General features: G+C 38.0%; 3 protein-coding genes across 4 annotated transcripts; 1 reads left to right on the top strand and 2 right to left on the bottom strand.

Moving 5' to 3' along the window:
* The first annotated feature begins 4,952 nt into the window (after window positions 1-4,952).
* On the top strand, window positions 4,953-11,948 carry LOC103432343 (protein SRG1-like). Of its 2 annotated transcripts, XR_001789728.3 has the most exons (3): window positions 5,075-5,772; window positions 11,079-11,244; window positions 11,739-11,948. XR_001789728.3 is itself a non-coding variant. In XM_017331512.3 (2 exons), the coding sequence occupies exons 1-2, from the start codon at window positions 5,207-5,209 to the stop codon at window positions 6,441-6,443; spliced, it is 828 nt and encodes a 275-aa protein (XP_017187001.1). In that variant the 5' UTR covers window positions 4,953-5,206; the 3' UTR covers window positions 6,444-6,873. The 2 variants fall into 2 exon arrangements, 1 of the variants encoding a protein (XP_017187001.1); XM_017331512.3 differs by lacking the exons at window positions 11,079-11,244; window positions 11,739-11,948 and adding an exon at window positions 6,182-6,873 and having other exon boundaries at window positions 4,953-5,772.
* Window positions 11,949-23,897: 11,949 nt separating this feature from the next.
* On the bottom strand, window positions 23,898-29,338 carry LOC103432385 (uncharacterized). The gene is made up of 3 exons (XM_008370574.4): window positions 28,776-29,338; window positions 28,574-28,637; window positions 23,898-24,703 (listed from the first exon to the last, which is right to left on the bottom strand). The coding sequence occupies exons 1-3, from the start codon at window positions 29,282-29,284 to the stop codon at window positions 24,245-24,247; spliced, it is 1,032 nt and encodes a 343-aa protein (XP_008368796.1). The 5' UTR covers window positions 29,285-29,338; the 3' UTR covers window positions 23,898-24,244.
* Window positions 29,339-40,377: 11,039 nt separating this feature from the next.
* On the bottom strand, window positions 40,378-41,004 carry LOC139188593 (uncharacterized). The gene has a single exon (XM_070806205.1). It carries the CDS (start codon window positions 41,002-41,004, stop codon window positions 40,378-40,380), a length of 627 nt encoding a protein of 208 aa, XP_070662306.1.
* Window positions 41,005-72,089: the final 31,085 nt, after the last annotated feature.

Below are 72,089 nucleotides of genomic sequence, written 5' to 3'. Positions count from 1 at the left end.
TCCCAGGGCGACAGAGTCGGTGCAAAGGTGGCAGAAGAAGCCTCTGTGTTTCCTATTAAAGCCAGTCCCTAAAACCTCCACTTTCGCTCGTCTGTTTTGCACATCTCATTTCTGTAAACTTAAAGAGCAAATCACAGAAACAGAGTCACAGACAGCCTGAGGGATATCACTCAAATTTTAAGCTTCTTCTTCTCCCTCCCTCTCTCAGTTTTTCGTTTCTCTGAGCTTCTTCAGGAGCTGCAACTCAGAGTTTGAGCCAAATATCACCAAGCTTCACACTCAAGAAGTCAGAGTCGCTGGAGGACCGTATCGCCCATCAGAATCGTGAGATCTAGTCTCATCTCGTCGACAATCAACGGCTGGCAGCAGCCCATGTCGTTCTCAAGCAGGATCTCGTCGCGGCTCAGCACGACCTCCGCCGCTCATCCGTCATCGCCGGTAAAATCCGTCGTCACAGGGACGACCTCCGCCATCCATCTTCGTCCTCCACCACCTCACCACCCTCTACGACTTCACCACCTGCCGTTAAGTCATCCACCACGGGGCCCACGCAAGCACTTGAACCTCATGCAACAACTGCAACTCACGGTCGTCGTCCGTTCTTACGGAAGAGACTCGTTGAAGTGGAAGCGTCCGTTGCTGCAGGATCGCCCATAAGAGTTGCTGCCATTTATGGATCTCTTCTGGATTTCAATTCACAAACATGATGCAATTATGGGTTTGACTAATTTATGTGTTGCTCTCTTCTTAATCTAGTCCGCCGACCGGATGCTGCTGTGTTTAGGTTGCTTCTGGATCAATTTTAAGAAGATTAAGCCAAAACTTAAAGAGGTTCCATTGAAATCAGATGATTTGGAAGATCCAGGATGTAATTATCCGAAAGTTCTTGTTCAAATTCCTATGTGCAATGAAAGAGAGAGTACTATCTAGGTTCTGTCTGAATTTTGGAAAGAAAAAGATGGAACCAGATCATGGGAAGCTCTTTATCGGTGGGATTTCCTGGGACACAGATGAGGAACGGCTCAAGGAATATTTCGGGAAGTATGGAGAGGTGGTAGAGGCTGTGATCATGAGGTATCGTGCAACCGGTCGTGCTCGTGGATTCAGGTTTGTTGTCTTTGCTGATCCTGTGGTTGCAGAAAGAGTTGTCATGGATAAGCACATGATCGATTGTCGCACAGTCATTGTCAAAAGCTGCACAAAAAACCTGTAGGGCCTATCAAGCACCACCCCACACGGTGCCAGAGCAAGCAGTGAGGATACTCATCACCATCTCCTGCGAATACCACGGGAAAAGGAAAAGCTTTTGCAAAGCAAAAGCGGAGATAAGATTATTTTCTTATTATCAATCCTTGTCTGCCATATTCATCAGGATCAAGAAACAGAAAGAAAATCAGAAAGGAAAAGGAAAAGCAGAAAAGAAAAAGAGAAAAGAAGAAAAGCAAAAGATCTTCCTATTATTATGATTCCTTATGTCTGCCAGATGAAAAGACAGAGAGAGTGCAGCAAAAAAAACACAAGCAAAAGCAAGGAATAAACACCCACACTGCAAAAACAAGGAATAAACACCCCACCAGAATGATGTAATTTATTTTCCTTATCTTTCAAATACATCGGTATAAACCCCATCAGAGGGTAATATGTATAAACCCCATCAGAGGGTAATAACAGTAAAAAAAAAAAAAAAAAAAAAAAAAAAAAGGGCAAAGCCCAAAATAAATGGGCTGGCATGTTGTGGAGGGCGGAGGCCCATAAGCCTAAAATAGCTCCAACCAGGCGATCAAAGGCGATCAAAAGTACGCCCAGTACTCAACAATTATTCAACAACCTGCCACTATTATCACCAACCAGGTGACCAAAGGTACGCCCAGTACTTCACAATTATTCGGCAACACACCGCTATTACCACCAACCAGGTGATGAAATGTACAACTCATACTCTAATATCAGTTGGCAACTAGCCATTCATGCCACAAACCAAGTGATGAGATGTACAACCCGTACTCTAATTTGGCAACTAACCATTCATGCCACCAACCAGGTGATGAGATGTACAACCCGTACTCTAATTTGGCAACTAGTCATTCATGCAACCAACCAGGTGATGAAATGTACAACCTGTACTCCCCTTCATGCCACCAACCAGGTGATCAAAAGTACGCCTAGTACTCCAAATTATACATGAACATTACTCATGTCATACATACACATTCATGAGCATTACTCATGACAATCATACATAAACATTCATGACCATCATTCATGTCAACACTCATAAGCATCACTCCTATTAAAATTCATGAGCATCACTCATGACAACATCCATGAGCATCACTCATGTCAACATTCATGAGCATCACTCATGTCAATCAAACATTCATGAGCATCATTCATGTCAAATCAGCTTCAAAAGCTTCATTTACAAAGCTCTAGCTTCAAAAGCTTCATTTACAGAGCTCTAGCTTCAAAAGCTTCATTTACAAAAGCTCTAGCTTCGAAAGCTTCATTTACAGAGCTCCAGCTTCAAAGCTTCACTTGCAAAGCTTCACTTACAAAGCTTCAGTGCAAGGTATACAAATACCGCCTTAGAACAACCGCCACTTCGGCCCATACATGGATCCAATTTGAAGTCTCCAGCCAACAGACTCTATTGACCGAAGACTTGGGGGACTACATTATGTACCATATATTGGGCCTCAAATGGGCCTCATGAAAAATACTTGGGGGACTTAGCCCATTACTTATGTATTGAGGAGCGAGCCTTTATTCTATAAAAGGGACTCCCTCACTTTCACTAGAGAGCACCCATTGTTCATGTACTGAGGAGCGAGCCCTTATTTTATAAAAGGGACTCCATCACCACCATTAGAGAGCATCGTTGCCTACTGAGCAACCGCCTCGCCACGAGCATCAACTCTAGCCCATCATTTATGTATTGAGGAATGAGCCCTTATTCTATAAAAGGGACTCCCCCACCATCATTAGAGAGCAACGCCGCTAGCTGAGCCACCACTTCACACCGAGCATCATTCCTAACCCATCACTTATGTATTGAGGAGCGAGCCCTTATTTTATAAAAGGGACTCCCTCACCATCATTAGAGAGCATCGCCGCCTACTGAGCAACCGCCTCGCCGCGAGCATCAACTCTAGCCCATCATTTATGTATTGAGGAACGAGCCCTTATTCTATAAAAGGGACTCCCTCACCATCATTAAAGAGCATCAACTCTAGCCCATTATTCATGTATTGAGGAGCGAGCCCTTATTCTATAAAAGGGACTCCCTCACCTTCAAATGCCGCAAGCCGAGCCAACCAAGGCAACATAAGCCACGAGCTGAGCAGTCTCGCAGCGTGTGCTACTTCTAGTTGAGCGTCATTTCAGATTGAGCACTGCCTCATATCGAGCATCAGTTCAAGACAACATCTAGTTACTTCGGCCCACACATGGACTGAATTTCAAGTCTCCAGCCAAAAGACTCTCTTGACTGAAGACTTGGGGGACTACTGTTTATACCATATTTAGGGCCTTGTATTTAGACCTCGTATAAATACTCGGGGGACTTAAATGTAATTATGTAATAAATGAAGGGGCAAATACGTAATTAGGGGAGGAGCCCTTATTCTATAAAAGGGCCTCCTCACCCTTACAAACCTTAGGTGACTCCTAGCTAGAGCAAAGCTCTCACACTCTCTCCCTCACTTCTCAGAGAAATACAATACAATCAGTGTGGACGTAGCCTCAACATTGGGGTGAACCACGATACATCTTGTGTTATTTACATTTTATGCATATTCACGGTCGGATTTACGTTGTTCCAAGACCTCCGGTTTTGTGCATCAACAAAACATACAAGATAACTAGAAGTCCTTGATCTCAAGGCATAAAAAAGAACTTAATGTAGACTTAACCCATCTACAACAATCCTTTGATAAACAAGAAGTTAGAAATAACTTGGGATGCAAGTAATCGGCTTAAAACAAACTTGTTCTACATCTGTCATACATAGATGGTAGTGGCACGCCTAAGCTATTAGTTGGTTTTGATTGTGAGCCTCAAGGCCTACACCTAAGGCCCCATAAAGGCACCTTTCAGAACTAACTTTGTTCTCCTCTTGCAACATTGCGACAAGCAGGAGCCCGACAATCAACCAAAGTGCCAACTTCTGGGGAAGCTATGTGCTTGAGCCAGGAATGCCCACCAGCCAGATTTCCTGCTCGAACACTTTGTAAAATTATCTTGGAGTATATATGGAGTCACTAGATCTAGTAAAAAAAGCAAGGCTCTGCACAATCCCCTTTTGTTTGTCTTCCGCATCATTTGTTCAATCATGTGGTGCATAGAGATTATTAATTTATTATTTTGGTAAAGATGGTAGGGATGATATCTGTAACACTATTGTCCTACTTATAAAAGTGGGTGTTTGGTCACTTCCATGTGGGTCAGAAGTCTGCATCAACAAAGGGGCCATAAGAATGAACAATCAAGAACTTGTACCTGAGCACATGACATGAACTGTGTGGAAGAATACCAATTTATTTAATGATCCCACAAGCTCTAAATTGTTTAACTTACGGTAGTAGAAACATGATTATCTTTGGAAGAGAGTGACTTGTAAGAACCCTGCATTTTAGTATTAGCCCGTGTTTCGCATACGTGCTTTGACATGACAAGTCTGACTAAATTGGATGGGAGTTTTAGTAGTGTTTGGTGGGTCTAGATGCATTTCCTATTGGGATACGTATAGGCTCAGAAGTGCTTCACAGTAAATGTGACTTAAAATCAAATCGTACCCTTGCTAGCCACGTTAAATACTCAAAAGTGATCCGGTCCAGTAGTTCCATCTACGTTTTCTGGTCGAACGAAGTTAGTATGTTGACTTGTATATAAGGCATCTTTCCAGTTTTTACAAGTCCAATATACTTGCAATGCAGTACAAGTTAGCCTCTAGCCTCTGGCCTGGCCTCATGTACCCAATCAAAGCGTCATTTTCGCATGGCCCATGTAATCGATCAATCTCCTTTGGCACTAAACAAGTTGATGAAAGATGTGGTCTAAATTTTCACTAGTTACTTACCAGGTAAGCATGCAAACCAATTACGCAATCCCTCTTAAGGTCTGAAGTTTCCTACAATCATTAAGCACATTTGCACATCCATGTTCTAAGAAATAGGAAGTGCTTAATTAGCTGGCTAGAAAGACTCATATGGAGGAGCTGAGTGAAAATTGCTTCCATGAAGCCACCTACCTAGACCAAGAAGGTCAATTAAGAACTTCAAGAGTGCCCGTGGTTCAAGAACTCGCTCGGCGAGGATTTAAACATTTGCCTGAGAGATTCATAAGGGTGCACCCTGAACACGATTTTGACGTTGTCAACTTATCTTTGCTTAATAATGTCTCAGAAGTCCTACCATCCATAAGCATGGCTAAATTACGAGCCCGATCTGAGTCCACAGACTGGACCCGAGAGCTGGGCGAGCTAGCAAGTGGTGCTAATACTTGGGGTATGCTCATAATCAAGGACCATGGTGTGCCAGGGCATGTTTTAGATGGTGTGAAGGATGTGGTCAAGGAGTTCTTTGGGTTGTCATTTGAAGAGAAGAAAGCAAGCGTTGGGTCGTATGTGAGTGTGGATAACATGGGGTACGGCCGGAACTTTGTGAAGTCGGAAGATCAACTGTTGGATTGGATTGACCGTGTGACTGTGAAAGCAGCTTCTGTTGGAGCAACCCAAGGGCTCCATGTTTGGCCTCAAAGGCCTGCCGATTTCAGGTGCCGTATTTCACCAAAATTTGAGAATTTTTCTATTTTTAGTTTTAGAAAGTGAAAACAAAAGTTAAAAATGAAATAGTTATTAAACAGTTACTTGTAATAATGAATTTAGCTGAAGTGATTTAAGTATTTAGAATAAATTTAAAAAATTCCAAAATTGATAATGAATTTAGCCAAATGATTCAAGCATTTAGTGATTTAGAATAAATCAAATTCTTGATCAGCTCATGGAGTGCTGTAATTGTTAGAATAACTTAACAATATAAAGTGGAAAATATTGCAATGGGTGATAAAGGGCTTGTTTATATATGTGTGTGTGTGGACGCCTTGAAGCAACTTATCTTTAATCCATCGCCCTAACCATTAGCCACAAAAATTTTAAACACTACTCAACACTTTTGTTAAACAGGCATGCTATAGAGCAATACGTTCATGAAGCAAGAACCATCTTGAATGACTTATTGGAAGCCCTTGCCGAAGCCTTATCACTAGAAAAACATGTATTCCTCCAAAATTTTGACCCCAAAGACAGTGAGATCAATGTGAGAGTCAACTACTACCCACCATGTCCTAGACCAGACCATGCCCTCAGTCTAACTCCGCATTCGGATACCAGTGCCCTTACTCTTCTTATGCAATTTAACACCGCCAGAGGACTCCAGGTTTTGTAGGACAAGAAATGGGTGAATGTGTCTTGGCCACCAGAGGCATTGCTAGTGAATATGGGAGATTTGCTAGAGATTATGAGCAATGGAAAGTTAAAAAGCCCATGGCATAGGGTTGTGACCCAAATGCATGTTGAGCGCTTCTCAGTGGCTTTGTTCTATAGTCCATCTCCCCAAACTTTGATTGATCCTATAAGGGATTGTAATTCCTTGAAATATGAGGGGTATGAGAAGGTGGTTGTGGTTGATTATTTGCAACACTTTTATAGAGTTAGTCCTACTGCGGAGAAACAAGCCATCAACTTTTCCAAAAGACCCAAAACCTAATGAGGTGTGTGGGATTTAAAATGCTTTGTTAATGTTGTTATTTTTGTTAACCAATATGTTAGTTTGGAATGTGATCCTTGGTACCTAGCTCGGATTTGATTTGTTTTCATATGCGAATCTAACTAGCACAGGATTCATGCGTATTGCTTTTAATTATTATATGTGCTGCTTGGTTATTATTTGTGTGATTTATAGAGGCAACCATGCCAGAAGCAAATGCAAAAACAAAAAATCATGTGGGGTAGCAAAAATTCGTCTTCTTCAGTCTTGACAAATTTGTACCTACAAAAGACTCAACACTTTTTATCGAGACCAAGGTCACAAGTGCCCCCATGAGGTTTTTTTTTTTTTTTTTTTTTTTTTTTTTTGAGGGGGGGGCGCAATGGATCTCCGATACCTAAGTCAGTGTCTCTGAAATGAGTAAGTGCTTAGGTTTTGTATGCGTAGCATAAAACTTACCAAAATTTGGTGGAGATGAAGACATTTATAGGGAGGAGTGGCCGACCATAAGGTTAGGGTTATGCCATACACATAGAAACATCCATGATTGTGAGGAGATAATATTCCCAATATATTAATTAGGAGATAATATCTTGGGATGATGATAGAAACATCCATGATAGTGAAAGGGATTCCTTATTTGATGGAGTTGATCTTCAATTGGGAATGTATTAAAGATAGGATTCGGTGATTTTTTTTTTGTCAAGATAGGATTTGATGATTAATCCTAACTTTAATGTCTTTAACTTTTCCATGCCACAAGAATGGGAGGTGAGAGTAGTCGTAGTCAACTTCTTGAACCTCCAAGTATGTTGAGTTGTGCATGGGAATAATTGTGTCCTGCTGCCCATTTAATAAGGGCAGTCTTATATTCTTCGGAATAAAGTCCACGTGTCGTGTTTTGGATTTTTAGAATTATTTTTTGCTCCACAATATTCATTGCAGTGAAGATCAAGAAATTGGCTAGTTAGAAGATTGCGGAGGTGAAGTTTTAGATAGTAGCACAATTTTCTTGCTCTTGGTTGTCAAATGAGAAATTAACATATTTTTAAAGATTATTTGTTAAATCTTGGAAATTAATCTACAGAGAATATGTTAATTTCTTTATTTTACTTGTCATTCAAATTCAACCAAGACTAAGATTATTATGATACTTTCTAAAGCTCCGCCTCCTCAATGATCTAAACTTTTCTTTTTTGCTTTTGGTTTAGCCTGCTTTTGCATCTATACAACGAACTTCCTTTAGTATTTTTGCTTTGGCATTTTGCGTGGCAACCATTTCAACTAGATGCATTTAAATTCTAAAATCATGCAAATGACTTGAGGTTGCCTCTTAATATGTCATACTAATTGTGCATTCTAACAAGGCGACCCATAGCCCACATCAGATTCTATCTTTGCTCGGAATTGCTCAGGGTTGTCAACTACATTGCTAAAGATGAACTTGGTACAGAGGAAGAGAAAGAATTGGTAGAGAGAAAACAAGAGAGATTGTATTGATTGATTAGAGAAAATGTATACAACTGAACTTAAGAAAATGATAGCTATACAATCCCTTATATAGCTATATAACCCAATTATAATAATACCCTTCTAAGGGGTGGTTTGGGAGTGAGGTGCTTAAAAAAAAGCACCCATGAAAAAAAGCTGTGAGGATTTTAGGTGTTTGGTAAACTGAAAAAAAAGGGTTATTTTGAAAGCTGCTGTGAGAATAAGCTGAAATCAAAGGAAAAAGCTGAAACTGCCATTTTCAGCTTTGGAAAACTGGCTTTTTTTTCAAAGCACATGGAGCTACAGTGCTCCTTTAATAAAAAGACCCACTATCAGACTGCTTTTTTTTTTTTTTTTCCAAAAGCACTTTTACAAAAAAGTTTACCAAACACTCTGCTGATTTATTTCACAGCCGCTTATTCTCACAGCAGTTTTTTTTCAAAGCACAGCAATACCAAACCAGCCCTAACTATATTTCTGTTATATCAGTTATTACTCCCCCTTCAAACTAAACTTGGAGTATCCAAGTGAAGTTTGAAATAGCCAAGTATTTGACACTGATCTGGATAAATTCTAAAGCAACAAGAGAATGACACTCTTAACAAATTCTAAGGCACCAAGAGAATGACACTCTTGGCAACAAGAGAATGACACTCTTAACACTCTTGACAAGTTCTAAGGCACCAAGAGAATGACACTCTTGGCAACAAGAGAATGACACTCTTGACAAATTCTATGGAATCAAAGAAAGAATGATACTTTCTTAACCATCAAGAAAGATTGACACTTTCTTGAAATCTTGTAATCCAACAAAAAACACTAAATGAAACAGTAGTTTACTTCTGCTCCCGATTCAGCTACTCCAAACAAAAAAAAAAAAAAAACTTCCTTATCATCCATTTCATCCAAGCCTTCGATTCCCATGACCACAAGTATCTCCCAGTGCACTCTCAGCTGCTCGTTTTAGCTCTCCAATTGTTACATGCAATGGCATAACTACTACTTCACCAGGTGGCACCCTCTTGAATTCGATAAAGCACATCATTGTATACATCAACTCCTCAACTCCAGGAAATAGAGTTGCTGATTGCAAAGACTGAGTAACTATCTCTTTCCCAGGTTCTGAGACCTTAACGCCATCTGCAAGATCATGAACTGTATACTCCAAAACCCGAGTTGCTGGGTTCACTGCACTACACACAATGTGATTCCCAACGATCACATTATTCATTGATTTCAGCACATAATCCAAAAGGCCAGTATCTCCAGTATGTTAAGCAAGCTGCATCTCGCACATCTTGCAGGGTCAACCCTCCATGACCACTCTCTTTCTTTTCTTGCAATGTATTCACAATCACATCCACTTCAAACTCGAGTCTTCTTGTAGGTCATCTGCTATCCATGTCACCTTGTTGAATACCCAAAGAAAAACTCCAACTGATAACGCCATTTTACATACACCCATGTATCTTCAAGAAACCGATTATAAATTCCGAAATCACAAAAAATACAACAAAACCGCCAGAAAACCACACCAAGAATGTAGAGCAGATATCACCTGAGAAGATCTCATATCACAAGGCAGACACAACAAAGAATAAAGAAACTGACAACCTCCTAAATCTGCAAGAGCTTTCCACACTAGAGAAGGGAACACGGAGCAGTGGCAAATATATAACTCAAAGAGCTAATCTGCGAACACTACTAAGAAGAAAGAAATAGACCAAAAATCTTGAAATCACTCTTTGACATTTCGTCAAACAAATAATGTTCAAGAATGCACTTGCCAATTGAGCATGACATTTGAAGAATCGGGGATGTCGAATTTGAGGAGGACATAACTTCACATGAAAATTCTGAGCTGGGCAATATGTCAAACACTTGGACTGCAGTGAACAAGAAGCATATGATTTTGGGAAACAACAAGAAATCGAGAATCCGACCCCTACAACTCTAGCTCCGACTATATCCTTGCCTTCACCGACCAAAACCCACTTGTCTGGTACATCGTTCTTCAAATATCCCAATCCAGATTCGCAAACCCAACTCTCATCCGGACCCAGTTGAAATCGGCGAGGTCGGTGATGACATTTTCTAGGGTGGTGATCACGCATGGCGAGATGTAGTCTTTGAGTGTCAAGTGGGCCGGACTGACCAACGACAACAAACGCACGACGTCGCTCAAAAGTGTCTAAGGAACTTTATAGATCTTCTTGTATCCATGCATTCCAATGATCTGATTGAGATGACTGAGGGTGAGATGGAGATGGGAGTTGGACTGAATGAGGAGAAGGTAATCGTCTAGAAACATCTTGCTCTTGGAACCCGGCAAGAACAAAGCCCTTCAAGAAACAGAGCCGCCTGGAACACGCTGGTGGCACCAGGGATCTCCAAAAGAACGATCCTTCTCAGCGGATTCACATCCACAAAAAATTGAGTAAGAAATTGATTTTGCTTCCTTCTCCGATTCGGGAATAAGAGAAGAAGGAAACACCGAAGAACTTAGACGAAAAATTCAAGAAAATCTGAAGAGAAAATAAAACTAGAAAGAGAATTCTAATAAAAATAAATAAAAATTCGGAACCACCAGAATCAATGGCGTAAGCCTGGTGGCTCTGATACCATGTCAAGTACATTGCTAAAGATGAACTTGGTATAGAGGAAGAGAAGGAATTGGTAGAGAGAAAACAAGAAAGATTGTATTGATTGATTAGAGAAAATGTATACAACTGAACTTAAGAAAATGATAGCTATACAATCCCTTATATAGCTATATAACCCAATTATAATAATAGCCTTCTAACTATATTTCTGTTATATCAGTTATTAAGGGTGAGCTCCCATCAGTTACTAAGGTGGTCCTCTGTTTCGAGGCGAGCCTTGTATACAAAATTTCCAAGCTTTGGTGGATATGATCTGAGCTCGTATGTTATGGCAAGGACACCTTCTTTCTATGGCTGGTCGTATTACTGTACTCAAATCGGTGGTGGTAAGCATGTTATCTCATAGCTTTTCAGTTTATGCTTGGCATTCTTCTGTCCTGACTTAAGTTCGGAATTGGGCTCGTAATTCTATTTGGTCAAGTTGGGTGCTGATACAAGTGATTTTTTCACTATTGCTTGAAAAAAGTGTTGTGCGTATAATGAGGGTGGTTTAGGTATTCGAAACTTTGTAGCTCTTAATCTAGCTTTTCAAATGAATTTTTTATGGGACACTAGTGAATTCTAATATGGCTTATTGTATTTTTTTCGGAGGAGATTTTTCAATAATTTGGGTCATCCTTGTTCGTCTCGTCTTACAAGTGTTCTTCGGTATGGCCTAGGCTATGTCCCTTATATTCGGCTATCCCTGATGGGTCAAAATGGATTATTGGTTTGGGTGGTCAGGTGAAATTTTGGCATTCAAAGTGGTTGGATGTGCTGATTTCCGATCAATTGGGACTTCTTCTGCCTATTTCTAATCGTTTGCATGCTTTGGTCTCAGATTTTATTTTGGATGGCAGCACTGATGGGAATCTTTCAGTTAAGCTTGCTTATGATTTTTAGCGTAGTCGTCAACCTCATGTTCTTTAGGATCGATGGGTTTGGCATCCTTGCTTTCGCTCACGTAATTGAGTAATTTTATGGAAATGTTTGCTTGGTAAACTTTTGACTGGTGGTATGCTTCAAGGTACAGAGGTTTTATGTTGGCTTCTATGTGTTCCTTTTATGGTTCTATTGGTTGATCATCTCTTTCTTTAGTGTGCTTTTGCACGACAATTTTGGTCGGCTTGTTTAATGATATGATTTTTACCGTCTACACAAATAGGGTTAAAATCACATAAAATACTTGCAAGAATACAAGGATATTGTAGTATAGATGCTCATGCAAGGTCGTTCTTCTCAATGACTATTTTATTAATTTATGTAGAAACAATTCCTAATTAAATACTTGGAATTAAAATTTGAGAAAGGAGATTTTGAAATTGGGTAATATTAAAAACGAATTTTAATTAAAAACTAATATGATAAAGGAAAAAAATCTTAAATACCAATTTAGAAAGGCACTAGGGTTCCACTATCACCTAGCAATCCTATGAATTTTTACCAATTACTTATGATCTACACATGTCACTTTGAATGTTAGGTTTTCCTAATATATATTTTCCTCGTGATGTTCAAGCAAAAATGTATATCTAACATGCAATTCGTCTGTGATGTTCAGATCAAATATAAACATGCAAGACTCATTAAGTTCTGTGAAAACCCTTTGAAAAACCATGCAACCCTTAAGAGCATGATATTCGCCTTAAGTGAAATTACAATCATTAATCACAAGAAACCCTCTTCAATTTCAGGGTGATGTTCCAATAGAAATTGCATCAAATTACTTGTCTAAATATCTTAATGGTGATCAATCATTAAAATATATAGATAGTTTTAAAATAATGATTAATAATTCAAAGCATCCATGCAATCAATCATAAGCAATTAAATAAAAATTACATATTCATGCTAAGGCTCAAGGCTTTGCCCTAGCAAAACGAATTAGTTACGCATATTTATAATTGAAATAATAGAAAATAGTATTAGAATGAATAAGAATGAAAACACCTTGAAGTAGAAAATCTAAAAGCCTTCAAAACTCTAGGAATTCTTCTGTCTCCAAAGTTGCATAAAAGAAAGCATAACCTAAAATTGAGAATGGCAAAGCAATATATCTTGCTATGCCCTCGCACAATCCCTAAAACCCAGTCTTTTTTTTTTTTTTTTTAACTAGGAAACTAAATAATAGTAAAATATCTTAGAAAATAAAGTCCTAATTTAGTTAGGAGAATCTGCCAAGTAACTGTCCAGCCACGTTTTAGCCTCAAATATCCTTCAAATCCTGCCCATGATAGCTTTTTTTGAAAGATCAAGACGTTCCAAACACATCTCCAGAAGGCCACAAACCCATCGGAGGTCATCTTGGACTCCAAAAACGTAATTCAAGCCCAAAACGTCACTATTCCAGTACCGCGCATCCCTCCTTTATTTTATTGCCAAAAAATCACCGCTTGGTGGAAAAATTTTAAATTTTGACACGATCAAGCCAAGTGACTCACGAATGTCTACTCCAAAATTCATTCATTTGATCACGTTTTGCTCCAGAGGAAGTCGAAAGTCCTATATTAAAAATACAATTCAAAGTATCAAAATTCTTCCAAAATATTAACCAAAATATACCAAGAATAGGGTTAAATATATAATATAAAATCTACTCATCATTTAACATGGTTTCAAGTTTGTTCTTGGTATCATGATATCCATAGGTTTTTCACTTATCCACTAAATCAGGGTCTGGGTATTTAGTAGCAATTGTTACGGTGATGATTAATTGGTGCGGGTTTTTATTTACGAGTAAATTGTACAAATGGTCCCTCAACTTTAATCAAATTGGAGCAATGGTCCCTCAACTAAAAATCCATTACCATTGGTCCCTCAACTTATCAAAATGTGTAGCTATAGTCATTTTCATCAATTTTGTCAAAATTTTGTCAAAATAAGCTATGTTGGAATGACCATTTATATAATTAGGGTCCCTCAACTCATCAAAGTGTATAATTATGGTTCTTTTCATCAACTATGTCAAAAAATTTGTCAAAACGAGTTATATTGTAAGGACCATTGCTACAATTGGATTAAAGTTAAAGGACCATTTCTCCACTTGAATTAAAGTTCAGGGACCAATGGTAATGGATTTTTAGTTGAGGGACCATAGCTGCACGTTTTGATAAGTTGAGGGACCAAAGGTAATGGATTTTTAGTTGAGGGACCATTACTCCAATTGAGTTAAAGTTAAGGGACCATAGCTACAATTTACTCTTTTATTTACTATGGCAGACTTGGAATAATTTGCGTTTTCGTGATGAGCAATGTTCTGTAGCTTTTGTTGCAAACTGAAATAGAAAGGAACGAAGTTACCCGAAAAATGTAGAAGCCTTGAGTGGTGAATAATTCTTGGGATGAGTCGTGGACTAAGTCGCTCTCTTTAAGACATTTCGTAGCTCTGCCCAAAGTGTGCAAGCAATTCACAAACACCACGTCGTCCCCAAGATAAAACAGCCCATAATCTTCTTCTAATAAGATTATTCCTTGCACACCAGAAGAACTTTCGAACTTACACCTTTCAGATATGTTGCTTTTTATAAATCAATATATGTAAAACTTTTCTTCCTTCATATATTTTCTGCCATTCGCCTAACTAATATATATATATATATATATATATATATATATATATATATATATATATAATGAAATAGACGTTGGAGGGTGTGAAACCGTAAGAAATCAAGGATGTTTATGGGATGCAAAACCGTAGGGAATCAAGATAGTTTATGGTGCAATCAAAAGATAAAAACCACAGCAGGACAATCAAAACGTAATTTATATTCAAATCGGGAATAAAAACAAGACGGTTTGATTGAATAACTCTTTAAGCCAAAATCAATTGACTTTTAATATTGGTAATAAAGCAAAACATTATGTATATAATATTGGCAGTAAAAAAAACATAAATATATTTAAATATTTAAATAAAAACATATTTACTCCAACAATCCCGCACTTGTTTTTGTTTAAAGCTATATATCAAGCAACATATCATAAAGCTATGCATAAATAAAGGTATTTCTCAACTTGAACCTGTACATAGTGTTAGTGATCCAGATTATATTAGAGTAACTTATAGTTTTGAACTCTATCTCTAACAACACCACACACACAACTTTATTAAGGTGAAGTTCAAAAAGTCAGCACATTACGGCCATGTGCTTGTATCCTAGTATAGTGAACGCTCTAGAAACTTGGCCAAGATTTCATAGGAAGCGGCCTCACTTCCACATTCACATAGGTAAGACTATCAAGGATGTCATGCTTAACATAGAGTATAGACCTATAGCTAGGTAAGACTATCAAGGACTATCAAGGATATTCCTGTAGCTAGATATCCAACTTAACATAGAGTATAGACCTTACTAAAAGAAAAAGAAAAATCTCAACCTAAAAATGCTTCAGGATGTCATGCTTGTTAGGGATGGACATGGAATAATACTCCAAAGCCAAGGACATCCATTATCTATAACAAAAATTCCTTACTCTTTAAAGTTTCGACATAAAAAAGCTTATCCGACTTGGCTTCGCTATGGCGACGGATCAAAGCCCAGTGACTCAAAAAAGACCTCATCGGCAACTGTAGCCGAAAGTTCTACTAAAACGTAATCGAATGAATCGATGCCGCCCATGCCGCGCTGATTGGACATAAAGCCTTCCTTTACTTTCTATTTTTACTTGCTTCCCCGCCGTGATGCAGCTCTACTTTATGTTGATTGGATTATTCTTGCTTGTTCTAAAATTAGCAAGACTTCACTCATATCACTTGTGACTTGTTATTACCCCTTGAACCTATTTCTTAGGATCTCCAGTCTATAGGTTGTGTTGCTATCACAAATGACTCAATTTTCTAAGGGCTTTAGTCCCATCCCTTTCGAGGTTTTCTAAACCTTTTCTCATGCTAGTCCTTTCATCAAAGGATCAGCCAAGTTTTCTTCAAACCGTATATGATCCACTCTTACAGATCCATTAGAGAGGTAATCTCTTACAGTGCTGTGCTTACAACGTATTTGTCGTCTTTTCCCATAATAACGGTTTTGCACTTTAGCTATTGCCGATGTGCTATCATAATGGATCAAAACTGCTAGAATCAGTTTCTCCCATAAAGGAGTATCTGACAGTAGGTTCATAAATTTTAGAAGAATTAGAACCCCCACTATTTCGAAGATTAAAAGAAAATTTATTCTCATAAAAATCAGCATCAACTCAATTATGACATTTTATCAACATTCAATTTAAACATTCCATCAATAGCATATCCCTTTCCCACAAAAACCCCATTTTTAGTGAGAGTATATGTATCTGCTCCAATGGTTTGAGTTAATTCAGCCTTGTTGAGAAGAAAGCTTGAGACCAGATTCTTCCTTATCGCTGGAGCGAGCATCACATTTTTTAGTATCATGGTTTTTCCCGAGGTGAACTTTGATAGGAGCATATTTATGCGACTTATTTGGCTTGTTCTTATGCATTTACGTTGTTATTTCTTAGTTATTTTAGTCTTTTAGGCCATTTTCGTGTGTTTACAGGTTCTAAGGACAAATTATGCAAGAAGGTGCATTTTGGAGCCTTTTGGAGCAATTTTGGGCATGGAAGGAATATCACATCCTTGAAGCAAGGGAGATGGACAAAATTGAAGACCTAAAGATGCTAGGATTCCTAATTGAAGAAGGATTCCTAATTGAAGATGGATTCCTAGAAGAATGAGGACTCCTACTCACATGAGGATTCCTATTTGAAGTAGGAAAGTTAAACCAAGGTTTCCTATTTTGGTTTGACCTTTCCTAATCCTAAATGTCCTTAAGTTCCAGCAACATTGAAGGCCTCTTATGCATTTTAGGACATAAACCAAAGTATCCTTGCACCATAAAAAGCCTTGCCGTGGACATGTTTTCCTTTCCTCTTCCTTGTCGTGCAAGGGAGCCATCCCTTTCCTATTTTCTACCATAAATCACATTCCATTTTCAATTAAAAGCCTTTCCCTTTCTTTCCTAAACCCAGCCGCACCTTCCTTACCTTTTCCTTAGGATTTTAACTTTAATTCATATTTCCCTTTATGTTTTGAATTAATTCATGTTACCTAAATTATTTTCCTAACCTTAATTACCCTAAAGGCCTTAAATAAGCATCATTGTCGTGGGATTTAGCACCAATTCATCATCATCCCCTTCCATTCACCCTAGCTGTACCCATACACCATCAGAAACCCTTTCAACCACTTGTGCTGCAACCTTGACCCATCCAAAACACCACCATACCCGTTCTCCTCCATTCCTCCATACAAACAACCCCTCAAACCATCAACCACACCTTGTGTTGCAGCAAAGGAAGGGAAGGAAAGTGCCTGGATGAACTTGCTGTCCAAGTCGAATTTTGGTTGGAGCATTTAGGTGTTTTCTTTCTTTTGTTTTCAATGTATAAATATGTTTATCTTTGTTTTGCGATTATGAGGAACTAAACCCTTCTTAGCTAGGGGGGAATTCTAAACCATGTTCATACTTGCAATATGATTTGATTACCTTCAGTTGTTATTTCATAAGTTGTGAATTCAACCGTTTCATTGATAACTTATTCTTGTATGTTTATTAAGAGTGCACACTTAGTTTTCATGCAGGGATTTGAAGCTAAAATATAAGAAAGTTTCACCAAATAGTTAAAATCTTATATTTGCAAGTAGTGGAGGTCGCTTATAAACGATCGCGTTAAGTGAATTTTTGGCAAAAGTATCATGCTCATCATAGTTACGAATGCCTCGTCAATACTTATAGTTTTCATGAAACTTAATGATCTTTGATTGTACCTTTATTGTGCTGTTCACGTAGGGGACTCTTAGAGAATGCTTTGAATTGTTGTATGTGCTTTCCCATCCAATTCATTAACTTAAGGAGAACTTGAAGTTTAAAAAAGTGTTGTCACAGTTAACCTGGAGTATTAAGTTTCATGGTTTATTGAAAGAAGCAATTGGAAATCAATTTGAATGCAAGTGTGTCATGTGTGGAGAAGAACCCTCTAGCTAGCCCATCATCTATCTAATTCAACCAATTTCGTGCAAATCTGTTTAGTTTTAATTCTTGCTTTGTTTTACTTTATTTTCGTCCAAAACCAAATACCCTTTACTTGAGAGTGTCTAATTACTTAGAATCTGTTTAGTTTGTGTTTTTAAGTGTTTTGAATCAATATAAAACCAAAATTCGTCCAAAAGTTGTGTTAGAGTCAGAAACTGCCCAATTGTTATTTTTAGGCAATTTTGAGTAGTTTTAGATTGTTTTGAGTCTTTTGAGTTTGTTTTGAGTTCTTTGTGTCTAGTTAAGTATTTTTAGCCTCTTTTTATATATTTGAGTCAATTTAGAGTGTTTTAGCAATCCCTCCTAATCTCCAGTTTAAGAACGATCCCTACTTATCCATACTACAATTGTCAACAAGAGAGTTAATTTGTGTGTTAAGTTAATTTTTCGCATCAAACTTCAACTCCACCTCTCCAGTACTAGTAACATTAGTTGAGTGTGAATCAACCAACAACACATTCCTTCCCACAGTCACAGAATATGTCTTGAAAAGAGAACGATCGTAGCAAACATGGAGAGAAACGCCAATGTCCACCCACCACCCCTCGGATCCATCAACAAAGTTGATTTCTGATATCATTGCAATTAGCTTTTCTTCAACAAGATTTGCCTATGGAGTAGGGCTTTTCTTATTTATGCAATTCCGGGCAAGATGGCCTAGCTTGTGACAGTTATAGCATTCAAATTGTCTCGAATCAGAAGCAGCACATGAGGGGGGTTGGTACCTATTCTGGAGATGAGAGGGATTTTGATTCTGAACCTTGTTTGTGTTGTTGTTGAGGCGCTTGTTGTGATTCTTGTTCTGAATCTTCATGTTCTTCCCATTTGGCTTCAGCACAGCTAGAGTCTGGTTTCGGTTGAATTTGGTAGCCTTCTGGTTGCTTGACACGACCAGAATTTCCTCCTTCAATTCTTGTTTCCTGGCCTCTTCCTCAATGCAAAGTCCAGTGATCAAGCTTTTCAGGGAGAACTCTTTTGTCTTGTGGCAGAGTGAGTTCTTGAAATTTTTCTAGGTTGGTGGCAATTTATCAATGATGACAGTAACTTGAAATTGATCATCTAAAACCATGCCTTCAGAAATAATTTCATGAGCAATTTTTTGTAATTCATGAGATTGTGCTTCAACAGATTTATCATCAACCATCTGATATTTCAAATAACGACTAACAACAAATTTATTAGCCCCAGGTTCCTCAGTGTCATATTTTTTTTTGAAGTGGCTCCCATAAATCTTTAGCAGTGCCATAATCAGAGTAGTAGTCATAAAGATCATCAGACAATCCATTAAGAATATAATTCTTAGCAAGAAAATCATTTTCAATCCAAGTTTGTGAAGCTTTGGTTTGTGCAATAATTGGCTCTTCAAGGAGAGTTGGTTTGACAGTGGTGCAAAATGAACCAATTTTTTTATAGTGAGAAAAAAATAACATCTTCTGCCTCCAACGCTTAAAGTGGAGACTCTCAAACTTGGAAGGCTTGTTAAGGTCGAGTGTAGTGTTGTTTTCAGATTCCATGGGAGATTGATGCGTCTTCAAATTGTTGCAAACTGAAATAGAAAGGAATGAAGTTACCCGAAAAATGTAAAAGCCTTGAGTGGTGAATGATTCTTGGGATGAGTCGTGGACTAAGTCGCTCTCTTTAACACGTTTCGCACCTCTGCCCAAAGTGTGCAAGTAGTTCACAAATACTATGTCGTCCCCAGGATAAAACAGCCTAAAATAGCCTTGCACACCAGAAAAACCTTCGAACTTACACCTTTCAGATATGTTGCTTTTTATAAATCAATATATGTAAAACTTTTCTTCCTTCATATATTTTCTGCCATTCACCTAACTAATATATATATATATATATATATATATATATATATATATATAAAGAAATAGACGTTGGAGGGTGTGAAACCGTAAGAAATCAAGGATGTTTATGGGATGCAAAACCGTAGGGAATCAAGAGAGTTTATGGTGCAATCAAAAGATAAAAACCACAGTGGGACAATCAAAACGTAATTTATATTCAAACCAGGAATAAAAACAAAATGGTTTGATTGCATAATTCCTTAAGCCAAAATCAATTGACTTTTAATATTGGTAATAAAGCAAAACGTTATGTATATAATATTGGCAGTAAAACAAAACATAATTATATTTAAATATTTAAATAAAAACATATTTACTCCAACAACTTCTTTAATTAGGGCGATCAAACTTCAACTTGTTGATATTGATTCTTTTAAACTAAAAGCTCCATGAAATTCAGTTTCTGAGTTATTTTATGAGCCATTGGAGTTTCTGGGCATCAAAATCCTACAAATTTGGTTAAAGTAAACACGGACGGTGCAGCTTGGAGGTTCCCCATGTTTGGATGGCTTGATGGGATTTTCCGTGTTCATAAATGGACTTGTGCTCTTATGCTGGGTTGTTTTACGGGCGCCCTTGGTCTGACTTCTTCTCTGGAGTCTGAGATTTATGTTGTGGTTCATGCAGTTTCTTTGGCGATTAAAAATGGTTCGCAAGCATTGTCGATTGAATGTGATTCATCTCTAGTAGTCCATTTTCTTTCTTCCTCTTTGGTGCAGGTGCCTTGGGCCCTTCGTTTTCATTGGCATAACTGTCGAGGTTTTCTTCCAAACAATACTTGGCTACTCAAAGGATGAGTAGGAACTCCTACTCAAAATTGTTTGTTACCAATTTATAGAATTTCATGTTTATAATCGGAATCGTTCATAATATAAATCACCCTATAAAGATCCGCTCTGCAAAAAATCAATTAAAACTAAGGTTGTTTAGTCATCGAACTATATAAAAACAGATGAACGAAATTGGTAAAAGCATTACGAACCTTCTATATATTTGCTAGAATAGACTGACTAAACGATCTTAGTTTTAATTCATTTTTTGCAGAGATGATTTTTACAGTGTGATAGATAATATGAGCAGTTTTGATTATATGCTTTGTGATTCAAATACTAAGGGGGGTGTATTCAATTGGGAATTTTAAACATTTTCATGGATTTATAAATCCATGAATTTTTACGAAGTTTAACTGATTTATAGAGATTCTATGTAAAATTTTGATTCAATTCTCTCGAAATCTCATGGGAAGATGTGAGATTTGTGGATGCTTAAAATACACTACAAAATCTCTTTAATTCCCTCTAATTCCTCAACTTTTCCAAATTCTCTAAATTCTAATTCTAATTTAATACACCTGCGTTTGTTGCACCGGACTGTCTCGGACTGGACTAGCTTCAGGGACTAAGCTAGATTGGCTTAGACTAGACTAAGCTGGACTAGTTTAGTGAAGCGTTTGGTGCAGTGTCGGACTAAGTCACATACTATATATTTTTTTGCCATTTTTAATTTCTTTTTGCCTTAAAAATTAAACAAAAATTAATAATTAAAGGACAGTGAAGTCTTGGAAATGAATAGACCTAAGCAAATTTTCTTTCCCCTTCCTTTACCCTTCCGCGTTTCTCTTCTCCATCATTTTCTCTCCATCAAATAATGCATCAATCTCTTACTTTTCTTGTTTAATTAAGAGAGAAACCAACAAAAAAAAAAAAAACCCAAAAACCCAGAACAAAAATTGATTTACTGAGATTGCGAAGCAGTCATGAGGAGTTGACCCTGTCGATGAGGAGGCAAGCCTTTGGCAAAGCCAAAATCAGTAGCTTCAAAGCCATAACCATGGCAATAGCGAAGCAACAAAAGAGAAGAAGATGGCGGAGATGACCCAGTCGACGAGGTCATCGTTGGAGGTAAAGAAGTCGACGAGTTTGTCGTCGGAGATGAACCCGAAGCTTATGTTGTCGAAATCGAGGTCGGGGAGTTGATTTGAGCAGGACGAAGAAGTTCTTAGCTAGTCTGATAGTTTTTGGGGGGACACGCTAAGAACGGCTAGTGAGGTTGTTAGTGAAAGCTAATCCTGGCTAATCTCATTAAAACTAGTTCAGCAAGAAAACAAACACGGGACTGGAGTAATCTTTAGTCTAGTCCAGTCCAGTGAACTTTAGTGAGGGAAAACAAACACCCCCAAAATGTTATAACCTTCTTTAAAATTCTAATTGAATACACTCAGATTTCTAAGGATTTTAATAAACTATCTTAGGGGGTGTATTCAATTGAGAATCGTAGAGATTTCAATGGATTTATAAATCCATGAATTTTTATAAAGTTTAATTGATTTGTAGAGATTCCATGTAAAATTTTGATTCAATTCCCTCAAAATCTCATGGGGAGATGTGAGATTTGTGGATGCTTAAAATACACAACAAAATCTCTCTAATTCCCTCTGATTCCTCATCTTTTTGAAATTCTTTAAAATCAAATTCTAATTGAATACACCTAGAATGTTATAAACTTCTTTAAAATCTTAATTGAATACACTCAGATTTCTAAGGATTTTAATAAACTATCTTAAAATCTTGATTGAATACACATTGAATTTCAAAGAATTACCTAAAATCCTGATTGAATACCCCTCATTAAAAGAATTAAAATCCTTTAAAATCCAAATTGAATACGCCCGTCTTAAAATCATGATTGAATACACATTGAATTTTAGATAATCACTTACAATACTGATTGAATACCCCTATATTCATTAAAAGAATTAAAATCCCTCAAAATCTCAATTGAATGCACCCCTAAGAGTTTTGAATAGAAATTCTTACTTATCTTTTAGTAGCCCAGTAATCTTCTTTTCTTTCATGACAATTCTGAGTTTCCCAGGATCAGGTTCAGGCGGCGAATTCTATGGCTAATTATGGTGTCGACTGCCAGGTACTTTTTGGTGGGATTGTTGTCCTGGTTGTGCTGTTATGCTTATTTGCGTAGCCTTTTTCAGCTTCCGACTTATCGGACTTGTTAGTACTTTTTCATGTTGTCTACGGTTAAAATTGAGTTTCTTGGTTCATGTTTATAGGGGAGGCCGCTATCGGGGCCTTGGCTCCTTCCAACTACTTTGGGGGAGGGGTAGGTTACATTAACGGCCGCAATTCGGATCCGTGTGTAGTTTGGTTTGCCCAATACTTTAGGATATGATCTAAGTTTTTTCCCTCTTAGTTGAATCTTTTATTTTATCAATAAAGTAGTTCTTAAAATAAATAAATAAATAAAAGTAAGGCCTAATTGAATTATTAGTCTTGTGGTGATATGGTAGTTGGAAGATAGCTCATATGGTGTAAAAATATATATATATATATATATATACACACATAGAGAGCTTAAGGGGAGGGATCCCAATTTTTTGAAAAAAATGGGGATTAGGTGTGGGGCCCACTTCACATCAAATTTCAACGATTCGAACCGTTTATTTTGTTAGTCTCGATTCATAGATCATCCTTGCAAAAATTCAATTCAATTCGAAACCATTTGACTATTTAAATATCAATATCAAATTTCATATTTTCTTATATAACAAAGTATTCGTTCATTTCCTTGAACCCAATTAGATGTCTTAAACATTTCCAATTTAGCTAATATTTTGCAAGAATGATCTATGAATCGAGACTAACAAAATAGACGGTTCGGATCGTTGAAATTAGATGTGAAGTGGGCCCTACACCTAATCCCCATTTTTTTCAAAAAATGGGGATCCCTCCCCTTAAGCTCTATATATATATAAACTAGCATTTAAGTTCATGTGGTAAAGTTTGTTAGGATTTATGCCTAAAATTGAAAATTTAATTAAGCCAAAAAGTAATTATCAAGTAACTGATAATGATAATCATTATCATAGATCTGAATCGATCTATTGATTATCTTTTCAGGATCAAGTAATTGATAATCATTAAACAATAATGTTGCCATTGGCCAATGTAGAGGACCACATATTTGTTAGAATTTGAATTTAAATGAGAGATTTGTGTGCAGCGACCGCACAACTTCTTCAAGAAGAAGAAATAATCACGGTACAGAAAAATGGAGGATGATGATAGAGAGAGAGACTGCAAGCAGAGAATGTTACTCTGCAAAATTCATTCACACATACAACATGAGCTGAGAAGAGAGAGACTGAAGTAATCCCACACTCTTCAAACGGTTACATAGTTTTGGCAATGTGCAAGCTTACATCAAAGCAATCACAACCTTCCATCTTACACCTTATGAGATGAAGACACAAGGCACCTCACTTACTTAAGACCTGTAAGACTTAAATAAGGAAAATTTCATTTAAACCGAATGCTGATTAATCCAGCAATGTAAGCTAGGATCAATACAAACACTTAACACATCAGTTCACGATTTATACTTGCAACAATATTATCCATATAGATGCACATCATAAATTTCTAATATTTTGGTGGGTGATGATGCAGAATTTGGCGGGCTAAAGCGACACCATCAGGCATCGGTGCTACGTAGCACCGAAGCCCCTCAGTGCTCAAGGTGGTACTACCCCCAGATTTAAAAATCAAATCAACCAACCAGCCGGCGAAATCCCCAAGAATAAAAGCTCCTGCAATGCTAACTATTATTCCTGCCATCACCACGAATAAAGGATGTACCGGGAGACAGCTTGACAGGGCAACCCCTATAGCGCTTCCTAGCGTCGCACCTCCAACTGATGACATAGCCACCACAGCCGCACGTGTTGCCGTTTGAAGTGGGTTGTCAGCTAAATATATTTCCCATACCGTCACGCCTGCAGAAAAAAGAAACACGGATATGCCAGCAACCCCCAAGACTTTTGATAACCGATGACCTTTAACCTTTCCCCGCCCTGATGCCTCTATTATTTCCTCGTACACCTGCATATATGGTAACGTTACATAAATTACAAGCAAGTCAAGATTCAATTAAATAGAAGATGCAGCAATAACTGAAATATATGTATATATACATGTGTTAGGATCGGAGATATTCATTTTTTGACGCACATTTTATACCATTCATTCTATAACTTTTTTTTGTAATGATTTGAACTATCTATCTTTTAGCTTTGAAAAAAAAAAAAAGATTATCTATCTTTTAGGTCTTCCCTCAAAAATCATGTTTACCAAAAATCACCCAAGTTTGAAATCGTATAAGTGTTAGAATTAAAAGGAAAACTAATGAAAAGGGCTTGAAAACTTTGAATTTTAATGATAAGGACAAAATAAAGGGTAAAGTGAATAGTATCAGGTTTGACTTTTTAGTGTAAAAATGTGGTTTTTCGTTAAAGTGAACAGTACCGCGGACTTTTTGTTAAAACTCCCATTAAATTAAATGATAGTCATTTTAATGTTTCTTTGCAAAACCGTGATCATTCATTTTTTTTTCACTACAAATGAATGCCTTAATAGTTTTGGATTTGTCCAATATTTTGCAACAGTGATATATGAATGATGAATTGAAATATAAACGATTCGGATCATTGAAATAAATTACGAAGTGGCCTACAAAATGGGTGTCAAAAAATAAACGTCTTCAAATCCCAAGTGTTATATATGGAAATATATATAAATAGAAAAGATAAAACAATCATTTTCTTGACCCTTAGGTACGATTCTTTTTTTTTGGAAGAAAGGTAAATCTATTTCCAACACCACATAAATACAAGAAAGGAGGTCCAACTACAATATACACACATTCAAAATATGGACCGCCAGAGAAACAAGAGAGAAGCCCAAAAAAGAATTTTTATCCCAAACAAAACACCAAAACACCCAACAATTTCCAACCAACGCCGCCATTGGCATGCTGCTTACCACCCAACAGAAACCAACATCCCTTGCAAACCTTTGAACAGCAACCATACACAGCCCCAAACATGGATGAAAAGAAGACTCCAAAATCCATCACAGAGCATAACATTGTTCGCCACCACGCAACGAAAGAAACCAGTAGGAAGAAACCCACTAGCATCGATGTCATCAAAGACACCCTAAAGGAAGGAGGTGGTGTAAACACCCGAGCCGGAGCTCTACAGACCTTCCGAGAGATCCGCGAGAAATCGCGTTAAAATTGCGAGAAATCGCAATGAGAAAAAGTGGGTGACAAACCGAATTGTTGGATCAATGAAGAATGGAGCCGATTGGAAATGATATGGAGTGGATTTAGTGGAAATCAGGTAGGTGGAAGGAAGGGGGCAATGAAAAAAAGGGACTAGGCACAATGAAATCATATGCAGAAGGGATTGGGGGAAAAGAATGATCGAACCAAAAGGTAGGGGAAAACAAAAGTTGTGGGAGAAGTAAAGAAAACAAAAGAAGAAAAATGAGGAGAAGAGGACTGCCACCAACCCTAGCCATAGCTAGGGCTAGCGGCTAGAAGGAGGATGATGTGAAAGAGGTCACTCACAGAGGTGAGAAAAACACTCACAGAGAGGGAAGCTCTCTCACAGGACAGAGATAAATCTCCTTCAATATGATTCTAAAAAGAGAAAAATTTGCATGTACACACCGCATTTAAAGTCATAATCCACTGTCATGCGTGAAATTTATAATTAGTACTGTACTACTGAAGCTAAAAATACTTGTGGATTCGCCCAACGCAAATCTCAGTGTAGGCACCAGCCCCTAAGTAATCCAACTATGCCCCACATGAATAAAATTTTGAGCCAACAATGCTATTGTAGTCACTAAAGCCATCTCCAATCGATCAGGCTAGAGGACCATAGGTGATTGTTGAATTTGATTTTTTTTTTTTCCGGACAAATTTTTTTTTTAAAATATTAAAAAAATCCCTTTTTTTCCTATAAATACCTAAGTCATTCCTACACCATTTCTCACATAATTTTCATCATTTCATACTATCTTACTTCATTCTATTTCAATTCTTCACATTCTATTCTCTTACCTCTTCCAATAATATTTCTCTCAATTTTTCAGTAATTTTCAAATGGCCACATTTGCAATGAAAGGTAGGGCTTGGACCCGAAAAGAAGATGAAGTTCTTTGCAGGACTTATAGATGGGTTTCGGAAGATAGTGTGAGGGTGAGTTTTCAAACAAGTGAAGGTGTTTGGACTCGTACGTCCAAAAAATACTATGAGTTCTACTAAGACACCACTCCACCGAATACTCGAAACCATGAGAGTTGTTCTTGAAGATGGAAGAAACACATCTTCATCTAAGTTTGAATAAATGACATCAAGCTATGTTAAAGGCCGCAAGCAGACATGAAAGCAGAGACAATTACTACGACGAAATAAATGTTTTCACAACTTATTTTAAATATTTAATTATATTACATTTAATTTCATAAATTAATTTCTTTTAACTTTTGTAATTATATTTTCTAGGTACGCCAAGTGAAGGAATTGTATATGGAGGACAACTCAAACCCTTTAGCCATCACGGTTGTTGGGAAATTTGTAAAGGGTGGGTGTTATTTGAAGATCCACCTCAACAAAGAGCTGGTCCTACGCTGGTGTTCGGAAATGCATCATCAACTGCAGATGGGGATAAAGATGGATCTCCTACCATTCAAGAAACAAGGGTAGAAAATCTGTCTCCGGGTGAAGGTTCCATACCTAGGGCTATGGGACGAAACAAGGCCCGAAAATTGAAGGCAAAGGATGATTATGCCCTTCAACAGGAAATTGCGACCTCATTGCGATTAATGGTGGAGCAAAATGCCATTGCCGTGGAAGAAATGAACCATAGGCACGAAGAATGGGCCAAACAAATACAAGAAGAGATGGATGATAGGAATTGCAAAGGAACACTTCAGATTACACTCCAATGAGTAAGGCCTATTTTGATAGGAAAAATAAAGAAATTATGGCCTGATGGGAGTTGTTTACATCTGACTATACTCCTACAATGGCGGATGATGATGATGATGATGATTATAATCTTTAAATTTAAGTTGTTGTAGTAGTTTTTATATTTAAGTTGTAATTTTTAAATTTAAGTTGTAGTTTTTTAATTTAAGTTGTTGTAGTATTTAAATTAAAATAATAAATTATGTCTGGCCTATGACACTTTGGCCCCCTCGGTTGGAGATGGTTTTTTGTCACATGGCTATGTTTGGTTTATGGCCCTTTGACCCCCCTCGGGTTAGAGATTGTAAGAAATATGGTATGACATTATTCATTAAAATATTAATTTCTTGGAGGGCTATAAGGCTAAAAGGAGCCCTCTGACCCTCCTTTTGTTAAAGATGGCCTAATAGTGCACCTCTGGCTCTTAGTGACGAGATTATAGTAATCACTCAATAATAAATTGAGGATTGCTGTCGAGGAGGATTGCAAATTTCTTTTGTTGACATATGAAAATCAATACGATTAACATGCAGCATAACACAAAACATGCCTCAATAAATGAAAAGAGTTTTTAGTGTGTTCGGGACATGAAATGGTAGACCATATGTTACTATATAAGTTGTGAGATATTTATTTTAAAAAATTAACAAGTTGAAAAATAATACTTTTCTCCGTTTATATAATGACACATGATGTACCATCCATGTTTCAGACACAATGAAACATTTCTTTAATAAATGCTCTTAAATCATTTTGTGTCAAAATAGTGTAGATTTTCTTATTATTTCAATAAAAGGGGTTTGTAATTGTCCTATGACCGCAAATTTTTCAAACTCAATTAAACCAAATTACTTACTTTTAATGACCATTTCGGATGTTCTATTTTACTTGTATGCATATATACAAGTCTATCCTTCCGTGGCAATCATTACCTGTATCTTTTGTACATCTTTCAGGTCCTTGAAACGTCCTCGGAATTTAAGCTTAGCCTGATACCTGCATGCATGAGTGACGCACATCTTTAGGTTAGGATCGGTATAATTGACTAATTAAATAACTAAAAATACCTTACCTGAGTAATAAACACCCTATTCAAAACCTACTGCTAATAATAATAATAAGTTAAATAAATACCTCTGCACTAATTCCTCATACTTAATGCCACTCCCTTTGAGCCATCTTGAGAATTCGCGTGATGGGGGATTTTGATGCCTCCTGGTGTACTCCAACATAGCCTTCCTGTATTCAGTTACCTCCTTGGCCACATCATTAACGTTGCGTACCACTTCTATTGCATCGGCCAGCAATTTCACATGCTCTCTAACTTTTTCGACACAATGCGATCGCAAGCTAGAATTTCGCACCGTCTGGAGTGCATAGTTGGCCCCGTTTATTATATAACCAAAGATTTCCTGAGCTGTAGAAGCCCGAGCTTCGTCGTTTCGAAACCGATGCTCTAACTCACTACCTGCATCCAAAAGGGCTAGAGCGGATTGGTAACCATCGTTACAATCCTTGAGGTGTTTCGCGAGTTCGGTTTCGGAGTTGAATTTGGTATGCAGGATGGCCTCTGTTTCTTTGTAGTAAAGTGTACGAGCAAGGTACTGCAGTTGTTCGTGGTTCAGAACGGAAACGTTAGCCATGGAAGCAGTGAATGAGACCTATCGAATAACAATTGATGAAGCAATATTTAAAATCTCCGGACATGGATGCATGGGCGTTTAGTTTACGCAAATGCGTACTTAGGAACCAAAAAATAGAAGAAAGGAAAAATAAAATGCTAAAGTTAACTTAAGGAATATATGCTTGGCTTGACTAAAGAAAGGGCCATTTTGGTCTTGGTCCCTAGTCAACCCAATTGTTATAATGAAACCATGTTTGTTTAAATAGTTTGATTGAGGTTCATATCATCATTTAAGGGATTTAACTCCTGCATTTATACATTTAATATCCTATTATGAAATTTAAACAAAATTCAAATAAATTTTTTTTTAAATATGACAGTTATTTAAAAATTAATAATAGAATAATATTGTTATTTATATAATCCTACCACAAGAATAATGTACCCACGTAATTATTAATATATTAGGAAATAACTATTAATATATTTTAAAACATAAACAAAGAAATGTAATTAGCATGTGTACATTAAACAAAAATATGGGTACATAAACAAATATAAAATTATGGGTACAAAATAAAAACTAAAAATAATTTTGATAGCAATTTTGAAAACTGGGTACAAATTAAAAAAAAAAAATATATATATATATATATATATATATATTTATTTATATATAATATGAAGATATATTGGGAAATGGTTAATTAGTTTTTTTTTTATCTTTAAAATTGACATATAATGACATTTAAATAATTTAACATTCAAATAATGAAATGGAAAAAGTCAGGGACCTTAATAAAAAATAAAAACGTACGTAATAAGGTTTCAATTAATGAAAAAAGAAAATGAGGGATAAGAAACTAACTTATCTCTAAACAAAACTAACTACCTACCATTTCTTTTGTTCTCCTTTTATCTCCATTTTTAGGAAATTGAAATGAATTTCAGTACAAAATCAAATCAATTTGAGTAAATATGGGAAGTAGTTTAACTTCTTATTTATCAACACATACAAAATTCCTAATTTTCCAATGTTGAATGACACTCCACATCCTCACATATATGTAGAAAATAAAACAAGACCGTATAATAAGTGGAGTAGCTGTTGATACATACATATATATATATATATATATAGGCGTGTGTGGCACACCCTTTTTTACTTCTCACACATCCTTTTAATTTTTTCCAGCGTCAGATCGAATGAATTGAAAAAGATCGAAGGACAGACATTAATAAGGGTTGTGTGAGAAATAAAAAATGGTGTGAGGATATCACATCCATATATATATGTGTATATATATATATAGAGAGAGAGAGAGAGAGAGAGAGACAGGGAACAATTGTCTTTTTTACTTCTCACACATCCTCTTAATTTTTTTCGGCGTCCGATCAAATGACAGAAATTAATAAGGGTTGTGTAAGAAGTAAAAAATAGTGTGAGGATATCACACCCATATATATATATATATATATATATATATAGAGAGAGAGAGAGAGAGAGAGAGAGAGAGAGAGAGATGGGTTGTTTTTGCTTTAGGTTAAGTTTCTAAGCTATGTTGGCTACTTTAGTTTAGCGCTTCTAGATTTTTTTCCAAGGGGAAAATTCATGGCTTTGAAATTTTGAATATGATGCAAGAATCATTCTCCTCCTCATAACAGATTGTCACTTTTTTATTTATTACGGGCGCCCTTTCTTTTTATTCACGCTTGCTCGAACTTCTTTAACCTTTCTAATTAGTAGTACTAGAAATGTTAACAGGAAACTTTTTCAAAAGTTGGACACCTCATGAACTCTCTGTTGCCTTATGTTTTTAGCATAGTGTTTTATAATGTTTGCATTAGAATTGTTCTATAGTGAAGACGAAAGGCAAAAATAACTTAGGACACAAAAGGCATTCGTCCCCTAAAAATAGAAGTCGCGACATCTTTCAAGCGACAGCAGTCCGTCGGGTAAATATGGTTGTGGCAAACCCGTCGTAAAACCTTTTTCCCGATGGATAGCATCCACCATCGATAAGATAATATTACTTGATGAAAATTGCGACGAACCTCCGCAAGCTAAGCATGCGTTTGTTAAAGTCCCACATTGGTGCTGGGAAGAAAACCAAAAGGGTTTTAATATGTTTACCCCACTCTAACTAATACCGAGACATTTTGTGGTAAAACTTACACACCTGACGGATTAAGCTGGTGGTAAAGGTGGGGACAGTATCGATCTCGTTAGAGTGAGGCGAGCTCGGCGATCAACAAAATTCCAACAGCATTGAACGACGATGCCAAAAGGAGAGTTTGACTCGACAACAACATGTTCGTCGTTTAACATTAATCAAAACATTTATTTAAATTTTGTAAATATTAGCTGACGACAGTTCGTCTATTTCGTATTAATTAACTAACCGACAGACCAATTCGTCGAGTAAATTTAGATTAAAAAAATAATTTATGTAATAAGTTAAGGACAATCATGTTGGTTTAAAAAAAAAAACTAGCATTTGCCTACACACTTTGCGTGCATGAACACATTTTTTTAGAAAATGAGAAGGAGAGAGGGAGAGATATAGAGAGTGGAGGAGTGGGAGGTTTTTGTTTTTGTTTTTTATTTTTTATTTTTTTTATATAAATATTGGAGGTATTTTAACATCACTTGTAGGTGATGCTTCAATAAAAAACAGTAAAATTTGAACCTGTGAAATTACATTATTGCCCATCATTTTTTTTGTGTGATATAAGACTAATTTGTCTGGAAAAAAATTACAGACCCAGTCACATTGGTCCCTCATATTCTAAAATTCATCAGACGAATGATTTAAAATTTCTTCATAATTTCCATAATTAAAATAGTGGGTGCGCAGCTCGAACATCTACTCTTTGAATTTCATTGTCTACAACCGATCAATGTAGTAGAACATAAAGCGATTCATCCGAGTCAATATCGAACTTGTGGAGCCAAAAATAATCAAGAGGCGAGATGTGGATTTTTGGGTAAAAGACAAAATTACCCTCGAAACACACCGGGATTCCTACGCGCAAGCAGTGGACAATCATCCCTCAATCAAGTCAAAACTGCCTAAAATAGGTAACAAATTCAAAGTTATTTCATCCATCCTCATCCTATATTTTCCACAAGGTAATTATTTCATAACCTTCAAAACATTCCATATAAATTGAGTTAATTGGCTAATTAATGGATTTATTCCTAATTAATCCATTAACTACCAATTAAATCACCTATTTCACACAAAAATACCCCAAAGGGCCGGCCACCTTTTCTCAAAAGAGGGACCGGCCATGCTCTATATATTGAACCCCATTTTCTCTAAAAATCTAGGTCTACACTCTTACAAAACTCCAAAAACTCTCTAAACACTTTTCTCTCTAAATTCTAACTTTGGCATCAGAGGTTCTTCGGCCAAAGCCCCCCATTCATCGTGGATGCATGAGGCTTTTGGCCTTAACCAAAGGTGTTAATTGTTTTGTAGGTACAATTTTGTCCAAGATCAAGGAGGAAGAAATTTGCATCCACAAATTGGTGCTTTCATTGAGAGAAGAGTCACACACTCTTAGAAGACTCCCACATCAAAAGGTTTTTCTACTTTCTTGTTCATTTGTAGATTTTTCGTCCGTTCGTATTATTAGAATTTTTTATTTGCAAAGATTCTTTGATAAAACGTAAAAGTGAAATACAATGGCTAGAAATTTAGAAAATTTCACAACTGAAAATTCCAATATTCAAGAAATGGGACCATGGCGATCCACGAGGCTAAATGTGACCATAGGAGCGGCACCATCGCCACGGGGCTCCACCATGGCAACCACCGTGGTAGCCACCATGGCCACCACTACCTGCGGCGAGGTCCATGGCACTGCTACCACGTCCCGAGTCGTGCCATCCAAGTTTGCACGGGCCCAAGCCCAAGCCGTGCCATCCAAGGCCCGTGGCACCAAAGCCACGACCCAAGCCTCACACTCGCATGCATCACGCACTAAGCAGCCTGCTCCCATGACCCAGCCTACTCCCGCGACCCAACCTGCTCTAGCCGAGCAACCCACTCTCGTGGCCCAGCTTGCTCCCGTGGCCCAGCCTGCCCTCATGGCCTTCCAACCAGCCCAAATCAATTCAAGATTAGTTCAACCATCCCGGCTTCAAATTTCCAAACCGACGATTGAAGCAGGAGCATTTTCACCATATTTTTCTTCGGATTTGACATTTTTGAACTTAAATCTCGCTCCCGGAAGTCTACCACATTTCCACTGCTCAAGGAGACGCATTCCTTCCAAGCTATTCCAACCCAAATGGAGAACAACACTTGTCTCAACTAGTCATAGAGTTGACGAGCACCCTCGCATAATAGACAACCTTGGTAAACCAGCTCTTGCAGCGCACCGAGATGCAATGTGCCCCAGACAAGGTGTCCCGAAGTAGAACAAGGGCAGACAAAGAACTCTCCAGCAGTGTCCCGACAAGCTGCCACTCGACCAGCCACTAACCGAGCATTCAGACAGTGTACACTCCCGATTAGGCCCCGAGATAACGTATACTCCCGTTTTAGGCCCACAGACGAGCGTACATTTATGGTTGAGGTCACACTCCGATAGTCAACATGAGCAATCTTTTAAGCGAAATGTTCATTCGCGGCTAAGCCCATAAGGAGCATCATCCACCCCACATCGGATTAAGCAGCACGACAGACGGAGAGAATCAGTCACTCAATCCTACTCAAGTTCAATAAGGAGCCTGTGAAGAACTCGCTTGCTTGTTAGGGATGCACCACACACACCGCATCCATGGCATAGAAGAGCCAAACACATGGAAGAGCAGCCTAGACCAGTAAGTCGAGGCTGGGGGCAGCCGAGAGCTCTGTTGCCCCAACAAAGGCAAATTCAGGAAAAAGTAGAGAGACTATTGACCAAGCGATTGTGTAATTTCCAACGCAACGAGGTTGTCGACGAGGCACTATGACGGAACATAACCAACATAAGCCGGTCACCCTTCAAGGACAAGATCGAGCAAGCAGAGCCTCCATGAGAGTTCAGTATGCCACATTTCACATCTTTCAAAAGGGATGAAGATCCTGAGAGACACTTAAAGCACTAACGAAGTGCAATGATCTTCTATCGAAACAACGACAATCTCATGTGCAAGATATTCGCCATTACTCTACAAGACGAGGAGCAAGATTGGTTCTACACCCTGCCGCCACAATCCATCCAGAGTTTCAACGAACTTTCTTTAGTTTTCACCAAAGAATATTCATCCCATCGATCGATCAAAAAGAAGTTCGACCATTTGTTCAATGTCAAGAAGAACCCAAAAGAGTCGTTTCGCGACTATGTGAAGAGGTTCAAAACAGAGAAGGCAATGATAGTCAGATGCAACAACTCGATAGCTAGAGCAGCCTTCTAAAAATGACTTCCAGCAAACCACCCGCTATTCAGAAAATTGATCATGAAAGAAGATTTAGCTCTGGCAGACTTCTTCGCTATGGCAAAGAAGTATGCACTTTGGGACGAGGCTTACCGATGCACTTTCAAGGACTTGAAAAAGTACCCGACATCACCTCCCTACTATCCAAACTGGAAGCAACGGAGGACTTATTCGCATGTTTGACGTGTTGGTATTTAGACAATCTTTCCTCATTAATAAAACTTGAATAAAATGATAAAGATTTAAAAGCAAAGAAACATAGTGCAGAGAGTTTTGGAAACAGAGGGCTGATGTTTTTTATAAAAACAGAGATCTGATCTTTTCATTCAGATATTTCTGATATATATGGCTCAATACATAAGCCGACTGAAGTAATTGGGTCAACTGATAAAGAGAATGGGTCGACTGATAAAGGCAACTGTCAGCCCTTTTACACAGAATTGAGTCGACTGAAAAACATTACAAATTACATAAAAGGACATCAGAAATTAGACAGCAAACAGAAGCAAATGATTAACTTTAACACTCATTCTTAATGCTTGGCTGCTTCATTCCCAAAAGTTCTCTTAGGTAGATAAATCTGTCCTTTGGTAATGCCTTGGTGAAGATATCAGCAACTTGATCTTCTGTCTTGCAGTAGACCACTTCCACTTTCTTGTCTTCCACAACACCTCTAGTGAAGTGATGGTTCAGAGCAATATGCTTTTATTTACCATGACAGACAGGTTTCTTACTTATGGCAATAGCTGACTTATTGTCACAAAGGATATGAGTTGCTGATTCTTGTTTCTCACCAAAATCTTGCATAATTCTTCTCAGCCACACTGCTTGAGAAGTTGCAATTAAAGCCGACACATACTCAGCCTCTGTCGTTGATAGTGCAACTGATTTCTGTTTCTTAGATGTCCAAGAGAATACAACAGTCCCTAATGTAAAAGTATAGCCAGATGTGCTCTTCAAGTCATCCACACTACCTCCTCAGTCACTATCACAAGACCCATAGAATTTTGGCTCAACATTCCTTTCATACATAATACCAAAGTCAAGTGTACCTTGTATGTATCTTAGGATCCTCTTTGCAGCTCCATAGTGAATGCAAGTAGGCTTTTGCTTAAATCTGGATAACAATCTTGCAGCATACATAATATCGGGTCTAGTCGCTGTCAAATACAACAAACTCCTAACTAGGCTTCTATACACAGATTCATCAGCATCACCACTACCATATTCTCTTTGAAACTTCTAATTCACAACTAGAGGTGTTGCAACAGGCTTGCAACCAACCATTTTGAACTTTTCTAGAAGTGTTTTTGCATATTTCTTTTGAGTAATAAAGATACCATCATTTGATTGAATGATACTAATTCCCAAAAAATAATGCAACATGCCTAGATCACTCATCTCATATTTCCTCATCATATCATTCTTGAAATTCAAGATCATATTATGACTACTCCCAATATAAACCAAATCATCAACATATAAGGAAACAATAAGAATATCTGAAGTACCTTCTGTTTTCACATAGAGGGCTAGTTCATTATCACTTCTTTGAAAACCCCTTTCATTGAAATATGAGTTGATACACCTTGTTTCAGGCCATAAAGTGCCTTCTTAAGCTTATACACCTTGTGCTATTGTCATTTAAGAACAAATCATTGAGGTTGATCAACGAACACCTCTTCTTTTAAGACTCCATTTAGGAAAGCCGACTTGACATCAAGTTGGTGTAGAAACCACCCCTTCTGAGCAGCTACGGAAATAAGGCCTCTGATTGTTTCATGCCTAGCTACCGGTGCAAATGTTTCTTATAAATCAATCCCGAGTTTCTGAGAATAACCCTTTGCTACCAATCTAGCTTTGTTCCTTTGAACGGAACCATCTTGATTGAGATTAGTCTTATAAATCCATTTCACTCCAATGACGGAGTTGTCACAAGGTCTGTCCACTAGTTCCCATGTCTTGTTTTTCACAATGGCATTGATCTCCTCTTGCATTGCAGCCTTCCAAGTCTCTTCTTTCACTGCATCATCAAAGTTTTCTGGTTCTTCAACACAAAAATTGCAGCTTTCATATACTTTATTTAAGCTCCTTAACCGAACCGGCGTTGAACTTGGACTTGAAGGTGTAGGAAAGTGAACTTGAGGACTGTTTTCAGGTGATAATTGTGGAATTTCTGGCTCAATTTCCTCTTCATTTGGTTGATTTTCTTCTTCAATTCTGATTAGTGCAGATTCCTCTCGGATGGTTGCTTGATTCCAATCCCACAAAGATTTCTCACTAAAAAGAACATCTCTACAAACCACAACTTTCTTCCTTTTTAAATTGTAGAGTCTGTACCCTTTTGTGTATGAAGCATAGCCTACAAAAATGCATCTTTCACTTGACTCATCAAGTTTTTGTCTTAGTTCTTTCGGAACATAAGCAAAGCAGATTGACCCAAACACTCTCAAATGATTCACGGAAGGCTTTCTTCCACTCCATGCCTCAAAGGGTGTCTTACCTTCAACTGCCACTGTTGGATGCCTATTCATCAAGTAGACCGCTGTATTAACTGCCTCACCCCACAAATATTAAGGCATTCCCTTATCATGCAACATTGCCTTAGCCATTTCGACTATGGTTCTGTTTTTTCTCTTAGCTACTCCATTTTGTTGTGGAGTGTAGTTGACTGTAAGCTGCCTTCCAAACCAATATCTTGACAAAACTTATCAAATTATGTGGATGTATACTCTCCTCCTTTGTCACTTCTAAGAACTTTGATTAGATAACCAGATTGTCACTCAACCATAGCTTGAAACTTCTTGAAGGTTGAGAACACTTTTAATTTCTGTCTTAAAAAGTATACCAAGTCATTCTGGAATAATCATCCATGAAGATTAGGAAATACTTGTTTCCCACTTGAGTAGAGGTCTTCATGGGTCCGCAAACATCTGTATGAATCAATTCCAATGGAACTTTTGCTCTCCAACCTTTACCATGTGGAAATGATTCTCTATGATGGTTTCCAAGTGCACACCCTTCACAGATTTCTTCATTTTCTTGGATACTCGGCAACCCATTGATAGGAGCATATTTATGCGCCTTAGTTAGCTAGTTCTTATGCCTTTTCTTTATGTTTTCTAAGTTAAAATAGACTTTTAAGTTACTTTCATGTGTTTTCAGGTTTTAAGGGCATATTACATGAAAAGATGCAATTTGGAGCCTTTTGGAGCAAAATGGAGCTTGGAATAGATGTCACATATTTGGAGCCAAGGGTTTGGACGAAAATGAAGATTTGAAGATGATGATTCCTACTTGAGCAAGGATTCCGAGTTGAAGTAGGAAAGAGCCAAATTGAAGATGAAATCCTAGTCCAAGAAGGAGTCCTAATCAATCAAGGATTCCTAATTGAAGATGGATTCCTAGACGAATAAAGTTTCCTACTCAAACAAGGTTTCCTACTTGAAGTAGGAAAGTGAACCCTAATTGGCCTTGATTTTCAGCAACAAAGAAGTATTCCAAGTTGAAGAAGGAAAAGGTTTCCAAGAAGAAAGAGGAGTCCCAAATACTTTAGGACACCTTATCCTTGTCTTAGAAGTATGCTGTGCACTTTCCCTTGTTTTGGAGGGTTTCTAGAAACCCTATCCTTCCTTGCCGTGCATAACCTTATCTAGAACCTATTTCCTTGCCTTGCAAGGCATTCTAGAAGGCTAATCCTTTTCCCACCTAATCTGCCGCACCTTGAGGCCTTTTCCCTTGCAAATTCTGATTGTTTAAACCTATTTCCTGATGGATTTGGCTTTCTAGAAGCCCTAATCTGATTACCCTAGGGTTTTAAGTTCCTATATATACTCATTAAACCCTTTGGCCGAATTGAGCACCTCCCATATACATCATTCACGCCAGAAATCTGTCCCACATCTCTGCCGCAGCTTCCCACCACCATTCACCATAATTCCTACCTAAGAACAACCCTAGCCGCACCACCCATCAACCCTAAATCCTTCCATACCATTTCCCATCCATTCTACACCATAAATCCACCCAAAAACCTGTCCACAAGTTTCATGCCACAGCAAGGAGGAAGGGAGATCCATTGATGCACCTGCTGTCCAAGTTGGAGCATTTTAGGTTTTTTCTTTCCTTTGATTTTAATGTCTAATTTTATGTATCTTTGCTTTGCAAGTATGAGGAACTAAACCCCCCTTGGCTAGGGGGGGATTCAAAACCATGTTTATGCTTGCTATATGATTTGATTACTTCTAATTGCGTTTCATAAGTTGTGAATTCAATTTACTTATCTATATGAATTAAAACTGGTTTGTGTATGTTGGTTCAGAAGGCCCGCTTAGTTTGCATGCATGAATTTGATGCTAGGATATAAGGGAATTTCAATTAATTGTTATGAACTTATATTCACAAGTAGTAAAGGTTATTGATCACAATCGCGTTAAGTAAATTCTTGGCATAAGTATCATGCGCTTTCATAGTTACGAGTGCCTCGTCAATGCTTATGATTTTCATAGAACTTAATGATCCTTGCTTGAATCTTTATTATGCGCTTTCATGTAGGGAACTTGTGGGGAATGCTTTGGGTTGTCGTATGCAATTCATCAAATTCAATAACTTAAGGAAAATCTGAGGGTTAATTTAAGCGGACCTAATTAACTTGGGACGTTGAGAATTCATGGTTTATTGAGAAGCAATTGAAAATCGTTTTGTATGCAAGTGTGACATGTGTGGAGAAGAACCCCTTAGCTAGCTTCCCATCCATCCATTTAAACCAAATTCGTTTTAAAATCTGTTCAAGTTACAAAGTTTCTGTTTTGTTTTTAAATTCGTCTAAAATCAATCCCCCTTTATTTTGAAGTGTCATATTAGTTAGAAATCAATTTAAGTTGTGTTTTTAAGAGTATTGAGTCAAGTTATACCTTAATTTCGTCCAAATTAGTTTAGGTGCTCAAAACTGCCCAGATTGTGATTTTAAGACAGTTTTGAGTGTTTCTGGGCTGTTTTGAGTCTTTTGGTTTGTTTTGGTGTTTTAAAGTTTAGTTTTGCATTCTTTGAGTCTAGTTTAGTGTTTTAAACTTTGTTTTTACGTTTTTGAGTCAGTTTCAAGTGATTTAGCAATCCCTCCTAATCCCCGGCCTAGAACGATCCCTACTTACATTCCATACTACAATTGATAAAAAGAGGGTTTAATTTGAGTGCTAGTTAATATTATATCACCCATGAACCATTTCTTTTTCTTGTAGCTTCTTGAGACTTTGAAAATTCAAGTGGCCAAGCCTTTTATGCCATAGCTTTGAATCTTCTTGCACTTCCATCTTGAATGCAGATTGAGTTGCATACTCAATTGTGAGAGGAAAACTTCTACTCTTCCTCATCTCAATCTTAGCCAAGAGTTGTTGACGATTCCTCCTATCATATATCTTGCAAGTATTGTCTCCAAAATATAAGTAGTAGCCTTGCTCAATGAGTTGTCCAAGACTTAGCAAATTTTGCTTCAATGCAGGAACTAACATGACATCCTTGATGAACATCTTTCCATTCTTCGTATGCACGGCAATAGTACCTTTTCCCAATGTATCGACTAGCTGCCCATTTCCCATCTTCACTCGGGTTAGGTTTGTAGTGTCAACATTATGGAGAATGTTATTATTCGCCGTCATATGATTGCTACAGTCGCTATCCACAAACTAAACTTTAGCTTCTTCTTGGACGGTTGTATCATGACCAACATAAAACATATTCGTCTCTTCATCTTCTGCTTTGGTGTAGTGAGCTAGCTGATTATCTTTGTAGGTATAATCCTTTTGCATATGCCTGAATCTGCTACACTTGTGGCATTTCACTTTTCCTTTGAACCAACATTCACCGAAATGAGCTTTGTCACAAATTTTGCACTTCGAAACATACAAACTCTTCTCAACCTTTTTCTTCTCTTCAAAATTACCCTTTCCTTCCCACGCTTTGTTTTTGCCTTTCCAATTCTTGTTGGAGTTGGCTTTGCTTTGACTTGAACTGGCTTGAGTTTTTGGGTTCACTGTAAGTGTTTGGAAAGCATTTTCTACATCATTGTTGTCATGCTTAGATAATCTCTGAGCAAAACCTTTGAGATAACCAATCAATTCTTCAACACTCAAAGTTGACAAATCCTTAGTCTCCTTTATGATTGAAACTATGTTGTCATACTTTCTTGGCAAGCTAATTAGATACTTCTGAACTATTCTCTCATCAGACAAGATTTCACCATAGCTTTTCATTTCATTAATAATCTCAGACAATCTATTCAGGTAATCATCTAGCAATTCATCATCTTTCATTCTTATATACTTAAAATCTCTTCTCAAAGATTGGAGTTTGACAGCCCTTACCTTAGTAAAGCCTCTGTAGACTTTCTCCAACACATCCCAAGCTGATTTGGCACTTGTCTCATTCGAGATTCTCGAAAAAATTTCATCTGAGATAGCATTTTGGATGACCCCAAGAGCTTTTGCATCTCTCTTGATGTTTTCCTTCGGCTCTCTTGTTTAAGTCTCTGTCAAAACCACAGTACTTAGAGGTACAATATCGCCATCTTCAATCAAGCTCCACAAATCATGAGATACAAAAATTGTTCTCAACTTTGTCCTCCAGAAGTCGTAGTTCACTCCACTGAAGATAGGAGTTCGAATCTCACCACTGATACTTGAACCAGCCATGAATTTGAAAAATTTTGATTCTAGGGTTTCACTTAGAATTTTACCCCTTTTTGAGAATAAAAAAACGCCCCATTCTTTGATCAGATTGGCTCTGATACCATGTTGGTATTTAGACAATCTTTCATCATTAATAAAACTTGAATAAAATGATAAAGATTGAAAATCAAAGAAACAAAGTGCAGAGAGCTTTGGAAACAGAGGGCTGATGCTATTTATAAAAACAGAGATTTGATCTTTTCATTCAGATATTTCTAATATATATGGCTCAATACATAAGCCAACTGAAGTAATTGGGTCGACTGATAAAGAGAATGGGTCGACTGATAAAGGCAACAATCAACCCTTTTACACAGAATTGAGTCGACTGAAAAACATTACAAATTACATAAAAGGACATCAGAAATTAGACAACAAACAGAAGCAAAGGATTAACTTTAACATGACGGTATCTAAAGCAGCAATAAGCTCTACCATCATGCGAGAAGAGCTAGGGGCCCGACTACCTGTATTCTACAGTTCAAAAGTCTCATCGATGCTATTAGAAATTCAAAAGCTAACTTTCGCAATAGTTATTGCAACCTGGAAACTCAAGTTTTACCTTCAAACACATGCAGTTATCCTCATGATGCACTATTCCGCCCAATCCAGACACGCGACAATAAAGGTGTAAGACCCTGGCGAATGCAAAGTTTTCTAACGAACACAATAACTCAGCCCAAAAGACACGCCAAAGGCAAACGAACACTGAAAAGACACACTCGAAAGCAAGTTTTATCCTCGTTACCCCAAAAGATTCTACATAGAAGCAACATGTACCGGCAGTTGAGCGCCACCTCCTGCTACGTGTCATAGGGTCCCAGCCTACCACACATTCACAACATAACAGAGCGGCCCAACAACACCCCGGAGGTAGCCAAACACACCCTAGTCATGCCTGCTCCACCCAATGGATACTTCTGGCATTTGCATGTCCACGGCACATCCAATAACAAAGAAAAATACGAGACCCTACTAGCAGGCCTTCGAATGGAAAAAGACTTGGCGGTGAAAAAGCTCACAATTCATTCTGATTACCATCTAATCACTAGCCAGACTGCTTGAGGCGTTTCAGACTTACACCCTCATTCAAGTTCCACAGGCAGACAACGCTCACATAGACGCCTTAGCCGGCCTAGGCTCCACCTTCGACCACCAATTCAAACGCTCTATTCCGTTGGAGTATCTAGACGAGCCAAGCATGAAGGTGAAGCCAGCAGCCGAGGTGTCATAAGTTAATACAACTCCAAACTGACAAGATTCCATTATAGACTACCTGGTCAATGGCACATTCCCCACGAAAAGATTGGAGTCTAGGAAGCTCCAAATCAAGGCAGCACACTACTACTTGTGGAACAACACTGTCATCTGAAAATTCTACACCATACCACATCTCCACTTCCTAGTGCCTCCTGATGACTTAAAGGTTATAAGCTCAGTCCACGAAGGCGTTTGTGGAAATCACTCCGAATGTTGATCTTTAACATAGAAGGCTCTTAACACAGGCTATTGTTAGCTTACTATGCACCAAGATGCTAAGGAGTTATATAAAAGTACGACCGGTACCACCACTGCCTGCTAGCGAGCAACACCCGCAGATGAGTCCTTAGCCGTTCATGCAATGGAAATCAACCTGGTATGACCTATGCCACCTGTTACTAGGGGCAAAGGCATGATGATTATGGCAAGCGACTACTACACCAAATGGGTAGAAGCAGAACATATGACGACCATGACTCAGACAGACATAAAACGCTTTATATGGAGGAACATCATTTGCCGATTTGGCATTCCTCAATCCATTGTCACCGACAGTGACCAAGATATCCTCAAGGTAATAGGCAGGCCAAATCATCCAACAAGAAGATCCTCAACTGCCTCAAGAAATCCCTCACCAACAAGAAGGGAAAATGGCCAGACAAACTCTACGGAAGTCTATGAGCATATCGCACCACCAAGAAATCCTTCGCCAACAAAAAATCCCTCGCCAGCAACCGGACAGTAAAGAGATGGCCACAAGCTTAGATCTGGCATAGGAGAATCGTGAGCAAACCATCACTCGCATCGCATCCTACTAGCAGCAGCTCATCTCCAGCTATAACGAAAAGGCCAAGATCAAGCAATTCCAGCCCGAAGATCTAGTCCTAAGAAAAGCCTTCGTCACTACCCACAGAGAAGGCTCCAAAAAGATTGATCCTATCTAGGAAGGTCCGTACAAGATCACCAGAGTAGGCGGTAAGAGTAATTACACCCTCGCCACCATAAAATGATAAAAAGATCGAAAAGTAGTGGAGCGCCTACAATCTGAGGAAGTACCATGTGTGACATCACACTACATCAAAGCCTGAAAACTTAAGCAGCTTGACGGGCACCACCTCACAAGCCGAAGACTATCTAATTGTTATGCAGTTCCTACCTTACAGCTAAGTTCTCATTCGCTTCACTCGTTTTTCAATGAAGAATTCAGAAGTAATCACAACTTGGCTCGGCTGCATGCTTACAACAAATGATCACTTCTGCACTTCAAAAGAAGATCGCACCCTTCTTAGGGACTCATTGCAAGAATTGCACCCCTGAATGACCAACCATGCTTTCCAGTGCAAGAGGGTAAACTAATTGCTCTTCAGTACGAGAGGGTAAACTAATTGCTCTTCAGTACGAGAGGGTAAACTAATTCCCCAACACCCACATGGGTCAGCTCTCCAAGACGGGAGGATAAAATCTACACCCTAGGATAAAATCTACACTTCAGCAGTTTGGACATCCCACGACTACTCGGTCACCACACCTTCAGCAGCCACGACGCTCTTAGCAGTGGCATCATCCAGCGTTTTACCCTTGGCTGCCCTAGCCTAGGCACCAACTTCTCCAACTACTTCACCAATAAAAGCCTCAAAAGTAAAAGCAAGCAAGACTTCCAGAGAAATAGAGAAGGTTTCGAAACCTCGAGCCCATCCTTCTCACCCTTCAGCTGCTCATCCTTCTCAAGCAGACCAACACGGACAAGCTGCAACTCATCCACTTCCTTCTTCAAATTTTCGTTGATCTTCAGTAGACCTTGAAGTTCCAACACTTAAGCTTCAAGCCTATCGACGATTCTCTGGAAGTGGATCACTTGATTATAAGAAACAATCAACTCTTCATCATTTGCATAAACAGCGAAACGAAGCTCAGAAACTACAAACACAAGATCTTGAATATGAGGTATGTAACATCCAATATCTTTCTCTACACTTTCATACTTAACTTAGATCGCGTCAAGCTTAGTCTTCAAGTCAAAAATATCTTGGCGAGCAGTCTTAAGCTATAAAGAAGTGGAGGGGGGGCAAAAGATTAGACCCCTTCAAATCAACGAGCTCAGAATCCAACCTCTTGATCTCATCGGTTGAGGAATAAGCTTCAGTTGCCATAGTCTTCGCCACCTCATTGGCAACCTTGTTATATCTGCATCATAGTAAGCAGAGCAGTTGTTCTATATTGGGTCGTACGATTCGCAAAGGAACTTGGGCAAACAAACCTTTCTAAACACCATTAACAAACTTGGCACAAGTGTCCATGTCTTCAAGCATATTTGGTTTCAAGAGCACACAGATCTCAGCAGCCTCCCCAAAAGCAGGCTTAGTGGATTTCTCACAGCTGCCTACGCGAGCAATATCCTTCTCCCCACCAGGGGAATCAATCTCAGCAACAGAGGGAGTGGGCCTTAGCACCATTTTAGCAGTAGAGTCCACCTTATCGCTCTTTATAATAGCAAGCCTTTCTAAAAAAGAACTGGACTTTGCTCCCAACGGACATCTTGGCACAGACTTCGGCACTGGGGCATGACAAGACCTCTACACTAAGCAATACTATCAACAATCATACAGGCCATTCTCGACATGGTAGGCACCACATGCTTATATCTAGCAGCCTTATTTTTCTTCCCATTGGAAGAAGTCATGTCAATCACAGGACTTTCGGCAACAGGCGGACCTTCACAAGCAGCGGAGGAAGTCTTCAGTTTTCTCAATCGGCATCTCTTGAGCAAGCAGGCAAGATCTCTTCTTTCCACCTTCATTCATAATAAGCTCCACGACAACATTCAGACGAGCCAATGCATCCACCTCGATCCTCTTTACCTTTTTTCTCGGGAGCAGCCCACATTTCTCCCGACGAAGAGAACTAAGCAATCAACGCCATTCATGATACTCAACAGGGGAGCTCAACCCATACTTGCTTTTCCCTTATTTTTTTTCTCTCGGACCAGCAGGCATGAGGCCTGCATGCCTAGCATTCTAGCAGCCCATGAAGCCCGCAACCTTTTCATTTCTCTCAATCGTTAGCCTAGCCCGCGTAAGGACCAAAAGCCCAAAGGATAAGAGCCATGCGACTCGCCTAGCACTGCGCCCCAGCACCTCAATTCGCATAAGCTACCCTTGGCACTAGCCAAGCCAAGTGGCCCAAGCAGTGGCCTCTGCCACAACACCTTTTTGGCCCATGCCGAGCTGACTCCTGGCCCCTGCCAGCTGACGTGCCAAACCACCTCGACGGCTGCCCAGCGACAGCAATATCCAAGAAAAAGACAAGGAAAATTAAATTTTTCTTATTTCGGTGCGGCGCAGAGAAAACGAAGAAAGCAACGAAAGACGGTCTTTTGAATGGGTAAGATGTAGAAGATTGCTAAAGGTGGGGGAACAAATATCCTCTAAGCTCTCTCTCTCTTGTAGGGTAGAGTAAATTGCTTTCCGAAGTTGATTTAATAACCCACTTAAGGTGGACTTAAATAGGCTTTGAGAGAAATTTATTTCCTTTTCCTAGAAGGATCTAATTTCCAATTAAAAAGGGAATCAACATCAAAATAGGAAACAATCTTATGTTTCCTCAAATAAGAAGATCTATACACCTGCTGCCCTTTCCTGCAAGCAGCACAATAGGTGTGGGGGCATTTGTGGACAAAAAATAATCAAGACAAAAATGCCCAAAATAGGTAACAAATTCAAAATTATTTCATCCATCCTCATCCTATATTTTCCACAAGGTAATTATTTCATACCCTTCAAAACATTCCATATAAATTGAGTTAATTGCTAATTAATGGATTTATTCCTAATTAATCCATTAATTACCAATTAAATCACCAATTTCACACAAAAATACCCCAAAGGGCTGGCCACCTTTTCTCAAAAAGGGGATCGGCCATGCTCTATATATTGAACCCCATTTTCTCTAAAAGCCTAGGTCCACACTCTTGCAAAACTTCAAAAACTCTCTAAACACTTTTCTTTCTAAATTCTAACTTTGGCATCGGAGGTTCTTCGGCCAAAACCCCCCCCCATTCATCGTGGGCGCGTGAGGCTTTTGGCCTTAACCAAAGGTGTTAATTGTTTTGTAGGTGCAATTTTGTCCAAGATCAAGGAGGAAGAAATTTGCATCCACAAAACTTGATCTGAAATAGACAAAAAACAAATGTTAGTTTTAAAAATATTAGTAACTATATATAATAATTAAAATATTTAATTAAAAAAATACACTTACCATGAGGTGTTCCATTAGGTCGTGCTTCACACTGTGGACGACGTACTTCCATTTGCGGGTTGTCATAGTAGGGCAATTAGTACAAATGAGTGCACCTATGGAATGATTCAACATTGCCTGGATTCAGGGGGGATGCCGGATGCCTAGTTCGTTCGTCATATTCAACCCTTACTCGCCCAGTAAAGAAAACAATGTTGCGCCTAAGCATCTATTTCAAAAAGGAGGAATTAGATTATCATCCCTCTTTTTGTTATTTCATTGATTAAAACCTTGTTCATTTTCAATTTTTGATCAAGGTCCTTAGGTATTAATAAATGTCATTAATTATTTCAATAATAAAATATTTTTTTATTTCCAAATATATTTATTTAGTGTTAGAAATGCTACATTTGGTATATTTATATTTATGGCTAAATTTTTTATCATATATTTTTATTTTTAGTTTGTAGCCATTTTTAATTTGCAACCCTTTTTTAATTTGTAACATTTTTCTTTTCAATTTTAATTTGTACCCATATAATAATTTCTTTTTGTGTCCATATTTTTTTAAATTTTATTTGTATTTGTACACATATTTTAAACTTATTTGTACCCATTTTTTATTTTGCTAAATGTACCCATGCTTATATGTATTTATTTTATGTTTTAAAATATATTAGTAGTTATTTTTTTAAATATGTTAATAATTATGTGGGTACATTATTTTCTTGCTATAATATTGTGAAGAACAATATTACTCTAATATTTATTTTTAAGTATTTATTATACTTTTAATTGTTTAAATTTCATAATTTGTAGGACCTTAAATACATAAATGCATGAGTTAAATCTCTTAAATGATGTTAAGGATCTTGATCAAAATATTTAAATAAACAAGGTTTTAATCTAACATTTATAATTGCCAACTTTTCTAAATATGTAATATAAATTATATAATATACTAAAATAATTATAATAAAACAAAATTATAATTTCCAAACCCCTCCCAACCGTCCCTCTCCCCCCACACACCCCCGGCCCTCTCTTTCCCCGCCTACCTCTCCTCAACCGTCCCCCTCCCCACCCAAACTCATCCCCACCCCCCCCCCCCCCCCCAAACAACCATACCCTTTCTCACCAATCCTCATCTCCAAACCTGTTCCCCATCCCCAAACTCGTCCTCCTACCCGATCATCCCCTCCCAAACCCGTCCCCTTCACCATCAATCCCCCTTCTTAAACGTCCGTACCACCCATCTTTGAAGAACCCAAACACATACCATAAAAAAAAAAAAAAATTGATGTTTTGAAACAAAATTATTTACAAAACATAGTAATGGAGGACACATTAAGAATGTACATTAGATATATACAATATATATCAAACTGACAAATATAAATTAAAAACAGATATTTTAATTCAAAATTTAACAACCAATTTTTTAAAAATATACGTGATATACGTACCATGGTTGAACGGTGAGAGATTGAGAGATTTGGGAAGAGATGGAGAGATTTGGGAAGACATGGAGGAATTTTGGAGAAAGTGAGAGTGAAGGCTCACTAAAAACAAATGAATTGCACAAATAGAGGCGTCCCGGCCTGATATAGGGGAAGAAACCTTTGCCCAACAGAATCATTCATCGGGTAATTCTCTTTAATTAATGCACGTTTTTCTCTGCCAAAATGTGGGAAAATGAACTTGCCCGACAAATATAAACAAATGCTGGCCAATTTCTGGAGGAACTTGATTTTTGGGTGAAAAAAAGCGGAGAGTTTTTTAAACTTTGCCCGACGACAATGGCTACTCTAGACGACGGACTTCGGTTTAACCCTACTATGAACCCCTTTCGTCGGGCAAAAGTTAAAAAAAATTTAAAAATTCAAAGCTTTGTATTTTTTGCTAAGCGATAATTGAATTTGAAGATCAGGTGTGTTCAATGTTTGTTTTAACCCTCAAATTGCATCTTTCAAAATATAACCAAAATAAAAAGTAATATAGTTGTTAAATCATGGTCCCAAGTTTGTAACCATCCAACTTTTTGTACCGATCCCTAGTTCGTGCAAGTTTATTTTTGATTATTTTTTATGTATGCAATCTTGTAGTTATATTCAATTAAATTAGATGATGGATCGTCGAAAAAAATTTCGTAGTTCGAATCCCCACAATGCAAACAATACAACCAACATTTAAGTGTTTTAATCCCTAACCCTATTATGTCTAATGTATCATTTTCTTGTAATCAATATTGATAAAATTTTCAATTCATGATCTGGTTCATTCATTGTATTATTCTAGGTTTGGTAAGAGTAGTAGTAAAAATTGAGAAATTCGAATCTATAATGACCATTAAATAATAAATTTGAGTTTCTAATTGTTGAAGGAATTTGTCTCATTACCTAATGCCCAAATGTTTATTTTTATGATTTTTGGTGTATAGAATATCATTCTATATACCAACAATATTGACGGTTGGATAGTGGAATTTAATTTCCTCGACTCCAAAAATCGTCGATGGAGTTGGATATGTGAAATATGGCAATTGACTTGCCCGATGAATACCCTAAAACTGGATAATATCAGGCGACAAAACCTTCGCTTGGCAAAATATCTTAACAGACGAAATCAATTTTCGTTGCACAATGTCTTAAACTAGTTTTTGTAGAATGCGTGTGAGTGGTGGGAGGGAAGATCAGATAACTCAGAGAAGGGTTTTGTTTCGTAAAGTTGTGTGAGTGGTGGGCGTATTGTAGAAGATGTGATTTTTTTCGAATATCAGAGTGTGTGGATGGACGATATGGATGTAATCTATGGCGAGAAACTCTTGCCGCCACCCTAGCTCTTTAATTTAAGCCTTTATATTTCCCACTAATTGTGGGGGTTCGCAACAACTATAAGATTGGAATGATAATATACAACCAGTAGTTTGAAAGGATATAAAAATCGCCTCATGGAGTACTTGAGTAATTTTTTTGTGTTGATGAAGATGATGACCAAAAGTTACTCAGATGTCTTGCATGTAGGAGAATAATAGAAATATTGAAGAATATTAGTAATAGTTGTACTTTCCATGGAATATAACTCTATCACTATACTCTTCAATACTTTTGTTATTCTTCCACTTGCCGGACATCCGACTAACTTTTGGTTGTCACATTACTTGACACACAGAAATTACTCAAGTACTCCACTCAACGATCCTTATATCCTTTCAAACTACTAGTTATATATTATCATTCCAAATCTTATAGTTGTCGCGAACCCCAACAATTAGCTCACCACATATTACACCTACATCGTCTTTTGCTCGACGAATTTTACAACCACTAATATAATTTCACTATCAGAAATTACCATTTGCTCAACAAATCAAATTTCCTTGGGCAAAGTAATTTTACTCGACAAAAAAAGTGGTTTGGCAAAATCGGTCAACATTTAGGGTTTTTTTTAGCCTTTATGCGACGAAACAATGTCAAAGGGCAAAGTTTTGGCACCAAGGAAAAAATTGGCGCGTATGATGCTACCTTTTGCACGAAGAAAATTTGTTCGTCAACTTATTTAACCTTGCCCAACACACCATTTCGTCAATTAAACTATAAAGATCGTCAGGCAAAGGGTAAAGATGACCTATTCAAAAAACCATCGACACTTTATTTGCTCGATGACATATTTAACGTTGCTCGACTGACAATTTCATCGTGAAACACCCTGTTCATCAAAACAGGTGCGGCCTTCTCTTTCTCTTTCTCCTTTATTTCCTTTCTTTCTCCCCATACTGCTCTTATTTGCCTTCTGTAAAAATATGGTCTCTCTCTATCTCTCACTCACTCACTCACACCCATCCCGAAACTAGTATGTGTTTGTAATGGACATGGCTAAGGGCTGGTTTGATATTGATGTGCTTTGAAAAAAAGCTGCTTCTGCTGTGCTGTGAGAATAAGCGGCTGTGAAATAAAGCTGTAGAGTGTTTGGTAAACTTTTTTGTAAAAATGCTTTTGAAAAAAAAGCAGTATTATAATGTTTGGTAAACTTTTATGTAAAACAGATGTGAAAAAAAGCTGGTTTTTCAAAGCTGGGTTTTGCAGCTTCTTGTTTTTGGCTTTTTTTCACCCAAAACTATGAAGAAAAGCTGAAGCTGAATGTTTACCAAACACAAAAAAGCTCCCAACTTTTTTCAGAATCACCTCAGTACCAAACCAGGCCTAAGTTTCTAACGTGGTCAAGGACGTTTTTGCCCACTCAATTCCTTCGATGGTTTTCGCAGTATGAGAAACTAATTTCAATTATCCAACTGTCAAACTTGTGTGAATATGGTACAAGAACACATACGCCAAAAATCACCAAAACAAACTTTCAGAGATTATGTAACATGATGAAAGGTTCGACGGTTACAAATGCATCATCACGATTTAACGATTTTTTAGCTCCAACTTTGATGATTTTTTTACAACTACGCTCCTCGACCTTAGAAGAATACAATGAATGGGCCCAATCATCAATTTTAAACATTTATACTAGTGGTTACCACAAAATTTTACGTTACACTTAATAGAAGTATAGAATAAACTCTAAGTGTTTGTTGAATCTATTGTTTTGACGAGATACACTTACTACGAAACTAATTTTCATGATCCAACCACCAAACTTGTTTGAATATAGTACGAGATCGCATATGCCAAAAATCATCAAAAACAAACTTTCAGGGGTTAGGTAATCGGAAGTAAGGTTGAACGATTACAAACTTATCATCACAATATAACGACTCACCTTCGATTTTGATGATTCTTTGGAAGGATGCTAATTGAGGCTAAAACCATGCACTAAATTGACCTGATCATCAAATTTGATGATCTTTTAACCATTTGAAAATACATTAAAAAAAATAGGGGAAATTTTGATTTTTTGGGTTTGCCCAACAAAATGGATTAATTTCGCTGAGCAACGGTACTAAATTTGTCAAGTAGACTTTCAAATTTTCTCGCTTTTTTTCTCAAAAAATCAAATATCTCCCCAAATTAAAGAGTTTGCCCGCATAAATACTGTAAATTTATAAGTTTAGCCAACGAAAATTTCGTCAGCCTAAATATATTTTATTATTTTTCCTTAAAATAAAACTTTGCCTGGTGAAATTGTTTGGTCAGGCATGTCAGGTTCGTCGAGCAAAGTTGGTCAATGCACCTTTACTCGACAAAAGTTCCGTTGAAATATTGGTCAAGCAAACGTTATTTGCATGATGGTTTTCTTTTTTTTTCATCGGGCAAATTTCGAGCAACGAGTTTTGTGCGACAAACTTTACCTGACAAAGTTTTGTTGGGTATGCTCTAGGGCAACAAAACCTTATTTTGCCCGACCAAATTATTTTTTCTAAGAAGAGTTTTTTTTTTTTAATTTTTTTTTTTTTTTTTGTAGTGAAGCATTGTTCCTCAACTCTTGCAAATATAGAGTCCACGTTTCATGCTAGCAAATGTAAAGATAGATATAAAATTAATATGTATATATAATAATTTTCAAATGACTCTTTTTAAATAATAATATATTTTTACAAAATATGGGATCTTACAATACACTCCTCAACAAAATGAGTAACGGAGCAGAAAAATCGTCATATAACATAAATTGTTTTGACTTCTTTATTTGGAGCCAATATGCCACAGTATTTTTAGGGAGAAGTCGTGACATTTACAGCTTACCTGGTTAATCGTATCCCTTCTAGTGCCTTAAATTTTTAAATGCTAATTCAGACACTTCATAAACACGTGGAAGTTCCACATCAACAAATATTCTTGAGCCTTGGGTGTTTGGGTGTGTAGTCGTCGTCTATATTCACAAGCACCAAAGAAGTAAATTGGATCCATGCAATGAAGTGGGTATTCATGGGCTATGGTCTTGATCAGAGGGGATACGAGAGCCATGTTCCGGCTACACAGAAGATGCATGTCACAATGGATGTGGTTTTCAAAGAATCCGAAATGTATTACTCAGGGGGGAGTCTCCTCCGGTATAGAGTTTGTCGAGGATCATCGATATCTTAACATATATAGAATTCCAAGCACCTTTTATGGAACAACAAGCATCACAAGCCGATCAAAATCTAATGAACGGTCGGTCGACTACTGTAATTCCCGCGACCCATCTCTCTTAAACTTTAACAATTATAAACTCTAAGGTGTAAATGTTAAGACAAGTAATTGTAAAACAAAAGTACACAAGGGTGACCTAAACCTAATGGCAAAATGGCGAGTATGAGACAGAGTTGTTGTTAAAGTTTGTTGTTTAAAGTGTTTTGATTGAATTGTTTGATTGGTTTGGATGGTTCGAACTGAGCAAAATATGGAGCTAGGATGCAGGGCTGTGCAGAAATGCACCAGCTATAATTTCATTAAATAGGGGAATGTTTGTAGGGTGTGGTGCATTGCCAAGGCCCATACTTCTTTAAGAGAGTAGGTGACAAGAAACTTAACAACTATTTCATCCTTACTACTCCAGATTAAATCCTAACCCTTCATTTAGGTTTTAAGTGATCTAATCTGGAGTGTAGACTTGTCACTCACACATACATTTAAACTAAAACTAGCCTTTGGAGGCTAAAACCCTTTCTTCTTTCTTCTTCGATGCAGACAGCAACCATGCTTGGGAAACTCCTTGATGCCTTCGATCCTTGACTCCAGAAAGAGTTTAGGTTCCAACACTCCCTTATAAACTCTTTTTGGTAGTCACTTTGAGCAAACCCCTCAGGTAATTGAATCTCTCTCTCGGTAATGCCTTTGTGAAGATGTCTGCGATCTGATTTTCTGTTTTGCAATAGTGTAATTCGACTGTGTTGTCTTGCAATGCCTCTCTGATGAAATGATATCTTCTCTTGATGTGCTTTGTTCTCTGATGAAAAACTGGGTTTTTGGTCATGGCAATTGTAGAGGTGTTTTCATATAGAAGTGGAGTGGAATCAACCTGCAATTCGCCAAAGTCTTTAAGTATGAATCTCGGCCAAATGGCTTAAGTAGTTGCCTATGAGGCACTCACATACTCTGCCTCGGCTGTGGACAGTGCAACACTCTGTTGCTTCACAGAGGCCCACAAAAACACCCCTGAACCAAAGGTGAAAGCATACCCTGATGTGCTTCTGCTATCATCTTCACTGCCACCCCAATCACTATCACAAAATCCAATTAGGATAGTTGACTTCCCCATTTCATACTTGATCCCATAATCAAGTGTTCCTTGTGAAGGAAATTTGTGAAAAACATGTTCATTTAAGCAACATCTATGGCATGCAATTAACATTTAAAGACGGAATCATGCTTGTATGCACTCAAAAACAAAACATTACCCATGAAATTCAAAGCCTAGTAGAAGGGTGAACCAAGACTCAACTCAAAACAAAGTGAGTTGAGAAACTTTATACCTTTGAAGCACCTCTTTGCTTAGCAAAGGTTAATCACCCATGTGAGGGCCTTCTTTCCTTTGTCACCTTACTCCTTGGCTCCATGGATGTGGATGGAGGAACTTTGCTTCTTGGCTCCATGCCTTCTTGGATATGGATGGAAGAATTGGTTTCTCCAAAAGTCCCCAAAGTTGGAGACCTCTAAGTTCCGACACCAAGGATGGTTGAGGAAAAAGATGAGTGGCCATGGAAGTGTTAGATGCTAGTAAACTCTCCCATGGTGGCCGGCTATTCTAGAGAGAAAAGAGAGAGAGTTTTTCTCACTTTTCATCCTTAGAAAACCCTAATAAGGATGGAGCAAAGATACCCCTTCGATGCTTTCAACTTTTGTATGCATTTTGGACCAAAAGGCCCTTCCTCTCTCTATAGCCGGTTTTCCCAAGCCTTTGGGCTGTTTTGGGCTTCTTGAATTTTGTTTGTTAACCTATGGCCGGTTTTCCCAAGCCTTTGGGCTGTTTTGGGCTCCTTTAATTTTGTTTGTTAAGTTGTCATACAACTTAAGCTAATGGGCTTGACGATTCGAAGCCCAATTTGGGCTTTAAGGCCCAAAACTAACTCAAGGTTTACAACGAACTTATTCTTTTGATTAATTAACATATTAATTAATTCTTGCCATAAACAATTAAACCATTTAATTATCCTTACTCATCTCCGTCAAATCCTTCAAGCATTACTTTACACGGTGTGCGATCCATTAGGTTCTTTTTAGCGAGGCAGTGGGCGATTAGAACTCTTTCAAATCGATTGTGAATTGAAACTTACTTTCAATTCTCCCTTTAGTGATTATACACATTTAGGGCTTCCACAAACCATGAGTGACACCTAGCAGTATGTCATGGTTACCCAAGCTAATCAGAAGAGGTGGAGAACCTATTCAGTTTAGGATTACAATGCAATACGATCTTTCTCTAGTACAATACTCTTGACCACATTGTTTGGTTTGATAGTTTATTCATGTCTACTATCCAATGTGATTCATTTACTTATATGATTACCTTGAATGTGATTTGGAACGACTTCCTAAATCTCATTCATACTCTAGCCAGAAATTCTTAATCATATCATAGAGTATTCTCCCTCAAACAGTTTGAAGGTTAGAGATCCCTTGTTGCGCATTCACTTGCCTCCATGGCTAAATGGCTTAACCCCAACTATGTCGTGGATACCCTCGGATGGAGTGACTTTGACATAGTCAAAGATCAAGGACCTAACCACAAGACAACTATGATGCCTCAGGTCAAGGGACTACTTTGCATTATCCCAACCATGAGTTCTCATGTGACATGAGTATGAGAACTCCTTGTTGATCGCGTTCAGTGAACTCATTCTCTATTGAGCACCTACGTACTTGTCTTGGTGTCAGTCACACCAATGAATCGAGACCAGTCACTCTCCCTAAGAGAAGACATAGCACGTACTGATCTTAACGGACTGTCAATGCCCAATTGGCAATCCTATGATCAGGAACGTTTAGGATATGGATACGAAAGAGAATGGTCTCATGAATCTAACTTCTTTAGATCGCATTCTCCTAATTACATATTCCTTGGACTTATCGTTTAAGTGTATAACATTTATATAAGACGGCTTCAAATAATAATCTTTGCCCTTTAAATTAAACTATATTAGTTTAACATGTGAAATGTCCGTAAAGTATCATCATATGATTGGTTTTAGGGCACATTTCCAACAATCTCCCACTTGTACTAGAGTCAATCAGCTTGGTCATCAATGATGATACCTCTTCTTTAGTCATTTCAAAAATGGATGAGTAGTAGGCCTAAACAATGGATATTTATATGTTATCCATAGAAGCAACCTTGAAAATAACGACGTCACCATTATACATGATTCTTAATCATGTGGTTTAGTCTCTCATTTGAGTTTGGATCATGATGAGACCTTGATTCCCTGGCTTGAGCTATCGCCCTATTAGTGTCGTAGTGTCGGTACACTAGAGACACTTTCTGGTTGGAACCAAATAGAAAGTTCATAAATGAACTTTCTCATCCAAACAACATTGTTGTAAGCTTCTATATGGCAATATATTTTGCATTAACAATGGAACACACTAAAGTCATTACTTTTAATGTTTCCATCCAAATATCTATTTAGTCATAATAAAGAGATATATGATTATCTCTTCATTCATAATGAAGAAACATCCAATGATGGATTAGATTCATAATCTAATACATTTACGCTTCCATTACGTTACTCTAATTCTTCCTCATTCTTGAGGAATCCATCCTTTATTATTTCTCAAATACTTAAGGATTCACTTGACAGTTGCCATGGTTCTGATCCTGGGCTTGTATTGATATCGTCTTGTACCGATCTTGGTACAACTCATATCAACGTTTTTCATACAATATGAAATACATAAATCACTTTTCTATGTATACATAAAGGATTCTATTTACACATTATTTCTTTGGGAGTCAAAGGGTACGTTCCCTTTGAGAAGAGCTACCTCCTAGTCTCATTAGAGTTGTTCTTCTGATTGAAGTTTATCATCATATGAGAAACTTCCTAGCATCTTTTGTCTATCATTATAGATTTCCATCCCATGTTTATAGACTATGTCTCCCATATACATTCTATCGTTATAGAATGTTTAAAGTCATAAATTTAACAAAGAAGTATTCTTTTCATTTCCAAAATTAATATATCATATATGTATATATTCAAATTTAGGAACATGATTGACTCCCACTAATCTTTTGTAAACCTAGTAAACAAAAGATTCATTTACATCTTTATGAGAAATCAAACGATTTGATATTTCTCTCATGAGACGCTTATAGCTCCCACTAGCTTGCTAAGATTCATGATGGATGGATCTCTACAACTTACATGTCTTGTGATTCATAGTTTTAGACATATATTATCAAGACTATCTTAATAATGGTTTCGGAAACCCATATTGTGTCCAAACATTGAATCACCATTTAGTTGTAGCTAGCAATCTTTGAATTAATTGAAACCAAGACTACGTCAAAGATGGTTTCTTCCAAGTCAACCAATCTCTTTGATTGCAGCCACCTTAAGCTACCAATTAGCTATTAAAGATTACACTATTTTGGGTCAAATGGTACTTTACCATTTCCTTGAGTATATGTCGTATGTACACTCAATGTAGTTATAAGGATTTTCATTCTTATTTCTTTCGAATTAAGAGGTGTAACTCTATGACATAGTCATAAAGTTCAAACCATTCAACTGAGACGGTTTATAAATCCTTCTCGACTACCTTGGAGCTTGTGGTGTAGGAACTAGGTTGTTATATTTGTTGATTATCTTGTCGCTCAAAGAACCCATTCTTTGAGTTCTATCTCTCATTCATTTGCGTTAGGCAAATCATATTGTAGGATTACAATGAACTACCCAACAAAACAACATTTGTTAGTTGGTTTATAGAAGTGATATCCAAAGGTTAATTTAAGAATATCCACAAGATAATTCTCAAACAAATATTGCTTATTAGCACACAACCCCAAATCTTAACACGATTAAGACTTATCTTTCTTTCCAACTACATCCTATGGAGTCATGAAAATTTTGGAAGATCTTCTAATTGACAATCATATTGTCTTAGAAGTATATATCCTATATATGGGTAATTGATAACATCCAACAAACTAAATCTTATTCAAGTTCGTTCTTCTCCTAATGGAGAAATCCATTATCTTATGATGCTTCTTTCCTTGATATCTTTCAAGGAAACTGTTCTAAAGTGTTACCTTTCCTTGGATCAAATCTAAGGAGGTAAATACTTTAGACGTCTTACTCATCAACTTACATTCTTGACTTCTTTGAAACCTTTTGTAAAGTATTCGGACTTGTGTTTATTCAAAATAAACGATAGTCCAACCAAGAGCGATCTTTGGTGAATGTCATACAACATGAGTAGTATTATGTTGTGGACAAGTGCCACTAACATCTAAGTGAATTAACCTTAACAACTTTGTGATTCTTTCTTCCTTTCCAAAAGAATAAAGATTCAAACATTTTGCCTCTATAAAATTTTAACAAGAAGGCATTGGATCCGGATCTAACGATCCAAAGCATCCATCTATGACCAACTCATAATTTATGTTCTAGAGGTATCACAACTCAGTTGGGATTAGTCACTACCTTGCAACCTTTTGGGTTTTAAGCATCGTTATATTCTAAACAGTTAACACTACCATATCATCTCTACTATAGAGATAATCAATTAGATCACAATAATCTAATCATTCATTAATAAAGAACAATGTTTTGTCAAACAAAACATTCATCCATTTCTCATACGGAATTAAGTTCCTTTATTCAAATTGATATTCCATTTTCTTTGGTAGTTCATATGAGGAAGTAAGTACTACCTGCTTTCGCGGAGAACTACATTTGATTCACGATTGTAAAACATAGTTACTAATACGGATTCAAGCATTCAAGTGGAAGAACCAACTGTTTTGAACTATTCAAGAACAATTTACAACACCTTCGAAGGGTGTGTTCTTGACACTTGCAAGACATTTCTTGCAAATACCCATTCCAATGTCCATCATTTCATAAAGAAAGTTTGTTCCCTTGGAGTTATTTCTCCTTCTTCATTTGACTTCTCATTTGACTACAATAGTCATGGTCCCTAAACTCCCGCTATCTCTCTTGAAACTTATTTCAATTGTGTTATATACATCAAACAATTTGGAGAGCGTGTGGTTATTGTTCACTATATAGTTTACAATAAACTTAGTGAACCATTTGGATAGGGACACGAAAGTGAAGTCCTTCCCTAGTTTCCGTCTCTAGAAGTGGTTTAACACTTCAACACTCAATGATTCAAAATCATCATAAGTCCATGTTGATGGACTATTTTTGTCAACTAACCATCATGTTCTAAACACAATTGCAAACTTTCAAGAGTTGTTCAAGGCAACTCTCATTTCTTCATAAACAATTTGTAAGTGAAGAATCATGGCACATAAAGTGTCCATGCCCTTGTGCTTACTTCTCAAGTTCCTTGTTCATGTAACAAAGAAACGAGCACTAATGTTTGCGTTAACTAAGGGTTATTCAAAGCAACTCTTACTTCTTCATACAACAATTTGTAATTGAAGAATTATGACATTAAAAGTGTTGTCCTCTTTATGATAGACTTATCTAACATGTTCTTCCAATGATACATTATCAATAGGAAGATTGCAAGGATGAGACTACTTAGGTACATATATAAGCCATTAAAGACAATATATGGGATTGTAGTACCAAGTCCAGAAACTAAAGCTTTCGGCTTTTTCTTTGTCAAGTTTTGGATAGCGTTTGCAAATATATTGGTAAATAAATACATAACAAATATAAATTGATTGATTTTAAGCCATTTGATCCGGGTCTTTAAATCAAATAGCACCACCCACTATTTTTGGCAAATTTCATATCCCTCATCGGAATTCGAGAGTTTTAGAGGAAACTCTTAGTAGGGTATGGGAGACTCATCATTACCAAGCCCACCTCACAATGATATGATGTTGGCTAGCATCAATAATAATGAAAGAGTACGCTTACTCATTTGCATCTCTTGCAAGTACCCATCTTATTTGGCCTCTAGAGAATGAAACCTCACAATGATATGATGTTGGCTCCATTCACTTAGTTAAGTCATTCCCACCATGCAAGTTCAAGTAGGGGTTCAAGAACAACCTCACAATGATATGATGTTGATCATTCTCGTTGCCTACCTTCACAACATCATGTATGCATATAGAACTCCTCCTGAGTGTAAGCACACACTTTGTACTCCCCCATGATATGGTGAAGTCGATGTACGAGTCACAAACGATCGGAGCCTACCACGGTGGAAGGCCACAAAAGAGTGTTCAAAGCACTCTCACGCTTATCAACTTAATAATGGTTTGGTTCAGGGTTTTAAGTCTCATCACAAATAAGCATGCATTTTAATCTTATTAAAACAATTTGGTCGTATTACAACTATTGGTCCATGTGATTGACTTAGTTGTATATGATACTCCCACTATGCTTGTAAAATGGTTTTTAAATCAAGAGTATATGGTACTACTAACATAAGGTTTGCATTCATTGATGGACTATATAGTTGCCTTAGGGCCTTAGGATGACTATGAACCTTTGATTCGATCCAACATGAGCCTAGTGTTGAATCTCGGTCTAGGGATGGTGATTGATTTTAGTTACACGTTTAATCACATTTATTGGGCGTTGGACCCTCTACTTCATTGTCATGCATATCAAATAAAGCAAGAAAGAAGTACTTCAAAGTAAAGAAGAGTTTATGCTCTTTTACAACATTTGATCAAAACAAATTACTTTAAAGTATAGAAGAGCTTATGCTCTTTTACAATATTTGATCATATCAAATTACAACCAAAATCTAATCTACACATTCCCATGGTTCAAACAAATTTGAGACGGCCTTTCACATAGCTCAATTATCATAGGCTTAGGTTCATAATCACCCTTTCTTTAATTAATTAACGCTTTATCTAATTAAACTTGAATGCAACATTTTCATTTGGTTTTTGTATCCATATAATTGATTTAAATGGAGCTAAATGAAATGAAAATCCAATTCTCATTTAAGGATACAAAACTATTTTGTTTTCAACTAATTTGGGTCGAAAAACAATAACCTCAACTATTGGGCTATATTGCAAAACACAAACTTTTGAGGTCACTTTGTAAAAACACAAAAGTCCACTACTTCATGTAATTACAACTAGAACCCAAAAATTTCATCAAAATACAAAAACTTCATTAAAGGAGCAAAACATTTTGTCCTTTAGTGATTTTAGGCCTTTACGTAAATACGTAAACTTTTGGGTCAAAGTACAAATACACAAAAGTATCAAAACTTTATGTAATTGCATAAAAGCTCTAAAAGTACCCTATTTAATAGGGTGGCCAGTTTTGGATGAGAGAATGTGTCATAAAACTTTTGAATTTTTCAACAAAAGTGAAAGATGATGGGTAGGTTTGAAAAAGTGATTTCCATAAAACATGGTTCCTTGAAACAAGGAAAAGGTGTAAGTGATTGGTATGGTGTGAATAGTAAAAAAGGTATGGGTATTGATTGAAAATTCAAATCATCCATCACTAACAAAAACTTTATGTAAACAACCAAAAACTTTGAGTCAAAATACCCAACCTTTTTGTTCTTGCCAAAAACATAACAAGAACAATGAAGAACATCCATGAAAACCCATAAGAGCTCCATGAACATTTTTCACCCAAAGACACCCCAAAAACTCTCAAACTTAAGGGAAAAAACATATTACCAGACTAGAGTACTTAAGGGTTCCTAATGTCACTTTAAAACACTTTTAACAAGACAAACATGAACCCAAAAATCCAACCTTTGGATTTGGCCGAATTTCCCCAAAAACATGGCTCCAAATTTTAGCTCCAAAATTCATGCTCATATGAACTTCATCTACAACATTTGAGATGGCAAATTTTTTAACAAAATTTACATTCAAAGAAGCAAGAATAAAGCTTGTAACAATTACAACATTCAAATCATAAACTATGAAAATACAAAACCCAAAAGGATTCACCAACTACTAAACCTAGGCTTTGATACCACTTGAAGGAAATTTTGTGAAAAACATGTTCATTTGAGCAACATCTATGACATGCAATTAACATTTTGTTTGTACCATACTTGACCAATCTCGAAAATACTGAGCACCGGTCAACGTTATACCGTCAAGGACCTAGAAGAGTTTCCCTCCAACCAGGAGGCCAATCACAGCGCGACACGTGTCGACGTCAGAAGCCAATCACAACATGACACGTGTCAATGTCAGAATGAAACTGGAAACTCTCTTCTATAAATAGAGATTATTCTCTCACAATATTTCTGAATGTCATTTGTACTAAATCATTCACTTGTACTCACTAATTGAGAGCTTGAACCTATGTACTTGTGTAAACCCTTCACAATTAATGAGAACTCCTCTACTCCGTGGACATAGCCAATTTGGGTGAACCACGTACATCTTGTGTTTGCTTCCCTGTCTCTATCCATTTACATATTTATCCACACTAGTGACCGGAGTAATCTAGCGAAGGTCACAAACTTAACACTTTCTGTTGTACCAAAGTCCTCACTGATTTTGTGCATCAATATTTGGCGCCGTCTGTGGGAACGACACTTATTCCCACTCTCTTCATCTTTGCCAAGCTGGTTTCCACCATTCGTACACTCACTTTTGACCAGGCATCCCTCTCCAACATGGGGAGCTAAGGAAGCCACAACACACAGAATGACACCCTTCTTGCACCTAGTGCGAAGCAACGAAAGAATGAAGGAAAGTGGGTTGCTCTTCAAGCTAAAGTCGATGAACTAGAATCTCAGAACAACAAGATAACAATGAAGAATGAGGTCCTCCAGGAGCAGTATGAGAAGCTTTTTGAGACGCTCCACGAAACTAGGCGTACTCAAACACGGGAGCTCGTTGCCCCTGTAGAGATCAACCATTATTTGGGTGCCCCCCAACACGGAAGGTCACCTCCCTTCGACATGGGTATTCTTGATGATGAGCGAGCTAATCATCAAAACATTGATCAACATGAGACTTCTCTCAACCCAGATGCTTCGAACTGAAGTAAAAGAGGTGGAGGAAGACACCTCCTTGCAGAAGGGTTAGAAGGATCGAAAGCCGTTTATCGTGACTGCCGAGACTTCCTAAAGCAACATCGAGAGAATCCTCTCCACATATGCTCGAAGATCAATGACCCAAGGGTTTCTGAAAAACTTAGTCCCCTCCCATGACCCAGGCCAGCTGCCAATTTAGGGAAGGAACGACAGGTCCCAGAAGAACATGAAGGTACGGGGGACTCTGAGGTATTCCGACAGACTCGCCCTAGAAGTCAGTACGGCGAGTCCAAGAAAAAACCACACGGCCTTGCTCAAACTTTCCTACTTCCAAAAGGCGATGGAGACTTACGAAAGAAAATTCCAGTGGTACATGACTCCACTCAGGACCTCTTTGTCCTACAGCTCATTAAGGAAGTAAACAAGTTGAACGCTGAACGTCAGGCCGAGATACCTGACTGGAACCAACCCAGGCCTGGCCCTCTTACAAGAAGGATCATCGACACCCCCCTTCAAGCGAAAACAAAACAAAAGCTTGGTTTACAACTCTATACTAAAAGGGAGAACCCAATTGAACACCTTAACCTCTTCGAGTCCACCATGGCATATCGGATGCACACCGACAAAGAGCGATGTCTTGTCTTCCCCTCCACCCTCTCTGGATAAGCTCTAAACTGGTATTGTCGTCTTCCACCTGAGACAGTAGACTCATTTGAGGAATTGAGGAAACTGTTTCTCTCTCAACACATCTTCCAGACCGATCACTTGCATTCTGCAGATGACTTGTACACTATTCGCCAGAAGTCGGACGAGTCACTACGAGAGTATGCCGGTCGCTTCAGCCATGAGTATTCTCGCTGCATTGAGGCAGATGACAAGACTGCCCTCAAGGCCTTCACGGCAGGCCTACGTGATTGTTTCTTCAAGTACATGATCAATGCCAACACTTGGAAGACTTACTCTGAGGTGATGGCACAGGCTTACAACCACGCCTCCGCCGAAGCAAGGGCATACCAAGGGAACCCCCATATGGTTAACCCCTATCAAAAATGGAAAGTGGAAGTTAAGTTCTACCAAATGAGGAGATATTGGCCATTCAGACACCCATTGCATCAGTTCCTGCCTCATTTAGCTACTCGCTAAGTCACCAAATGTATCTATCTCTTGGTAAGAGGAAGGATTTTTACTCTCCACAAGCCCATTACAACAAGAGGGATAAAAGTTCGTATCAAGACAACCAGGGGTGAATGTATCGTCAACTATTATAACTATGGGGCCAAGCCTAACTCTTTCAAAGTGGAGGACTAGGTACTGAAGGAAATGCTATTATAAGAAGGCATACACATTACAAATGTTTTGACTCTCAACCGCTTGAGATCTTTTGTCACACAAGCCATTCGGCAAATATTTAAAGAAGAGAGAATTCAGACAACTTCTTCTGAGTCTTTTGCATTCCTAGCACTGGAACACTTGGTCTACGCTGACCTACCCTTATACTCCAACTTAGAGCTTCAACATACATACTTTGACACAAAGTATGTGATACTAAGTGTTACAATCAACATGGTTCACATATCAAAAGCATGGATCCCTTCATGCATAGCAAAACATTCATAAGCATCACTCATATCAATCAACATAAACATTATACATTCCAACACATTCATACATAAACATCATACATTCCAACACATTCATACATAAACATCATACATTCCAACACATCCATACATAAGCCAACTATGCTTCGAAAGGGTTCAACATACTTTGTGTCTTCGACACTTGCTACAATGTGCCTCAACACCTTGCCCTTATTCTCACCAACTAGGTGATGAAATGTGAAGAAGGAACTCATCTTCATGCCACCAACTAGGTGATGAAATGTACAACCAGTACTCTCCTTCATGCCACCAACCAGGTGATGAAATGTACAACCCGTACTCTAATATCATTTGGCAACTTGCCACTCATGCCACCAACCAGGTGAAGAAGGAACTCATTTTCATGCCACCAACTAGATGATGAAATGTACAACCCGTACTCTCCTTCATGCCACCAACCAAGTGATGAAATGTACAACCCATACCCTAATATCATTTGGCAACTTGCCACTCATGCCACCAACCAGGTGGTGAAATGTACAACCCGTACTCTCCTTCACGCCACCAACCAGGTGATGAAATGTACAACCCGTACTCTAATATCATTTGGCAACTTGCCACTCATGCCACCAACCAGGTGAAGAATGAACTCATCTTCATGCCACAAGCTAGATGATGAAATGTACAACCCGTACTCTCTTTCATGCCACCAACCAGGTGAAGAAATGTACAACCCATACTGTAATATCATTTGGCAACTTGCCACTCATGCCACCAACTAAGTGAAGAAGGAACTCATCTTCATGCCACCAACCAGGTGATGAAATGTACAACCCGTACTCTCCTTCATGCCACCAACCAAGTGATGAAATGTACAACCCATACTCTAATATCATTTGGCAACTTGCCATTCATGCCACTAACCAGGTGAAGAAGAAACTCATTATCGTGCCACCAACCAGGTGATGAAATGTGATGAAAGGTAATGAAAGCAACTCACCATTCATTCCACCTACCAGAAGACGAGTGGTACAACTTGTACATGTGAACTCCTAGCATTCACAAATAATCAAAAACCCTCAAGCTTGACAACTCAACTAGGGGAGCACTTATGCCCAACAAGAGTTATAGTCACCAACAAAGTCTTATTGCAAGCCAACAACAACTTCAGTGCATGGCATACGAAGATCAAGCTATTCAGCCCTCTTGCATCTGCTTCAGACATTTCCCCTCTGTAACAATGCAAACACTACAACTCGTAGAAAGCTTCACACACTCTTGATCAAGACAGTGTGAAACAAAACCAATTTATGGTGCTAATAAGAGCTTCATCAATGGAGGGCAACCATAATTCTCAAAAGCTTCACACACTCTTGATCATGACAGTGTTAAGCAAAACCAATTTATGGTGCCAACAAGAGCTTCATCAAAGGAGTTCAACCACAATTCTCAAAAGCTTCACACACTCTTGATCAAGACAGTGTGAAACAAAACCAATTTATGGTGCCAACAAGAGCTTCATCAATGGAGGGCAACCACAATTCTCAAAAGCTTCACACATTCTTGATCAAAACAGTGTAAAGCAAAACCAATTTATGGTGCCAACAAGAGCTTCATCAAAGGAGTTCAACCACAATTCTCAAAAGCTTCACACACTCTTGATCAAGACAGTGTGAAGCAAAACCAATTTATGGTGCCAACAAGAGCTTCATTAATGGAGGGCAACCACAATTCTCAAAAGCTTCACACACTCTTAATCAAGACAGTGTGAAGCAAAACCAATTTATGGTGCCAACAAAAGCTTCATCAAAGGAGTTCAACCACAATTCTCAAAAGCTTCACACACTCTTGATCAAGACAGTGTGAAGCAAAACCAATTTATGGTGCCAACAAAAGCTTCATCAATGGAGGGCAACTACAATTCTCAAACCTTCGAAGCAAATTCAAGACTGTTCGAAGCAAATTCAATTTATATGGTTCATTCAAACCTTCGATTACTACAAGGTGTGGCTTGCATCACAATCTCTCGCTCAACAGTGTGAAAGCAAAATTTGTATATGTTGTCTCTCCCACATTTTCAAATTTCTAGTTTCCTATAAAAAAAAAAAAAGGAAATTCAACATAGCTTCATCAATGGAGGACAACTACAAATTCTCAAAAGCTTCACACTATCTTGATCAAGATAGTGTGAAGCAAAATCAATTCATGATACCCAACAAAGCTTCACCACAAAAGCTTCACCAACAAAAGCTTCATCAATGGAGGACAACTACAAATTCTCAAAAGCTTCACACTATCTTGATTAAGATAGTGTGATGCAAAATCAATTCATGGTACCCAACAAAAGCTTCAACTCAAAAGCTTCATCAATGGAGGACAACTACAAATTCTCAAAAGCTTCACACTATCTTGATCAAGATAGTATGAAGCAAAATCAATTCATGGTACCCAACAAAAGCTTCAACTCCAAAGCTTCACCTACAAAGCTTCAACTCCAAAGCTTCACCCATAAAAGCTTCACCAACAAAAGCTTCACCTCCAAAGCTTCACCTACAAAGCTTCAACTCCAAAGCTTCACCTACAAAGCTTCAACTCCAAAGCTTCGCCTACAAAAGTTTCACCCACAATAGCTTCACCTACAAAAGCTTCACCCATAAAAGCTTCACCAACAAAAGCTTCACCTACAAAAGCTTCACCCACCACAAAAGCTTCACCCATAAAAGCTTCACCCACAAAAGCTTCCCCCACCACGGAAGCTTCACCCACAAAAGCTTCCCCCACCACAAAAGCTTCACCCACAAAAGCTTCACCCATAAAAGCTTCCCCTACCACAAAAGCTTCACCCACAAAAGCTTCACCTACAAAGCTTCAACACAAAAGCTTCACCTACAAAAGCTTCACACTGTATTGATCAAGATAGTGTGAAGCAAAATCACTTCATGGTACCCAACAAAGCTTCAACCACAAAACTTCACCTACAAAGCTTTAAAATATATATATATATATATATATATATATATATTTAGAAATTCAAAATTTCAGAAATTCAGAAATTTGGAAACTCAAAAATTCGAAAATTCGAAAAAAAAAATTAAAAAAAAATTGCCTAGGCCTCCTCTTCTTTGGGCTTAACAACTTTCATAACAAATATATATGAAGAATGAGTTTTAGGCTACCACTTAGAAAGGAAATGCCTCATTCGTCAACTCCCTCGACCGAAAACTTGGGGGACTCCTACCATATGCTACTGCACCTTGATACTTAGAAGTCTCACGACCACTTAGTAACTTGGATTTTTCAAGTCTCCAAACGAGAAGTTTTCCTCACTCGGGAAATTAAGGGAGCACTACCTCAACCTACATGTTTCACTCACAAAGCTTCAACATACAAGCTTCAACAAAAGGAAAAATTCAAAGAACTTAGTGAAGAATGCCTTGGTGTATTTAACACAATACGTTGAAATGAAGCAAAGCTTATTTATTTATATCTCCGATAAGTTACAAATATGTACATATACATGAATCAAAATAAACAAACAAAAGGGAGCCTTCACAAAGGTTGCTCAGGAGAAGTCTCAGCAATCGGCAGAGCCCCAGAAAGAGGAGGCACTAGAGGTTGATTATTCGAAGCCTCAATACTAGGCAGAACCCCAGAAGGATGAGGCATCGAAAGTTGATCATTTGGAGCTTCATTACGCGGTACAATCTCAGAAGACGAAGGCAATAAATGTCTTTGGAACAAACCCACAAACCTATGATGATCAAGTAAAATATGACCATCAGATTCCTGCAGCTTGTCGAACTTCCTCTTCATGTTTGTAGCATAGTCATGTGCGAGCCTGTGCAACTGTTTATTCTCATGCTTGAGCCCTCTGATCTCCTGTTTGAGACTTATCACTTCAGCCACCAATGATTCAACTTGGCGGGTTCGAGCAACTAAGCGTTGGGTCATATGAGACACGGAACCTGCATACTGAACACTGAGAGCCAAAGAATCCTTAACAACCAACTCATCAGACCGTTTGGAAAGTAGTCTGTTATCTTTGGGAATGAGAATGTTCCTGGCCACCACCGTAGAGGTCATATCATTCTTCATCACAGAGTCCCCAACGGTAAGAGGACCAGTAGGGGATAAGAAGGATGGGCGCCATATGTTATCTTGAGAAGGCATGGCTGCCTCTTCACCAAAGTTCAAGTCAAAACGATGGTCGGATAGGCCAGACATTCTCAGAAATGATGAAGGAGAAATGAGGTGCAATAAATCTCTGAAGTAAGGGGAAAATTCCTACAAGCAATAACTCTCTGAATGTACTTCTTGCACACAATTGGTGCCCTTATAAAAGAAAAGGCAACAGAGCCGTTGGTTCAAAAATCGAAGAGGCACCACTTTCCACACGCAACATCAGCTCCTCAGGTACCACAAATACCTTTGCCAAAGATCTCTAACAAAGTTTAGACACATAAATTTTGAAGGTCCAGCTACCCTACTATTACCCACAAGGGTAAAAGAACAGCACCACTGCTTGATAACTAGAAAGACCTAATGTGTGTCAACCTCCGTGCTCCATGGTAAGGCAGACTGGCAAAAATGCCCAACCTTTACTTACATTCAAGAAAACACTCCCAACAGGATTACGTGCTCAAAAATTGAAAAGGCACCGCCCTCCGAATCTCGAGAGCCAGACTCCCAACAGGATTACTTTCTCAAAAATCGAAGAGACAATGCTCTTCGAATCTCAAGAGTCAGACTTTCAACAGGATTGTTTTCTTAAAAATCAAAGAGGCACTGTTATCTGAATCTCGAGAGCTAGATCCCGGACAAGATTGCTTGTTCGAAAACCGAAGAGGCACAGCTCTCCGAAACTTCGAGAGCCAGATTTCCTTGGATAAAGCTTGTCTGCAATCTTCACACACAACATCAGCTTTCCAGATACCATAGACCACTTTTTCAAAGTGCTCTGACAAAGTTAAAACATGTGAAGCTTGCAGCTCCCACTACATTACTATGACCAAGAAGGGTAAAGGAATAGCACTAATACTTGTTGTTAAGAAGACTCCTATATATGTCGACCTCCATCTTCCACAGCCAGGCAGACCTGCAAATAAAAAAAATGCTCAACTTTTCTTCGCATCCGAGAGGGCACTCTCAACAAAGTCTCTCGAAATACTCAGCTTCTTTTCTCCCGATAATACCTTTGCAAACAAGCTACACCAGAGCAAAAGTATCCCATATCATCAGGGTTAAAAGCAAGAGTATCCCATATCATGCTTTTTCCCTGTCTTTTCCTTTAGCCTTGTTCTTACCTGCAAGACAAGGAGAAAGAGAACAATCAGTCAGCACTTGGAATCAAGCTTCCAGTCAAGAACTGACTGCCTGGAACCCTTTGCCTGATTACTTATTTGGCATTGCTCTCGAGTACTCATCTTCAACATCTTATGCTTCCAGAGAATATACCACATCTGCCTGAGGAACAGATAGGGCAAGTGAGAAGGATACAAGGAAGCATGTGGAGACAAGCGTAACAGAACATATGTCGATACATCCACTACTTTGTCAACAGCAAAAGTATCCCATATCATCAGGGTCAAACGTACTCTAGATTTGATGGACTTGTTTTGACCCTCAAATTCTTGAGTCGGCCTTATACTCTGGAGGAAATTAGAAAACCCTCAAGCCCAGTTCAAGAATAAGCCTGTGGAAAGTTACTTTTTCAAAAGCTAAAGTATCTCATATCATCTCTTCTCCATTTGCTTCTCCTTATCCTTGTTGTTGTTTATGACACAAGGAGAAGGAGAACAATCAACCTGAAGCCGAAGTCGAACCTCTGATCCAGGTTGTTTGCTTGGAAGTCTGATTGCTTACCTTGTATGTTACCTCCTTCGGTAAATCTCTTAGCTCGGCGACTTGGGGGACTCCTACTATAGGGTTTGTATCGCGCTTGACCAAGCCCAAAATTACAAGTAAGCTTCAAGTGAAATTGATACATTACCTTGTGCATCTTCATCGGTTAAAGATACCACCCTTAGATGGAGGAAAAGTACTTCCAAAGAAGATGCCACATCTACATATGAGACAGATAAGGCAAGTGAAAATGATACCACATTTCGGTACTCAGAAGTTTCGTGATTACTCAATGGCTTGGATCTTGCAAGTCCCCAACCGAGGAACTTCCCTCACTCGAGAACTTAGGGGAGCACTGTTTGTACCATACTTGATCAATCTTGAAACTACTAAGCACCGGTCAACGTTACACCGTCAAAGACCTAAAAGAGTTTCCCTCTAACCAGGAGGCCAATCACAGCGCGACACGTGTCTACGTCAGAAGCCAATCACAACACGACACGAGTCAATGTTAGAATGAAACTAGAAACTCTCTTCTATAAATAGAGATCATTCTCTCACAATATTTCCGAATGTCATTTGTACTAAATCATTCACTTGTACTCAATAAAGGAGAGCTTTAACCTATGTACTTGTGTAAATCCTTCACAATTAATGAGAACTCCTCTACTCCGTGGACGTAGCCAATCTGGGTGAACCACGTACATCTTGTGTTTGCTTCCCTGTCTTTATCCATTTACATACTTATCCACACTAGTAACCGGAGTAATCTAACGAAGGTCATAAACTTAACACTTTCTGTCGTACGAAAGTCCTCACTGATTTTGTGCATCAACACATTTAAAGGCAGAATCATGCTTGTATGCACTCAAAACAAAACATTACCCATGAAATTCAAAGCCTTGTAGAATGGTGAACCAAGACTCAACTCAAAACAAAGTGAGTTGAGAAACTTTATACCTTTGAAACACCTATTTGCTTAGCAAAGGTTAATCACCCATGTGATGGCCTTCTTTCCTTTGTCACCTTACTCCTTGGCTCCATGGATGTGGATGGAGGAACTTTGCTTCTTGGCTCCATGCCTTCTTGGATGTGGATGGAAAAATTAGTTTCTCCAAAAGTCCCCAAAGTTTGAGACCTCTAAGTTCCAACACCAAGGATGGTTGAGGAAGAAGATGAGTAGCCATGGAAGTGTTAGATGCTAGTAAACTCTCCCATGGTGGCCGGCTATTCTAGAGAGAAAAGAGAAAGAGTTTTTCTCACTTTTCATCCTTAGAAAACCCTAATGAGGATGAAGCAAAGATACCCCTTCTATGCTTTCAACTTTTGTATGCATTTTGGACCAAAAGGCCCTTCCTCTCTCTATGGCCGGTTTTCCCAAGCCTTTGGGTTGTTTTAGGCTTCTTGAATTTTGTTTGTTAAGTTGTCATACAACTTAAGCTAATGGGCTTGACGATTCGAAGCCCAATTTGGACTTTAAGGTCCAAAACTAACTCAAGGTTTAAAACGAACTTATTCGTTTGATTAATTAACATATTAATTAATTCTTGCCATAAACAATTAAACCATTTAATTGTCCTTACTCATCTCTGTCAAATCCTTCGAGCATTACCTTATACGGTGTGCGATCCATTAGGTTCCTTTTAGCGAGGCAGTGGGCGATTAGAACTCTTTCAAA

The sequence above is a fragment of the Malus domestica genome, chromosome 10 (assembly GCF_042453785.1).
Source record: "Malus domestica chromosome 10, GDT2T_hap1".
NCBI classification, from domain to species: domain Eukaryota; kingdom Viridiplantae; phylum Streptophyta; class Magnoliopsida; order Rosales; family Rosaceae; genus Malus; species Malus domestica.
The sequence above is the reverse complement of the archived record's forward strand: the minus strand, read 5'-3'. Positions and strand labels throughout refer to the sequence as shown.

Bases quoted from the DNA above. Each gene is read 5' to 3' on its own strand.
- LOC103432343 (XM_017331512.3), top strand. From the start codon at position 5,207: ATGGAGGAGCTGAGTGAAAATTGCTTCCATGAAGCCACCTACCTAGAC. The intron at 5,773-6,181 runs GTGCCGTATTTC...TTTGTTAAACAG, and splicing joins CAAAGGCCTGCCGATTTCAG to GCATGCTATAGAGCAATACG.
- LOC103432385 (XM_008370574.4), bottom strand. From the start codon at position 29,284: ATGGCTAACGTTTCCGTTCTGAACCACGAACAACTGCAGTACCTTGCT. The intron at 28,638-28,775 runs GTATTTATTTAA...TCATGCATGCAG, and splicing joins TATGAGGAATTAGTGCAGAG to GTATCAGGCTAAGCTTAAAT. The intron at 24,704-28,573 runs GTAATGATTGCC...CCATATATGCAG, and splicing joins AAGATGTACAAAAGATACAG to GTGTACGAGGAAATAATAGA.
- LOC139188593 (XM_070806205.1), bottom strand. From the start codon at position 41,004: ATGAAAGATGATGAATTGCTAGATGATTACCTGAATAGATTGTCTGAG.